Source organism: Hippocampus comes, unplaced genomic scaffold, assembly GCF_001891065.2.
Source record: "Hippocampus comes isolate QL1 unplaced genomic scaffold, H_comes_QL1_v1.1 scaffold60, whole genome shotgun sequence".
NCBI classification, from domain to species: Eukaryota; Metazoa; Chordata; class Actinopteri; order Syngnathiformes; family Syngnathidae; genus Hippocampus; species Hippocampus comes.
In genome coordinates this window covers 248,886-301,760 of record NW_017805483.1, presented here as the reverse complement: position 1 = coordinate 301,760, position 52,875 = coordinate 248,886, and the positions used below count along the sequence as shown (strand labels likewise).

The 52,875-nt window shown below is 45.0% G+C and overlaps 2 protein-coding genes across 4 annotated transcripts in view; both read right to left on the bottom strand.

Moving 5' to 3' along the window:
• Positions 1-7,854: 7,854 nt before the first annotated feature.
• On the bottom strand, positions 7,855-38,707 carry dipk2ab (divergent protein kinase domain 2Ab). Of its 3 annotated transcripts, XM_019876060.1 has the most exons (5): positions 38,133-38,707; positions 36,518-36,995; positions 31,217-32,097; positions 14,894-15,197; positions 7,855-9,921 (listed from the first exon to the last, which is right to left on the bottom strand). In XM_019876060.1, the coding sequence occupies exons 3-5, from the start codon at positions 31,868-31,870 to the stop codon at positions 9,581-9,583; spliced, it is 1,299 nt and encodes a 432-aa protein (XP_019731619.1). In that variant the 5' UTR covers positions 31,871-32,097; positions 36,518-36,995; positions 38,133-38,707; the 3' UTR covers positions 7,855-9,580. The 3 variants fall into 3 exon arrangements, with proteins under 3 accessions (XP_019731619.1, XP_019731618.1, XP_019731620.1); XM_019876059.1 differs by lacking the exon at positions 36,518-36,995; XM_019876061.1 differs by lacking the exon at positions 36,518-36,995 and having other exon boundaries at positions 38,425-38,707.
• Positions 38,708-50,074: 11,367 nt separating this feature from the next.
• The window catches only part of ptprn2 (protein tyrosine phosphatase receptor type N2), a 143,130-nt gene continuing 140,329 nt past the window's right edge, over positions 50,075-52,875 (bottom strand). The window contains exons 23-24 of the mRNA XM_019876062.1: positions 52,396-52,469; positions 50,075-50,418 (exon numbers count right to left, since the gene is read on the bottom strand). Of these exons, the coding sequence (XP_019731621.1) occupies positions 50,347-50,418; positions 52,396-52,469 (146 nt within the window). The 3' untranslated portion in view covers positions 50,075-50,346. The remainder of the gene's footprint in view (positions 50,419-52,395; positions 52,470-52,875) is intronic.

Sequence of the window (52,875 nt, the reverse complement as noted above, 5' to 3'; positions counted from 1 at the left end):
ATTTACAAGCGGCGCAAATGTCATCATCTCCAACATGCTGACTCCTCATTACATTTCGCTCGAGTCAGAATGCGCCACATGGAAAGACATTCATGATGCAAAAAGTATATGAAATCCTTCAGTAGGGTGGATCATTGATTCTTCCGAATTTGTAAGATTTAAAATCACAGCCCAGGTTTTCTTCTGGGGAGAAGAGGATGGCGAGCGTTGATGATGATGATGATGATGATGGTGGTGGTGGTGGTGAGGGAGGAGGACACGATGATGAGCTTCCATTGGTCGGCCCAAGCGAGTTCTCTCCGCGGCAGATGATCATGCGCCTTGTAAACGGCCGCACGTCCCGGGATAATGACACGGCAAGGCGTACTGGGCTTCTGCCGGATGGTGCTCCGTCTGATGGCGCCGATGACCCGTTCCTCATAAGATACGGGAGCCGCGGCATGGCTCCATTAACTGAGGCGGCACGGAGGGAGGAAAAAAAAAGCCAAAACAAGAGGGAAAGTTTGAAATTAACAGTGATCTTGGTCAGCTCACAGCGGGCAGTGACTAATAGCTAACCCAGTGAGCCGCGGTGGGAACGGAATACCAAATACTTTGTGGCTGTACGAAAGTCGATTTTTCAGATCGGTGTGCCTGGACCCGAAAATGTGGAATACAGTGAAACGGTGAGAATGCTCTTCAGAATTTGGACACTATTCTGATGAACAGCCCAAGTTTGGCGCAACGGATGGTCTAAATCCGTGCAACAGCTTGACTTTGCCCTTGTTGCTAAATCGTGGGCGGAGAAAAGTGAAAGGGTGGGGTTATGTAAATTTGCATCTTGTCAAAACACGGCAAAATTCAGAAATGGCTCGCTCGAAGACACAAATTCTGAAATACGCGGATAAAAGAATCACTGTTGTTTCATTTCCATACATAAATGGGTTGGCAGGCACTCCGGAAAAAAAGTGCCGGCAAGCAATTAAAAAGTCAATTCTACATAACAGGTCATATTTAATATTCAGCTCTATTTTGTGGGTTAAAACTAACAGGTAGAGCAACCAGGAGGGAGGGAAAAAAAACAAAAAAACGGAGAGCCAAGCTATTCATACTCACACAGAAATTGTCCGTTTTCCGAGGTGCGTTCTCGAATTAGCACCACAGGTGTCTTCGAACGTCACCTGGCCTATTTTAAGGGGCGACACGTCGTCGCTGTGCCGTTTGGTGACGCGGCGCGAACGTACCACAGCGATCACGGACCAGAGGAAGCAAAATGAGAGTTGTCTCGGGAGATTAGAAAGACGATTCTAAACAAGCGGTAAAGGCTTGTCAGACTGTCTCCAGGAAGGCACCAAAATTTTGTCTGCGTGTTGAACCGTCATGAAAATGTAAAAAGATATTCCAAAGGGACATGTACAGTGAAACTCCTCTACAACGAAACCTACATGGGTGAAAATACCCCCTCGTGTGAAAAAAAATCATGCATTAAAATCAAATTTGCTACAGCGAAAAAACCCGTTGTGAAAAATTTCTTGCTGCAAATATGATTTCGTTGTAGAGGAGTTTCACTGTATTCTCAAACCAGTAGGTACTTCAGTACTTACATCTCAAACCTTGGTTTTAGTGCTTGCCAAAGCCTGCTCAAGCGGCGCTTTTCAAACTTTCAGCGCCTTAGTGGTTTTGCGTCGAGACTGGGATGCTCGACGGCTTATCTAAATGAGGGATAGTGGACGTGTGACATAATCACGTTGGAAAGGACGCAAGCCGCGTGCCAGGAACATTGCTCCTTGTAACTCCTGTGTGTTGCATTAGTGATGATTTAGCAGGAAGGCTCCTCGGGGCCCCCGGATTTGCTTCTCCTGAGACGTGGCCAAGTCCGGAAAAACCTGCCCCCCCCTCCAAAAAAATAAAAAATAAACAGGCCAGGGTGCACACAAATAAACAAAGACAAAACGCTTCACAGGCTGTTGTTCATAACCTTCCGCTCACAAAAACCCACCTCCTTTTCAGTTCCGCAAAAAATAAATATAGGTCATTCCAGGACTAAAAATGGCTCTCTGGGCCCGAGGCTTGCCAGAGCATGAAATAGACTTTACAGCACGTCCACCAAGAAACTTTTGCTTTTTTTTTTTTTTTTTTTGTTTGTTAGCATAACATAAATATTTCCTCCTCATTTGGGGATAAACAAAATGTGTTCACCCTCAGAACTGTTGACGTCCCCCCCCCCCACTATTTGAGAAACACTGCCCTAGTGCAACAATTCAAAATATATGCCGAACACTGAGGACAATATGGGGGGTGGGTGCAGGGGTGTTCTGCGATTTACAATCGACGCAAATGTCATCATCTCCAACATGCTGACTCCTCATTACATTTCGCTCGAGTCAGAATGCGCCACATGGAAAGACATTCATGATGCAAAAAGTATATGAAATCCTTCAGGAGATTAAGCCTCCCCCCCACCCCCACCCCCGGATGATGGTGGTGGTGGTGGTGAGGGAGGAGGACACGATGATGAGCTTCCATTGGTCGGCCCAAGCGAGTTCTCTCCGCGGCAGATGATCATGCGCCTTGTAAACGGCCGCACGTCCCGGGATAATGACACGGCAAGGCGTACTGGGCTTCTGCCGGATGGTGCTCCGTCTGATGGCGCCGATGACCCGTTCCTCATAAGATACGGGAGCCGCGGCATGGCTCCATTAACTGAGGCGGCACGGAGGGAGGAAAAAAAAAGCCAAAACAAGAGGGAAAGTTTGAAATTAACAGTGATCTTGGTCAGCTCACAGCGGGCAGTGACTAATAGCTAACCCAGTGAGCCGCGGTGGGAACGGAATACCAAATACTTTGTGGCTGTACGAAAGTCGATTTTTCAGATCGGTGTGCCTGGACCCGAAAATGTGGAATACAGTGAAACGGTGAGAATGCTCTTCAGAATTTGGACACTATTCTGATGAACAGCCCAAGTTTGGCGCAACGGATGGTCTAAATCCGTGCAACAGCTTGACTTTGCCCTTGTTGCTAAATCGTGGGCGGAGAAAAGTGAAAGGGTGGGGTTATGTAAATTTGCATCTTGTCAAAACACGGCAAAATTCAGAAATGGCTCGCTCGAAGACACAAATTCTGAAATACGCGGATAAAAGAATCACTGTTGTTTCATTTCCATACATAAATGGGTTGGCAGGCACTCCGGAAAAAAAGTGCCGGCAAGCAATTAAAAAGTCAATTCTACATAACAGGTCATATTTAATATTCAGCTCTATTTTGTGGGTTAAAACTAACAGGTAGAGCAACCAGGAGGGAGGGAAAAAAAACAAAAAAACGGAGAGCCAAGCTATTCATACTCACACAGAAATTGTCCGTTTTCCGAGGTGCGTTCTCGAATTAGCACCACAGGTGTCTTCGAACGTCACCTGGCCTATTTTAAGGGGCGACACGTCGTCGCTGTGCCGTTTGGTGACGCGGCGCGAACGTACCACAGCGATCACGGACCAGAGGAAGCAAAATGAGAGTTGTCTCGGGAGATTAGAAAGACGATTCTAAACAAGCGGTAAAGGCTTGTCAGACTGTCTCCAGGAAGGCACCAAAATTTTGTCTGCGTGTTGAACCGTCATGAAAATGTAAAAAGATATTCCAAAGGGACATGTACAGTGAAACTCCTCTACAACGAAACCTACATGGGTGAAAATACCCCCTCGTGTGAAAAAAAATCATGCATTAAAATCAAATTTGCTACAGCGAAAAAACCCGTTGTGAAAAATTTCTTGCTGCAAATATGATTTCGTTGTAGAGGAGTTTCACTGTATTCTCAAACCAGTAGGTACTTCAGTACTTACATCTCAAACCTTGGTTTTAGTGCTTGCCAAAGCCTGCTCAAGCGGCGCTTTTCAAACTTTCAGCGCCTTAGTGGTTTTGCGTCGAGACTGGGATGCTCGACGGCTTATCTAAATGAGGGATAGTGGACGTGTGACATAATCACGTTGGAAAGGACGCAAGCCGCGTGCCAGGAACATTGCTCCTTGTAACTCCTGTGTGTTGCATTAGTGATGATTTAGCAGGAAGGCTCCTCGGGGCCCCCGGATTTGCTTCTCCTGAGACGTGGCCAAGTCCGGAAAAACCTGCCCCCCCCTCCAAAAAAATAAAAAATAAACAGGCCAGGGTGCACACAAATAAACAAAGACAAAACGCTTCACAGGCTGGTTGTTAATAGCTGTTGTTCATAACCTTCCGCTCACAAAAACCCACCTCCTTTTCAGTTCCGCAAAAAATAAATATAGGTCATTCCAGGACTAAAAATGGCTCTCTGGGCCCGAGGCTTGCCAGAGCATGAAATAGACTTTACAGCACGTCCACCAAGAAACTTTTGCTTTTTTTTTTTTTTTTTTTGGTTGTTGTTGCCCATTTTTCATCCCGCCGCGTCGCTGTAATCTGAACATATGGCGTCCGCATCCGCCCCCGCGAACCGCACTCGCACCAGCCCGCCTCCGTTTTACCTTTTCGAATAAGATATCAGCAGTTTGCCAGGTTCTGGAATATGACAGGCGAGACGCGCGCGTCCAGATAACACGTTTTGCGGAACACTCCGACAATGATACCCACCTCTGCCTTTCACACTTGTCCCGCGCTGATAAGCACCAAGTCGGGGGCGTGGATTTCAAAAATACGGCCTTGAAGAGCAGCATCGATTCGGAGTAATTATTACGTGCTTGTACAAACTCTGCAAGATGACCTTTGACGACGGCAGGCAATTAAACATTTATGTACTATACGGGGCGGCCCGGTGGGCGACTGGTTAGCGAAGGGTTCGTGAACTTATGGCTCTAACCGTTAGCGCGTCGGCCTCACGGGGCAGAGGTGCAGGGTTCGATTCCAGCTGCGGCCATCCTCTGTGTGCCGTTCGCATGTTCTCCCCGCGCCTGCGCGGGTTTTCTCCGGGTGCTCCGGTTTCCTCCCACATTCCAAAAACATGAGCGGCATATTAAGAGAACACTCTAAATTGTCCCTAAGTGTGAGTGTGAGCGCGGATGGTTGTTCGTCTGTGTGCCGTGTGATTGGCTTGCAACCGGTTCAGGATGTCCCCCGCCTACTGCCCCAAGACAGCTGGGATAGGCTGTAGCATGCCCCGCGACCCTTGTGAGGATAAGCTGATCAGAAAATGGCAAAAAAATAGATTAAAAAAATGGATGTACTATACGGTGGTGGGATGTAACAAAGTACTCTGTAACCTACGCTCCTTTACTTGAGTATTTTCTGGACTTTTTACTTTTACTCCCTATTTTTGAAAACCTCTGGCAGCATTCAGAGGATTTGAATTATTTTTTTCACCTTGAGTATTTTCTGGACTTTTTACTTTTACTCCCTATATTTGAAAACCTCTGGCAGCATTCAGAGGATTTAAATTATTTTTTTAACCTTTTTTTTTCTTTTTTTTTAAACCAAACATGGCATCATTTAAGTTGGTGTCGGAGTTTATATTATTCTACATAAGAAGCATTTGAGTACTTTTGTCACAAAAATGAATCAGACACATTCCCACCAATCCCATGAATGCAACTCAGCACTTTTTTTTTTTTTGGATCAAATCCCCAGTGTGGTGATGTTAAAACACATATTTGACGCAAAGTCAAACACAACCAAACCATGTTTGAGATGTACAAACAAGGAGATTGTTATCGCCTCGAGTTTGGGAATTCGAGCTTGCGTTGCGAAATACGCGTTGCCATCTGTTGAAACCTTTTTACACAACATCTAAAACGGCTTCAAGTGAACACACAAGATGACGCTCTCGAAAAAGAGAAACAAGAGGCAGGAGTGACTCACGAGCACAATTCCGGGTAAAGAAACGGCAGCGTCGCACTGATTTGTCTCAAAAGCAAGAAGGGTGTACCTAAAGCTTGGGGTTAAAAAAAAAAAAAAAAAATTCATCCAAGAGTCATTCAAAACTGAATCGTACAAAAACGTGGCATACTCGAACCGATGTTGTGGAACGCTTACAAAAATAAAGAATTACGGGAAGAGGATTTGACAGTTTTACATGACTGTGTCCTTTAGAATTTGTTTTAACTTTACAAGAGGGAAAAAAAAAATGGCAAAAAAATTGCCTATTTTTGGGGGGGTGGGGCTAAGGGTAACGATTATATCACCGCACTAATATTTTGTCCCGCCCTTTGTGCTAATATCGACCAAACCTGCAGCTAAAACTGTGTCAACAGGGACATTTTCGCAGCTCTATTTGCTTTCCACACACTCAGCAAACTCTCAAATAATTTTTTTTTTTTTTTCATCTTTCCAAGCATTCTCGCCTCCCCAAGTCTTAATGTGTAAAAACTATCATGACCGCGTCTGAAAATGGCCTCATGTTTATTTTAACCTCAAGGGCAGCGGCGGGGGGGTGCGCGTCTGTGGTGTTTTCTTACATCCAGCCAGCCGAGCCTGGAGCCATTCATCAGGCCAGTCCAGGATTTTAAAGACTTCAGGGGCTGCAGTGGGGGGGGTTTGGTGGGAACGGCGCTCACCACACAGGGTGTGACGTCATGCAAAGTACCGCAAAACCAAAGGGTGTGTCCAATAGAGGAAATTACAGGACGGGAAGGGGGAAAAAAAAAAGTGTCCTTTTCTTTCCGTGAGAAATAAGTTGAAACATCAAAGACCACACAATGACTGATAGCTTTGATTTGAAAAAGTCTACACACCCTTGTTCAAAGGCCAGCCTTTGAGAGGCTCAGGGAAAAAAAAATAAATGAGAATGCGGTTGCACGCCTGTCCGCGCCCTCGTATGAGCGAGGCCGTTTGCTGTGGTCAGAATCGAATGATAATTATAGTCATGTAAAATGGGAGTGAGCGCACATTTGCTATCGCTTAACAGTGCCACTGATCAACCTCAAATGAAGTTCAGATGTTCTAGTCGGCTTTTCCAGACTTTTTTTTTTTTTTTGCCTTCCGTCAAGACACCGAAAGCTTATGTGATTTTGCGATTTCAAACTGCTAATAATTCCCGCCAACTTGGAGGGAAAGTCAAATAGATTTGAAAAAAAATATGTGATGGTCCCAACAAAACCGAGGTTTGATGGCCAAGTTGTGTTTTTTTAAATTTGATCCGATGTTAGCGCTTAGTATTCAGGCCTGGAAAGCCAAAAATAGGAAAAGCCTTGGAAAACATCTTAACTTTAATTGGGGTGCAATTTAATAAGCGGCAGGTTTGCATTTACTCAAATTTAACAGAAGTCTTTGCATTCATTGTTTTACGGCCGGCCGAGTTTTAGATTTCTTATGTTCAAACATTTTTTTTGAGTGAGAGTCACATTTAGTCTGAACACAATATACAACTGAGCTGAATGACGAACAGGCACATCTCCAGTTATTAAAGGGTGTGCACACTTGTGCAACTACTATGGAACCAAAAAATATATATATTTTAAATCTTTTTTTTTCCATTGAGTACAAGTCTTACGTCGCATTAATGGTGGAAAATGTGAAACGGCTCATCAAAGAGTCTTTTTTGAATGTCACCAAAAAAAAAATACTTTTTTTAACAGGGGTGTGTAGACTTTCTATATCCGCTGTACACTTTTCGGGTTTGCGCTGTGAAAAATAAAATTAAATAAAATAGGCATTCACAGGGTTCCCGATTCGCTATTAAAACACTCCACGCAGTCTGGCTCAAAAAACGGTCTTGTGTGTAAACAACAGGCGGATCTCGGCCAAAAGGAGCCCAAGATGTGAAAGATCAAAAACAGGAGGAGGAGGAAGGAATTCCAGCCAACATCGGATGCTGTGGAGCCAATTTTAGCATGAAGCACGGGGGCCAGAATGCTCCGACTGGAACGTGGTGTCAAAATAACTCTCAGGACAGACTGAAGAAGAGCGCAAACACAGGTGTATCGTTGTCTATATAGATATAGATATCTTCTTTTATTTCAATAATTAAACCCACTAAAAGTTGTTCAGTACAACTTTTCAATGAAAGGCACAGGAACAATCAGACAAGGCTGATAGAATATTACTCCAAAGGAAATGGGACAGTACAAAAGTCGACAGTTAAGTCACGCACGTACAAACTCCTCAAATGGGGCGGGGGGGGAAAAAGTCACTTGGACGTGATGACGGGAAACGGATCGGAACACAACAAAGAGGCCATTTTCCAAAAAGCCATTAGCCAAACTATTCGTACGTTTTTTTTTTTTAATCCCCTTTTGTATTGCTTTTCCCCACACACGTTCACGGGTGACCGCGCTACGCGACACTGCGCAGCGCACATCCGATTGGCGAAATCGCGAGGAATGAGAAACGAGGCAGATCGGGCGACAACGTGGACCAAAATATCAAAAGTCTTAACGAGAAATTTTTTGCTGACAGTGAACGGTAAAGTGTCCCAACGGTGTCAGTGAAGATGGCAAAACAAAACAAAACAAAAAAAAAACTTAAAGATGCCGACAGGGATACTGCACAGGACTCCAGACTTGGGACGACCTCCGAAGGTGTTGCTGTTTTGGTTAGCAGCTGGCTTTTTACATGGGACGAATCGAGTCGACGGACTGAAGTATGAACTCATTCACTCCCAAAGACGTTTTGAAACGTCTTTTCAGACTTGGTCCAGAATTGGCTGGTACTGACTGAGTTAATGGCGACTATTTGCGCAAATGGTCAAACAAAAACGTTCCTTGGATGATAACAAGCGTGTGAAGACGCCGTCGCTTGGCGCTGTTTCCTCGTTTACCTTCGGCCTCTTTGGTACGTCGGCTTAAATCGTCACAGAAGTGCGCGCTTGTCTTTTCCTACGTGGGTAACCTGTTCTTCTCGCTGGTTCCTATGAACAAAAGGTGGTTCGTGGGAGGGGAAAAAAAAAAAAAAGAAGATTGCCACCACAACAATAAAAGACCCTGAAAATGACGCGACTGATTGGAGCAGATTCCCGAATCATCCGAACTGTCACGGGGAGGGGGGGCTGCCCTCCTCAATTCCACCCGACAGCCGTGAGAGTCACGCTACCTCCGTATTCTCCCCCCGCGGCATGCTACTGAGGCAAAAAATAAAACGGAATCAAGATCAGCGGTGCGGCAAAAAAAGTAAATGCGCACATCCATTTAAATCTCGCCATGAAAAAAAAAAAAAAAGAAAGGATAGATCCCGCGGGCAAACTTTCATAGGTGTTCGATTCAATGTTGTCATGAAACGCGATGATGAAATGAGGCAGCAAGACGAGGGATGCGCGTGTTCGCGTGGTGGTGGTTGGGGGAGGAGGGGAGAGGGGGTGGCGGGGGGTGGCGGGGTCAGCGCCGCTCGGTCGCACGCGTTGCGTTAGCCTGCGAGCAAAAATGTCGCTCAGAGCCCGCCCCCTTTCCTTTCATATGGCGCAACCATCCGAGGAGGTTGCTCCTCATTCCTATCCTGACACTCCCGGCAGATGCCCGTTCGCGGCCGACTCCTCAAAAGTCAAGTCAGTCCATAAAACCGAAGGGGTCTTCTTCCTAAGGCAGGAATTCGGGACCTGCCCCCTGTGCAAAAAGGGGAGCTAATGACATCAAGGATCTCATGAGTTCGGAGCCGTTCAGAGCGCTCAGGATCCAGTCCTTCCAAGCATCGGGCTGACGCCAAACTCCGTCGATTACCTGGCGGGCGAGGAGGCAGCCGACAGCCGCGTGAGGTACTCGCGCAGTTCTTTCGCCGCCTGGAAGCGGCCGTAGCGCTTCTTGGGCTTGGTGCACTCGTCCAGCAGGGCCTCCAGCTGGCCATCTTTGGCGATGTGGGCGGGCGGATGGTGGAGGAGGCCCCCGGTGGTGCCCCGCCACGTGGCGTAGCGGGACAGCAGGTTCTGACACACGGCGTAGTAGTTGTGGTCCACGGTCACCCGGGAGCAGAGGGAGTCCTTGGAGAATGACAGGCAGGCCTCCCGGTCGCACTCCTCAAAGCGGCTCTCGTACCACACGTCGTAGTTTTCGGGCTTGTCTGCAGGGAGGAGAGGGGCGGGGGGGGGGGGGGGGGGGGGGGGGGGCAAAGACATGTTGCTATGACAACACAATTCCTTGCAGTGGGCAGGAGGTTATTTTCCGGCCGGCAAATTTTGATGCCTGCTATTTTGTTAGACTGTATAAACTCACCATTCAAAAATAAATACAATTCAAAAATATTTTTAAAATGTAAGAAAATAAATAAAAACATGAAAAATATTTTTAAAATTTTTAAAATGTAAGAAAATAAATAAAAACATGAAAAATATTTTTAAAATGTAAGAAAATAAAATAAACAAAAATATTTTTAAAAAGTAAGAAAATAAATAAAAATAAATATCAAAAATATTTTTAAAATGTAAGAAAATAAAATAAAAATCAAAAAAATTAAAAATGTAAGAAAATAAATAAAAATAAACATCAAAAATATTTTTAAAATGTAAGAAAATAAAATAAAAATCAAAAAAATTAAAAATGTAAGAAAATAAATAAAAATAAACATCAAAAATATTTTTAAAATGTAAGAAAATAAAATAAAAATCAAAAATATTTTTAAAATGTAAAAAAAAAATTAAAAGAAAATCTATAATCCTGCTCGTCATATGTAACACTAACAACTACAGACAAAACACAATCGCAATTCCGGTTTAAACCAAAAAATTCCTGTTTCGCTACCCAGGTATCCAGTTTAAATGTTGGGTCCGACGGTTGTTCTGTGAGGTCAAACCAAGTTGAGTCCGGATCTGATCCAGGATGCATATTTGTGCAGCTAACGAATGGAAGACGAATCCAATTAGCACACCCCAGAAGCCGCGATGTCGATAGGCTTCACCTGAATGTGATGCGAGATTTGGTTGCAGTTCAGCTCCAACGTGGACAATCCCATTTCACATTTTCACAAATATCTCAAATCTTACGTGCATACAGCAGGACCAAGTTTGGAAAGTGCCGCGGGGCTGGAGGAGTCTGAAGGTGAAACGTAAGCTTCTCAGAAACTTCATCCCAGTCAAATTTCTTCAGCACAGATTGTCCTTACATGGGATGACTTTTTCTTTTTTAACTATGCGGACTGCCGTGTACAAACGGGAATATATTCATCTGATCAAGTACAAAGCATCTTTCAAAATTGAGGATGCAAATTTTTAAAAAATGGAGCTGTGGGGGGTGGGGTGCAAGCTCTCCAGACTCCAAAGAGACAAACCAGGAACTAGATTTCATCCCACACGGGCAAACAACTCATCAAACCTTTTCATTTGGCACAAACGCAACACACGCTCAAGATTGATCAAGCAAATCAACATTCTGATTTTTTTTTGGAGGGGGGGGGGGGCTCCGAGAAAATAAGCAGGAAGGGTCGCGGGGGTGGGAGTCGGGAGTACCCACCAGAGGATGCAAAAACTTACTCGGGGCTTCGGTGTTAATGCACTTCTGCTCCGGCTCATCGCGGCAACTCAATGAAACCATCGAGTGCTGCCCTGCAAGGAAATGAGTCCACGCGTGCACCCTTTCCTCCCGCAAAATAGGAGGAGGGGGGGGGGGTGTGGGGGGCATCAACATCCATCAGCGAGCTTTGATTAAGATGGATCGCCTCGCATGCGAGGGTGACAGACACACAATCCGCACGGTCACTCACACACACACACAAATAAAAATGTGCGCTCAAGCACCCAAGTGAGGTGACATCAATTTAATGTTTCCGCAACAGCTCCTCGCCGCTGATTGACGGACGGCATCAAGGCAACGTACCACTCCTCTTCGCCCTACGTACTCGCATACAATTAAAGCCAAAGGACGTATTGTATAAAAAGACGACAAAAAGGTGCGTCAGGATGAAACTGAGCTCAGAGCACATACATACACACACACATACAAAGAAAAATAAAAATGGGGGCTGGATCTCATAAGAGAACGCAAAAGAAAGCCCATCATTTGCTTTTGTTCGGCTAAGATGGCAGGGCTCAGAGGGTGACGAAAACGTACAGTTCCAAAAAGCGGAGAAAAATAATTTGGTGTCAAAATGGATGGGAGAACATGCGAGGTTTGCATGGTCGGTCGCGTCGTCGCTCTTATTTTATTTTATTGATTGTCTTGTCACTGGGGAGGTGAGCTTCATAAGAGGAAACATTTGTACCTTCGATGATCCGGGGGGGGGGGACACCTTCCAGTTAGTTTGGGCTACATTAACCCTTTGAGGGACAGCGGTTACTCCTCCAGTGGACCATTTATCATGTTATCAGGTTACAGAGTGCATGAAACGGTCAAGATAGATTCTACTTTTGGAGGGCTAGAAATGGATTCCTCTTCCAGGTTCCAAACTCAGCCAGTTCCATTATTTCCACCATCTGCAAGCACCTCGAGTCCGTTACTCAAGATCACGTCAAGACATGCCGCAAATGGACTCCGTGATTTTTATTACCGTATTTTCCGCATTGTAAGGCAGAACTAAAAGCTTTCAATTTTCCCAAAAGCCGACAGTGAGCCCGTATATAAAGAAAGCTGTATTGTATTGTATCCCCCTTAGCGTAGCTCCATCTAGTGGATGTGTAGCGCAACCGCAGCCATTATTGTCTATGCACCTTATAACGTAGTGCGCCCTACATATGAAAACCGTTTTAAAATAGGCCATTCATTGAAGGTGCGCCTTATAATCCGACGCGCCTTAATAGTGCAGAAAATACGGTACATTTATTTTGAAGCATGTTGCTATTAGTATCAAGAACCTAATCATAAAATTCAGACGTATGGGGGTGGTGAGTTGGAAACAAGGACCCCGACAGAGGCTACGCAAGGAACCCGCGCACTGTATGGGGACATGCTAACTCCACACAATTGGAACCCACAACCGCTGGACTGTGAGGCGGACGCGCTAAGCACTCTAGCAACAAGATCGTCAGAATACCTTCACGTCAAAATTTAACAAAGAAAAAATAACTGGTCAATGCCTAGATACAAATAGGCCGATACTCTCATTTAAAAAAAAACAAAACATTTTTGGACTCGCTAGTGTGGCTGCACATGAAGTTGCTCATTAGCCTTTGGACTCAAGTCTCCAAAGCCTCATGAGGTGAAACGCAGGTTTGATTTGCAAATCAATTGGCCTCACTTTAAACAGATGAACTCAATCACACTTTTGACGTCGGACATCTTGCGTGTTGCTTTGAGCGAATGTCCTACCACCTCCCGCTCGACATGCGCCAGCGAACTCTTGAAACTGATCACCGCCGGCGTCGCTTGCGAAGGCTTCCTCCATGCTGAGCCCCGACACTTGCCGCACGCAAACCGACACAATGGACGGCCCCCATAAACACTCTGGACGCGCTGGCCCCGCCGGGGGTAAGCAGCTTTTGAGTTGTCAGGCTCTCAGTATCTGCCAGACAGAGAGCGTCAAGAGGCAGGATTGCATTTTAAGGCGAGTAGAAGACAGCGTGACAACACGGGGAACTTTCAGCTACTGGCTATGAAACAAATACACGAACAACGGGGGCGAATGTGGTGGTTCAAAGTGATCATCAGGACCAATTCGTCTTTTTATCTGTAAAGGTATATAGAATAAAAGTGCCCCCTCGCTCTCTCTGAGAGATGCACGAAACCAAGACAACACTTCATATCTGTCACGGGGGAGCCTTAGCATCTCGCGACGCAAAACAGTCCATCACTGTAATGGGATTTTTTTGGTGGGGGGAGAAAGGGACGAATCAAAAACAAGTGGCTTGGTGGTCCTCCCTTTCTGTGAAGAAGCAGCCCCGGCGAGGGCTCGGGATCTGTCACGCACGACGTGTGATGTATCGCTGCGTCCTTGTTATGAGGTTGACTTCACGAAAGTGGGGGTTGGGGGGGACCGCTCGTTATCGCGACCGTCTTTGCTTTGATGGGGGTGTTGAGGGCAAAAGAAGCGCATGCTGGATGAGGATATTCATAAAAGAGGAAGTTTGGACGAGGCAACAGTACTCTCTGGAGACGTTCCGGAACAGCTTCGGCCTCCAATTCGAAACTTAATAGGTCGCGCACACACACAGTAGAGCGCCGTGTTTTACATACCGTGCAAGCTGAGGTCTGTGCGTGATTGATTTGCGCTTTTTTTTTCACGCCCAGTTGATTGCAGTGGTACCTTTACTTACGAAATTAGTTGGTTCTGGAAGAAATTTCTTTACGAGAAAATAGAGACGCGTTTTCCATGTAAATGCCGTAATCCGTTCCAAGCCCCCTCAAAAATTCAGACTAATGTTTTCGAAAGCATAAAAATGCATCCAGATATGGTACAAATACATGTTACAATTAGATAATTGCACAATAAATGAGGTGTGCACAATGTAAACAACAAAAAATAAAAATGATGGTCATTTAACTTTTAACTGCGTCCTCATCGTTTTTAGCCCACTTTAGTCCATGTTCTGTCTCGAAAGTGGTTTTTGCCTGGCGTTTTGTAAAGAACTAATCCAAGGACGTTTGCTTTTGTCGGCTTTTCACAATCCTTCGAAAATGTCCAAGGCAAACATCAGCATAGTGTGCGATCGCCCGACTGGTGAACACTTTTTCTGGGTGATCGGAACACCTCGTGGCCCGAGGGGCGAATGACGAGGACGCTGCATAGACACTCATCTAGCTATCTACACACACAGACACAAACGGCAGAGGTCCCCCTTAGCCAATGGGATGCCAGGAAGATGCTCGGTAATAGCCAATGACAGAGCAGCTATAAGTATGTTGCGTTCAGGAAACTCGGAGCCGCGTGCATTTTTGCCTTTCGTATCTTGAAATTTATTTCAGAACGAGAGGCAATATTTTCCTGTTGAGGCATTTCGGAAATTGAAAATTTCATATGAGAAATTTTCCAAAGTAGAGGTCCCACTTTATGAGTTTTAGTTGAGTGACAGTTTCAACACGTTAGCATAAGTTGCTAACGCTTCCACATAGCGGGCATTGCCCCAAGGCAACTGAAGCAACACGTCATGAAAGTTGATGATACTCACTCTGCTTGATCAGTCGCTTGTCGGCCACGAGAACGTTCTCGGCGTCGACAACGATGACCTTTCCGTCGCGGGGGCCGACCGCAAAGTTGTCGAAGCTGACGTCGAGCAGGTAGAGGGCGAACTCGAAGTCGTTGTTGGTCAGCTGCTCGGCAATGTCCATCAGCTGCCGCGCCAGGTCCACGCGCTTCTCCCAGGGGGCGTTGTAGTAGCTCCACAGCTCCTCGCCCACGTAGTTGACGGCCACCACCCGCCCGCACGCCCCGAGGTACTTGGCGAAAGGCCAGCCTTCGTCTGACGGAAAGCTCTGGAAAAACGACAAACATCAGAGACGACAGCTTGAGTTGAAACGCAGACCACAAAAGTTTCTCACCGACGGCAAGCACAAGTTTCATTTGCAAAATAAAACGGGTTTCCCTTGAACAAAGACACAGAGGGAATAATCCCCAGACATCAAACACCGAGTTGCCGTGCAGCCTTGGGTGACATTTGATAACGGCGGCCTAAGCAGAAGATTTGAAAATCTGCCAAAAGGAGTGCGTGAAACAGAGCCAGCGCAGGGCTACAGCGGATTAAATCTAATAGAGAACGAGCCGGCTCGCGTTGGAAGCCCTAAAGCGACGAGCCGATATCTGCTTCTGCCTGCGATTGCAGAAAAACGGATAGGTTGAGTTGCGGCAGCACAAGGTTTGCGTCGTCATTGTGCGTGCTGCATCTTGTTTGCCTCACTGCGTTCATGCGGCTTGGGCAGGCCAAGATGACGACCCCGTCTCATGTAGGGTGAGCCTGATGAATAATTGCACGGAAATACTCCCGCAAGGGTGAAGCCTCCCCCACAACTTCACTGCCATCGTTTCTGACTGACTGGAAAATGAACCAGCACGTATGCAGTGTGTGCAAAAGCACATAATCCAGTTCCAGCGACAAATTCGTCCCGATGAAAAAGTATCACAAAAATCAGAGGACTTCAAACTGCCCTGAAATGATGCCACTTTGCCCCTAAAATTTGGGACAGGGCAACGACTTCACCCGTATTTTCCGGATTATAGATCACTCCGGCGTATAAATCGCATCAGCCGTAAAATGTGTAATAAAGAAGCAAAAAAATATATCAGGCACTTTTTTGGGGGAAATGTATTTGATTAAATCCAACACCAAGAACAGATATGTCATCTTGAAAGGCAATTAAAAATAAAAATAAAATGAATCAGTATACGATATGCTAACGTTACATGACGCATAAACGGCGAATTGAGAAAGTGCCTGGTATGTTCATGTAACATATTATTCAGATAACTATAGCAGAAAGAACATGCTAACAAGTTTAGCAAACCATCAGTGTCACTCCAAAATCACTTAATCTGACGAAATCTTCATCCTCGCCGTCAATTTTGAGCCACCAATTCCGGAGGTAGAAGATGCGACGCTTCCTCTTCTACGTCGCTTACGTCAGACCCATCATCGATTTATCAACACAGGCCTAGAGCGCCCTCTTGCGTTTTAATGTGGAAATAACGTGAAATAATAATGTGTTAATAATTTCATGCATAAATCCCTCCGGAGTATAAATCGCACCCAAACTATGAAAAAAAAAATTGTACTCCGGAAAATACGGTACTCGTGCATATGTGACCAATAAATCTTCAGGGTTTTTTTTTTTCTTAATTCATCAATATTTTTTGTTGTTGTTTTTTCAACAATCAACAATTTGTTGTTCCACGCTTGCACCTACTTACTTTTCAGTAATATACTAAAAAAGCAGATGAATATTTGAATGAATATTTTAGTCCATTTATAATTTGTGCGCATCCCTGGGTACGGCAATGTAATTTCAGGGGTGTGCACGAAATGCAAACTACAAAATACAAGGGTGTAAATGTAATGTGTAAATGCAATGTAGGGATCCCCGAGCCCTGTTCTATGGTTCTCATAACAAAGAACGTGTTTATGCTAATTGATTTCCAAGGCAATGTTCCGAATCGCAGTTTTGTTGCAAATATTCTCCATTAGCCACTAACACATGCTGCGCCCAAAACACTGCCTTGTCATTAGAGCCCGATTATAATTTCAAAGCAGTTGAGGGTTTAAGCGAGGCTCTAGTTTTCATGGGAAAAAAAAAAAAAAAAAAAAAAAAACAAGACGCCACCAACATGTTGGTGTATCGCTTTCAGGAACAAACTTAAATTGCAATAAAGCGCCGCATTCTCCGGGTGTATCATGTCCCGGAAAGGAAGCTTAATAACCGGCGGCAACTTCCTATGTAACGAAGACCGCAAAAGGACGCTTGCTTGTTCCTGCCACACAGAGTGACAGTGGAGGAAGGGAGGGAGGGAAACTCGTGTTTCCGAGTGCCGAAACCCGATAGCGTTGGTGAAATGTCAGGGAACGCGCCGTGTCACTGCCGGCAAGGTGTGAACTACTCCTGACCGCCGTGTCACGCTGTCACCGGAGGTAACGCGACGCTCCGCCGGCTTTATCGCTGCCCGCAACGAGGCTTTTACATATGCATGGCAAGCTCGCATTAAACATTGACGACAGACAAATTATTTATGACGTATATGGTTATTCTCACCGATGGCTGCACACCCGACAGCCTGGAGAAGTTAATGCATGACCAAAAAAAATTAATAAAATAAAAACTAGGCTCCAGTTGGTTGGATTGAGGCTGATACAACACTTCACTCCAACTCTGAAGCCATCCATGAAGTTGAACATGCGCAACAGCCACATTTTGTTCCGTTTCGAAGCCATTCCAGAGGAACTCTGGTGTTGGGCCCCCGGGATCAAATTCCAGGGAACTAATTGGAAATTAACCCTTTCCTGCACCCTGGAACTGTAACCTGATGACAACGATAAGCCGTCCACTGTAGTGACCGCTGTCCCGGAAAGGGTTCAGGATACGTGCTTTCAATTTTTATTATGTTTCAAGTTATCCCCTTTTTCAAATGACCTCAACTCCAAAAGAATGGAATGCCATCGGAAACATGTTTTTGGAATGTGGGAGGAAGCCGGAGTACCCGGAGAAAAACCCACGCAGGCCCGGGGAGAACATGCAAACTCCACACAGGAAGGCCGGCGCTGGAATCAAACCCACTACCTCTACACTGTGAGGTCGACGCGCTAACTAACAACTGGACCACCGGGCCGTACGCGCAAAGTCCCCAAAGTTTTGTGCTTCAAATTCGAATCGAACGAGCGACCTTGTTGCAGCGAGGTAGCGGCGCTAACCGCTCTTCCAGCATTGACCGGACTGAAATCCGCTAAGTAAACTCATGTTATACTTCTGACACACACACACACACACACACACACACACACACACAATATTTGTTGGCTTCAGTGGTGTAAACGGAGCCCATCCGCCGGTATTTTGTTCCGATTAGCACGACCAAAATAGATCCAAAATCACAAGGGGGGAGGACAGGGACAAGTTGCAAGCTGTGCAGCCTCGGCTGAATCGTTTCCCAGAGGAAAGCCAATCAATTGTGGGCACAGGCTAAAATTGTGTCCAGGAAGCACAATGGGCCTCAAGCAGCCTGTCAACTCGGCTTGGCCCTGTCGTCCTCTCTGTCTTTGGCAAGGACTCATTCCAAATTCTACCCTTACTTTTGGGGTAATAGCCGCCCCCCCCCTCAACAACTTTCTGCATTCGGGAAATTGACAGCCAAGTGTAACGGGACGAAGCTTAAACGTGCACTGTTTTTGTTCCAGCTTGGTAAAAGAAAAAAAACGGACTATTTTTCGTGATCCCAGAGGAATTTCAAATCGGGAGAGCAAAAGAGGGTGAAATATCTAACATGGCTTTCGAAACGGACAAAGTGGGTATGGAATGACGATTAAATCGAAGCTGGATGATTTGGCTTGTACAGCCCTATAAGACCCGCCTCGTTTGACCCAAATCCAAACCTTGGATCGATGCAACTCTAAGCAGCTCTTGGCCATGTCAAAACTTAGCCTGTCCAAAGTGATGGCTAAACCGGCTTTGGTGGTGGTGGGGTGGGGGGGGGGGCATCCTCCCAACCCCTGGAGCCAGGTTGGAGAGATGAGACGAGAACGGAGGAAGCGCGTAAACCAGCACAGACCTGCTTGCTAAATGCTATCTCCCCTCTTTTGTTGTCAGGTTGCAGCCTGAACGGGTGCAAGAGTAGAGCGCCGGAAGCTTGGGGGGGAGGGGGTATGGTGGTCGGGGTAGGAAAAGGATGATTACCCCGAGGCTGCTTTCAGACTTACTGTCAGTGTCTGTTATGAGAAGGCCTTGATGTCTTTCGCCGCTCGCATCGCCTATTCTGAACCTCGACGGCGCTCATTCAACACGCCGGCGGCTCCCGGGTGTTGCTGCGTCAATTACCGGGGTCTTCACGACTCCTATGTGGGTGGTGTTTTCAATGAGCCTGTTAGATTGAATTCTGAAAAAGCTAATCGGGCTGAAGACGAGGCCGACTGACTACCAAGGGGGGTAAAAGACTCGACTTGCTATTGTGCGTGTCCCCACCAATCATTTCACCCCGGTGCTCTTTCAATGGTTATTCTGCAAGAAGCCGTTCCCCGTCTGCAATGAAGCGTGGCGGGGAGTGGGGGGGGCCAAAAATGAGTTGAAGACACTACTGCAGAATCGGGAAGTTTTCGGTGGGAGCGCACAGGTGGTCAATGACAGCATTTGCCTCTGCTGGTGACGCAACGCAACTTGCTAAAAGTGCAAATACTGGCGACGACGGATCCCGTCGACTCATAACGGCTTTTGTAATGCCAAATTCTGCTCCTGCCAGCGGATGACAACCTGCTACAGCTGGGCATCCGCGGAATGATTCTGAAGCTGTGGTTTTTCAAATGGCGGGTCGCACCGCATGGGCGATGCAAAGACATCTTGGGAAGGTCAGGCAAAAAACAAGGGGTATCAAAAAAAAAACCAAAAAAAACAAAAACGTTTTTTTTCTTTTTGTGTGTAAGCGTGACTAAAAATCAAAAGGGAGAGAGGGAAACATGCGCCGTACATGTAAGAAAACCTTCCCGAACAGGCTCAATGCTGGGAAAATCGAGTCAAAGGGTGAGATCTGTTGTCATAAATCTGTTGCAGCTGTTGTCATCAACTCATTTGATTGGCATATGATGGCAGTTGCTAATCGTTTGTCAGACGTTTGACAAGGACGTGTGTGTGGGGGGGGGGGAATAAATACAGTGAAACTCCTCGACAACGAAATCATGTTTGCAGCAAGAAATTTTCACAACAGGGGACTTTTCACTGTAGCAAATTTGATCAAAATGAGCTCAGATATATACACACACACACACACACACACACACACACACACACACACACACACACACACACACACTAAATTGCAAAATTTACGATCAGCATTCACTAACATCAATTTCTTGGATAATGTCTTATTTTGCTTCCTCTGTCTTTCATTTTGATCACCTTTTCCCTCTCTTCCAGCATCAGAGCTCTTCTTGTCTTAGCTGCTTGACATCCAAAGGTCCGTTTTGTAGCAATTTTAGCAATGCAACGTTCTTGCTGCGTCTGAAACTAACAATAACGAATACTTCCTGGACTACTGCGCATGTGTAAACCGGTGTGGTGGTTGCTGTTGCCGTTTCCGAACAAAGCAGTAGAGGTCGCTGTTGGATTAGACTTGTAGTGAATCTCGTCGCGAGGCAAGAGCAGAGAAAAAGATTTCGTATAACGCAACAGGGTTTTTTTTGTTGTTGTATGGGGGCAGGAAAGTGGGAATGGTGTTAATGCATGAAGATTTTTTTCAGACTAGGGGGTATTTTCGCCCATGTAGGTTTCGTTGTAGAGGAGTTTCACTGTAAATAATTACAAAATAAGAAACCTCTATACAAAATAGTCAAATTGCCTGGAATGATTTCCAACCGCAAGCTCAAGTATTGTTAGAACCATAACGAACATGGCTGCCAAACACAAACACACACGCGCGCACACACAAGCATGTTCTTATTGCAGGTGACCTCCCAGTGACTTCCAAGCCCAGCTCTTACTAATCTAATGTAGAAGGTAGAGCCGGTGCACAACAGCAGCATTGAGTGGGGACGTGTGTGCTTTCCGCCGGCCTCCCTTTAATGCAACAGACACACTGGCGTCCTCCCGGGGGGGAGCCGGAGGGGGGGAGGCTGAAATGAAAACGGGGCCACGGACAAATGGTCAGCCTCGGGAGGAGAAAGAGGATGAAACGAAGAGAGCGAGCGGCACGGCGAGCGCACACACCTGCGGCCTGACATCCGCCGACAAAGACGTGCCCCCCTTCCACTGGACAACTTGGGGGAGGGCACGGCCGCGCGCGCGGGACTTCCAAAGAGGCTCTTTGTTGTGTCGACGTGAAACTGTATCCCACCGCATGTGAATGGGGGGGGTTGCAACGTGACCGGGGCTGATAACAACCTCTTTTCAGGGGCCGAGTAAACATCGGCAGCTCCCAAGATATTGCCCTGGCTACCCGGCAAGAACATTGGTCAATCAAACACGCACACATCCACGCAAATGAGCAAATACTGTGGCTCGGAGCTGTATTTAGACATGAAAGAGTCATTAAAAAAAAATAAAATAGCTACGAAGAGGAAATTACCGTATTTCCCGGATTATAAATCAGTTTGTTTTTTGAATAATTTGCGCTTTTTACTCTGGAGCGACTTGCGTGAAATTGTTAGTACATAATATAATTTCACGTGTTATTTTCACATTGAGCCGCAAGAGGGCGCTCTAGGCTTGTGTTGATACTTTCCACATTGGCGGCAAGTGATAAAAACAACTGACGGCCAGTCTGACGTAAGCGACGTAGAAGAGGAAGCGCCGCATCTTCTACCTACGGAGTTGGCAGAATTGTTTAAAAGTGACACAGAGGATGAAGATTTCATCGGATTTAGTGATTTGGAGTGACACTGATGGTTTGGTTAGCATGTTCGTTATGCTATAGTTATCCGAATAAACTGAATATGTTACGTGAACATACCAAGCACGTTCTCCGTTCGTTGTTTATGCATCATGTAACGTTAGCATAGCGTTAGCATATTTCCTTTCGACTTTATATTGCCTTTCAAGATGTCTGTTCTTGGTGTTGGATTTTATCACGTGAATTTCCCGCCCAAAATGCGATTTATAATCATGTTTTTTTTCTTCTTTATTACGCATTTTATGGCTGGTGCGACTTGTACTCATGAGCGGAAAATACGGTAGTAGTTATCCACAGGAGTAGTTTAGAGTGCGGTTTCAATTTTCCACATTTTCTGTCCTGGACTAAACCCGACTGTTTAATGAAAATCAAGTCAAGACAGGATTGTACAGCAGATCAAATGGTGACTCTGAGGAAGTGTGCAGGGTAGACATGTTCACATCATGTGAAATTTCCGGCTATTACTCGGTCGGCTCATCTTTTAGGTGGCGTCTGTGAAGCTGGGACTGCCATGCCGGAGTCAAGAGGAGGAAGGAGGGGGCAGATGTTTTTGGAGTCACCTTGTGCATATGGAGGATGTGCAGTGAGCCCCTTCTGGCATTTCGGGGGCAATTTGAAGTGTCAAATCCAGTCTGGTAGCCCACAGCGAGCGCTGAGCTTCATTCTAGCACACACGCGGCAAGACATCCACCCCCACTAAACTTGCTCGTTGCCATCTTTGTTCCAACCACGACCGGACTTGCCTTTAAGGGGCAGCAAAGTCGTTTGTTTCCATAAGCTGTAACTTTCCTCGTCAGCAAAAACTAAGTTTGAGGAAAGTATTTGCACATTTAAAGTGTCCCGGCATATAGAGACAAAAGGATGCAAAGTGTGGTTTGATTACGAAGAGCTTCAGTCTGCCTCATTACTATGGACGCTGTTCAAAGACAGCAAAGTCACCCACTGTCAGCCATCCTGGGAAGGGGGGGGGGGGGGTGTCGAAAAAAAATTTGTTCCGTAAAGATGAGTCCAACTCGGAAAAGAATTCAAAGCGCATTTGGTCTACTTTACATTTGACCGGATTGCACATTGGAAAAATATTTTCCATAATCATTGGAGTTGGTTTATTTGATGAATGCAGTCGCTCCCCTCGCTCCTCGAGCCATACACACACACACACGCACACACACAAAAACACACACACACGCACACACACACACACACGCACACACGCACACACGCACACACACACACACACACACACACACACACACACACACACACAGCGGCTCCTTATGTATTCATTGCGCTTCAAAGCGCCTGTCAAAGCATATCAATTAGCTAAGCTTTAACATGGAGCTTGAAATCCCCTTTTAGATATTAGTTTGTGGCGCTTGCACTAAAAGACGGCTTTTATGCGCCCACGTTAGTGAGCCGCTGCTTGAACACTTGATTTTTGCCCTTTCGAATAAAATGCCACACATGGCCGAGTGGAAAATCCATAATGCCAATGTTAATAATGCGGGGAGGGAAAATGGTTGTCGTGCATCCCCCCCATATACGCCATTCTGGGTGGGGGAAAAAAAGTGAACCAAAAAAAAAAAAAAAGGGAGCCAATCTGACCACTGATAGAAAAGGCTGGGCTACATTTCTATTCTATTTCTAGTTTTGTGTTCAAAGTGTCCTGGAGAATCCAAATGGAGAATGGGAGGAGGGGAGGGGGCAGACCTCGTGCTTTCTAACCTGACCTGAACCTGAGCCACTGAGCACAGACCTCATAAATCCACTTTACTGGGAAACCCAAGAATGTTTTGAAGTCTAAGGCGGTCCGGTGTTGAATCCGTCTGGGTGGTAGCGCCGCCCACGGGGACTGGGGAGGGACCCGACTGGGACTCCAAGCTCGGCTCCGAAGGGGCTGTGCTTTTGAGGTATTGCAGAGCGGCAGGCAATTATCTTGGGGGGGGGGGATACAATGGAGCGGCATCCATTGCTGTGATGGACCCTAGCACCACCTAGCAAGTCAGTATTGCAGAGAATTGAATGAACCAAAACAGTCACGGGAGGTTCCACTGTCCCAAAGCAGCTACACTTCCGGTGACCAAGAGTGAATACCGATACTGCTGAATTCGCGGAACATATTTTCTCTGACAGGAACCGAGTGCCCTGTTCTTTATATCAGCGGTCCCCAACCGCTGGGCCGCAAAGAAAGAATAAATAACATACATTACTTCCGTTTTTTTCATTTCGGAATCTGAAAGATGTTTTATTTTGAAAAATGACCAGATTCTCTGTTACATCCGTCTACAGTATGTCGCTCTTGACGCAGGTCAAGGCGCGCTTCTTTGTCACGTGATAGGTTACCGCTAAAATGAAGCCCAGGAGCTAGCAAAATGAGTGAAAAAATAAGGTCTTTGGAATAGTTCTTTGGTAAAGGGGAAAGGCCCAGCCAGGAGAGAGAGAAGGAGCTTACGACTTTCAAGAAAAAGAAGGCTATGTTTAATAGACACTGTCAGGAGTCTGACTTAAGATACGGCTTTATCTCAACGGGAGATTCCCACGCACCAAGTCCACTCTGCATAATATGCGGTGATCGCGAGTCTTATTTTTCAAGAACTTTCTATTTGTGCTATATCTTATTTTGAAGGCACGTTCAAACGTTACCATAGCAACCAGAGAGTGTTGCGGCCAGATAGGACGTTCCTCGTGTCGTTATTAGTGTTTATTATGTTTCGAAAATACACAGGTTTCATGCAGATCATAGCATATTATTTTGTTGAATTTATCCGGTCCCTGAAAATATTGTCTGACATAAAACCGGTCCGTGGGGCAAAAAAAAATGTTGGGGACTGCTGCTTTATATGATCCGACAGTTTTATTACTGGGGGCTAGTTGATGGGGTAAAAAGCATTGTCTCGCTGTAATGTAAAATCACCGGGCACGCGGAAGAGAAAATATATGTTTTTTTGATTTATCCGTAATGGTTGTGGTCTTGTTAAGGGATCCGGGGAGAGCTTTGAATCGGGTTGGACTCGCCAGCGGTGAAGTACAGCGTCCTCCAGGGCAGGCCAATGGACAGAGCAGCGGGTTGGGTAGCATGCAGGACAGAAGGAAGCTTGATTTTGGAAAGGGGGGGGAAGCCGGTGGGTGGTAGAGGGTGCTTCGGAGGGGGCTCGACCACAGGCGTTTACACCTAACTAAACACAGCTGTCGCGCATGTGTGCGCTAAGGATTACGGTGACACAAAGCAGACAGGTTCATTCAAACGGGAGACAACACCACAAGGCCCTTGGCTTGTACCAAACAGGCGCCCATCAAACCTTTGCCTGCCCTGCGCCTTTCCAGCGGGAACGCCGTCCAAAAGAGGGGAGTTGGGCCCGGATAACTCGCTGTCCTAACAGGATTCAGTTTGTACACAAAGGCCGAGAAGAATAACCAAAAGGGGGATTGGGAACACTTGAAGCCGGGTTAAGCGGCGTAAACAACTCCTCTCTTCTGCACTAAAAGGAGTGTCACGATCCCATGGAGCCGGGAACCCAAATGAGATATTAATCACCGGACTATTTTCTGATGGGCCTCAGCCGCTGAAATCGCCTCAAGGGAAGGGGAGGCAGACGCGTCATGGGATTGCGTGCGTCTGCCGTTGCTAGGAAAGAAATATTGGAGGGAAAGCAAAATGAGGCTTTGATTGCATTTGCACGAGGCGCCTCCCATAAGAGTAGAATGTGCGTACAAAAAAAAAGGACCGCGGAGGGTTTCGTCAATGCAGGCAGGGCTATTTCTTAGCAATACCAAGCAATTGGAATTGGCTCCTTGCTTTCCGATAAATAAACCTGGGGGGCAGGGGGGTGATGCTTGAGGTGTCCCCTTTGCCCCACGGAGAGCCAGGAAGACCCTCAATGCTTAGTTTGGCTCCAGTTCCCAAAGAAGGCAAGGGCTGTGTTTGATTCTGCAGAGCATCATTAAAATCAGTGGGTTTTCTCCGGGTACTCCGGTCTCCTCCCACATTCCAAAATAAACATGCATGGCAGCTTAATGGAGCATTCTAAATTGTCCCCTTGGTGTCAGTATGAGTGCGGATGGTTGTTCGTGTCTGTGTGCCCTGCGATTGGCTGGCAATCAGTTCAGGGTGTCCCCTGCCTACTGCCCGAAGACGGCTGGGATCGGCTCCAGCATGCCCCCGCGACCCTTGTGAGGAGAAAGCGGATCGGAAAATGGTTGGATGGATCAGTAAAATCAACAAGGGAAAGAGACACCCCATTTTCTTTTGGGGGGGTGGTGGGGTGAAAAAGAAAAAACAAACAGTGGCACCAGATTGTTTGTTGAGAGAGTATTGAAGGTTGACTTTCACATTTACGCTGAGATCCTGCTGTCAAAATTCTCCGCAGGCCTCAAAGATAAGGTGATCCATCAAATGTGTTGTTTTTTTTTCTGCAATGCGGTGCTGAGGTCACATGTTGTGCAGGGGAAAAAAAAAACAAAAACAGATGGCCACGCCACAGGATGGGTTCTGATGAGCATGTCTGTGTTAGCCGAGGACCGAGTGTTAAGTGAGGAGGCGGTTCTTGGGAAGGCGGCGACGCAAAAGGCAAAAGGAAAGCAGCACAGATTTTGAATCTGGAGGAGATGAGAGTACCGCTGGCTGAGTCGAGCCCGCAGCCTGTCAGGTCCTATTCTCAGCTTCACTGAGCAAAAACGGAGCAGAGGACCAAAAAAAGGGTGCGAGCGCGGTCACATGTTTCTGGCCCCCTCGCAAGGCTTTCATGATTTGGAACGGAAAACCGGGCAAAAATCAAACTCATTTCCGATTGGGCTCCAGTACATCTGGCCCATCAAACGCGAGCGTCACCTGATGAATCAGTGAGTCATTTCGCCCCCAGGCCCCTCAAAAAAAGGAGAGGCGCCAAGAATGGTCAATTAACTGCAAATACAAAAGAAGCTTTATGACGAAGAGTGGAAGGAGAAAAGGGTGAGCAGCGTTTCGAAGGACACATCCCAAGGCATGTTCCGTCAAAAAAAAAAAAAAAAAAAAGCACAACAAGCGTTTGCGACGCTTTCGTCTTTGTACTGCGTTACCCAATCAGAAGCGACGCCGGTACTCATCGGCTCTTTTCAGTTCATTTAAAAAATTTCCACATTTCATTTCACGTGCATTTAGGACAGTGGTTCAATGTGGTGACAAATTGTTTTTGTTTTTTTTTCCAAAACACGAAGAGCTCCAGGGAGCAATTGAGCAATTTTATCACCGAATCACGTTAGAATTCGACTTGCCATCAAAACGAAGGCAATGTTTGTGAACTGGACGGGTCAGTAGCTAAGGAACCGCTACCTGAACGCTTTGTAAACTAATTAGAAGGAGCATTAGTGCGTAGTAAATTTGTGCATTGCACTAAGCTCCCCCGCCCCCCCACGTCTGAACTCGAGAGGCATTCATCAGTGCGCAAATAATTTTTCACGTCCGCTAATGCGGCGGAATGCTCACTGAGCCATCTCTCGCTTGTAGTGAAGGAGGGCGACGCTGCAGGCTCAGCATGTCGGTGGAGAGAGTCCAGTGTGGGGGGTAGAGAAATCCATTCAAATATGCCCGAATCGATTCCCCAGAATTAGCCCCCGGGCTGCCTCTTTATGACTTGATTTTTCACCTCAACTGAATTATGACGCCACTACTCGAATAAGAGGATCATGAGGCAACACGTGACTTCTCTTGTTAAGGAAGAAGGCAAACCCTTGATCAGAGCGTAATGCACTTTCCTTTGGCGTCAGCCAATCCTCCATTGAGTGTCTCCAGTTGGTCCAGAATGCTGCTGCTCGCCTTTTGACTGGTACTCATAAGAGGGAGCACATAAGTCCGACTCTGGCATCCCTTCACTGACTCCCGATACATTTTAGCGTCCTTTTTAAGATCCTATTGTCCTAGGTCCAGGTGTGCGGACCAGACATTATTCGAGGTACCAAGAACTAAGCGGAGGCTCAGAGGGGATCGAGTCTTTTCCGTTCGAATGACGTCCCAACGCAAGCCCCCTTGCTGCCCATCTTTAAAACTCGTCTCAAAACTCATTTGTATCCTTTGGCTTTTCATTAAGCATGAAATTTTGATTTTTTTTTTTTTTGACTGTTTTCCTTTCTACGGTTTTGTTGTTTTTGTTATTAATTTATTGTCGTATCGATCTCTGCTGCATGTACAGCGCTTTGTATACAAGGGTGGTTGTTTTAAAGCGCTCTCCAAATACAGTTGAGGAGCATATCTTCGTCATCTGATTGATTTCCTTGAGCAAAAGCAAATTTATTTATTTTTTTTAAATTATACAGCTAACTCCACGTCGACGCGGGATAATCATTAACGTGGAGATGAAATCTTTTCACTTGATAGCAGTGATATTTATTCAGGGAAAGCGCCGCTTTCAGCGGAGAGGAAACGAGAGAAACAAAACCTCTTCCTCCGCTTTTGTATTTCGCCACAGTCATTTTTTTTTTTTTTTTTGGTCATCTAAAAATATTTATTCCCCGTGGCCAAATGTTCTTGCACGTGACAGAGGAATGGAAGCTGTGTTTGTGTATGCCTCATGTACTGCCCAACACACAAAAATGAGCCATTGTTGGCCGGAGCCAAAACAGCACAGCAGATTGTTTCCCACGGACAAAGGAGGTCTGGTGTCTCATCGTGAAACAGGGGACGATTTACTGCCAGTGGCTTAAAAGAGCACAAACACAAGCCAGTTCGGAGAGAGATCGAGGGGGTGGTGTGGTGGGGAGCTCGGCTCGCTGAGCAGACAGTAGAAATGTTCTGCACATGATTCGACTGAATAAAGCCAGGGGGGGGGGGGAAGAGAGGCACTGCCAAACAATGAAAGCGAGAAACCGGCTGTGCTTAAAGACGGCGAACCTGAACAGTATAAATGTTTGCGCGAAGGCCTCCAAAAACTCACTGAAGATAGCAACGAGGCAACTTGAAACAGCGGAACTAAACGTTTGCCGTTCTACCCCTCGCCATACCGTTTGGCGAAGGGTAGAACGTTAAGAGTCCAAAGTGATTAACTAATCCGGAGTTTGTGGAGCAGATATTAATAAACTGTCAAAAACAGAAATACGGACACAGAGGGGAAGAACAACAGAGGAGACAGAAAGGGGAGGGCGAGCGACCACGCAACGCTAATCAGACGTTAGCCGGACATAAAAGGTGATCTCGCTTTTTTTTTTTTTTTTTTTTGTCTGGTGGAATGCCCGGAGGTGTCCAACCTCATGGTGTATAAAAAGCGGGGGCCACGGGTTGTAGGTCAGCCCTGAAAGTTATTCAATGTCCGCATGTGACCGTTGTTGTGTCGAGACACGGTCAATGGCAGATTGAAATTGATTGGATGCTTGTAAATCGCAGAGCAGGGTGGATGGGAGGGACAGACTGCCACAGACGGCAGACACGCCGCGAACTACTTGAGATGTCAGCGCCAGCTGTGCACTTCGACCACCCGACAGGACTTGGTAGTCAAGGCCTTCAGTTGGTCTGCGACCACTTCAGGTGGTTTTCTTTCAGCATATGGCCACCGTCAGAGTTATAGCAGAATAGTTAACGTCTGAATGAAGGGGGGGGCGGGGGGGCGGGATAGCTGGCATTCTTATGACAGCATCCAGCTAAAATAAACAAAACAAGACTTGCCAGTGCCCGTGCTATCCTGTTCGTACTCCATTCCAAGCAAAGTCGCCCGCATCTGACGACAGCCCACCGGACACAGACGTGAATTAAAATTAAAAACAACTTGGACCGTTTGCAGATGCAATCTTGAATAATTCAAATATGCCCTACATATAGTGTTGAATATGTAGTATAGCCGCCAGCCAATGCCTCTCATCTTTTGGGAGGCCGCGGCTCTCAAAACCATCTTCTCGAGACTGCGAGAGTTGCCAAATGTTCTTGGAGGCTGCAATAGTTCTTCCTAATTGTACATATATATGGGAGAGGAGCACAGGAAGTCCGACTCAGCATTTCCCCCTCCAAAAAAAAAAAAAAGGGCTTCACATGCTTTGTACCGGTGATCTTCGCCAAAGGTAACTCGGAAAGAAGCAACCTGGTGCTATGACTCCGGCCAATCAAAACAACAGTAAATGGAAACTCCAGACAGTGGAAACTCACAGGAATTTGAAAATATCATGTCACTCAGGAGAGCGCAGATCTCCCAGGCAGCCAAGGACAACAACGACAAAAAAAAAAGGCAAATTTGATCAGCACCATGTTGTTCAGCTTCAACTCACCACCTCCATACGTCTGAATTTTATGATTAGGTTGTCGATACTAATAGCAACATGCTTAAAAAAAATGTACCGAATTTTCCGCATTACAGTGAAACTCCTCTACAATGAAACCTACATGGGGGAAAATACCCCCGAGTGTGAAAAAATCTTGAAATGCATGAAAGCCATTCCCACTTTTCGGCTCCCCCAACAACAAAAAGTCCCCCTGTTGCGTAATACGAAATCATCTTCTCCACCCTTGCCTCGCAACGAGGTGCACTACAACGAAAACAAACCTTCCGCAAAAGTCTAATGCGACCTCAGCCTGCCACAGCGACTCCTACTGCTTCGCTCCGAAACGGCAACAGCAACCACCACACTGGTTTAACACATGCACCTCTTATAAAAATAGTATATAGTACAGGAAGTATTTGTTATTGTTAGTTTCAGACGCAGCACGAACGTGACATTGCTGAAATGGCTACAAAACGGACCTTTGCATGCCAAGCAGTGAAGAAAAGAAGAGCTCTGACGCTTGAAGACAGGGTAAAAGTGATCAAAATGAAAGATGGAGGAAGCAAAAGTAAAATACATTGTGCAAGAAACAGATGTAAGTGAAAGTGAATGCTGATCGTTAATTTTGCAATTTCTTTCCTGTTTTTTTCTTTCTGCACTGACTATATGAAGTGTCAAATAAGTGTATGCTCATACTTATGCACTATTGGAATAAAAATAAAGAGTGCACATACGTTTGTGTGTGTTTACATCTGAGATCAAATTTGCTAGAGTGAAAAGTCCCCTGTTGTGAAAAATGTCTTGCTGCACACATGATTTCATTGTAGAGGAGTTACACTGCATCAGGCGCACCTTCAATGAATGGCCTATTTTAAAACAGTTTTCATTCATAGGGCGCACCGCATTATAAGGCGCAAAAATAGAAGCTACAATCGTGGCTGAGGTTGCATTATACATCCACTAGACGGACAAAGCGCTTTACAGAACATTTAAAATACCAAGTCCGAGAAATCTGAATATTGATCCACATATAAGGCACATCGGATTATAAGGCACACTTGGCGGTTATTGAGAAAATTGAATGCATTTAGGTGCGCCTTATAAGTGTGGAAAATACGGTGATAGGGCTTCCCTCAGCCCGTGCCCAACCACTATATCGATAATCATGAAGATTTAACCTTCGCGATGAAGGAAACAATACCTGCAGAACAAGCGGTTCCGGGTTGAATGCCAAGGTCATGAGCAGCTGCATTCTCTCCGTGTCCTTCAGGTTCTTGAGCAGAAAGCTGCCAGAGTCTTTGGTCTCGGCGTACCGCCGAACCACACGGTCCAGCAGCCGCTGCGACGGGCAGTGTACCAGGTCTGACCAGCCCTCGACCACCTCTGGAGTCAGAAGACGTACGTCGCCGTTGATCCGGGCAAATTCCGTTTTGTACATCGCCTGGATGAGATCGCAGCGCGGCCTGCCCGTAGCCCTCTTGCAGATCTTTTGATCGATCTCGGCCAGCTCCTGGTTGGATCCCAGCCGCTTCAGGACGATGCGCCGCGTGCCTTCCCTGGGCTCCCCGTACTGGGCGAAGTAAACGTTCTTGACGTTAAAGATGTCGAGGAAGCGCAGGCGGCCCCACGTCTCAAACGAAACCTGGCCGTTCATGAATTTGCGGCACCAGCTGGTGCCGAAGCAGGCGGGACACTTGTTGAGGTTGATGAAGCGTCGGTCGGTGAGCTCGTTCTTTTGGAACGAGGCGAACAGATTGTGCGTGTTCATCAGCAGGATGACAAACAGCCCCACCACAAACAGGAGCTTCAGACAGCGGTACACGCGGCCAAGTTTGAGGGGGAGGAAGCGCATCATGGTGGGGCGAGGACCAAGTCGGGGGGAAGGGACGTCTTGAGGAATTTGGCCGAGGGAGGAAGTATCCACACGGGTGTCAGCGAGTTGATTTTAATGCCTCTCCGTCAGGGCGCATCGGGTTGGCATCTCGAGCCGCAAGCTGGGGCGAGGTTGCCAGTCCCTGGCGGTGGCTGATGAGTCATGTTCAACCGGGCTTCCTGTTTATGGGCTACCTTCAGTCAGCAAGCCTGGAAGCAAATGACAAAATAATAATTAAAAAGTAGGAAACTCATCAGAATAGTGCACAATTGAAAACACATTCACAGAAATGTAATTATCCATTTTATTCATGGCTTCCTAGTAAACGACTACTTAATATGCGCTAGCTCACAGGAGGTCCCGTTTCTGAGAATACGCGATTGCCAGAGAAATTGTTTCGGGTCATCCCGGAGCTTTCCGTACCTTCGTTCTTCGATGAGATGGCGCACGGCCAACGTAATAAAGCTGCCAGTGCCCGTTTGAACATGTTCTCTCGAGGAAAATCATTTTATGTACACTCACAGTATAAAAAAAAGATAAATAAAAGCACCGATATTGTTGAGAGATCGTCGGCTATCAAAATGAAGAGTTAAAATGCCTTCTGCTCTCGTGCAAATCAAAAATGTGCCGCGCCAGCCTCCTCGCGCTGCGTTTGTATCACTTCCCTGTTCCCGCCTTTTTTCCTGGCGTTGAAAACATTCGCCGCGTCTGGCGCCAAAGGACCCGTCAAGAATCAAGCGCGAAAAAGAGACTCAAATCTGGGATCGGGGACATGAGTTTATCCGAGACCAAATCATATTAGACTCCCAATCAGCTTTTGAACGGCTTTGAGCTTCAAGATGCTTCGAGACAGACAATGAGGCCAGCCGTGCAAATTAGCATTCTTCAATTAGGAGCTCATTAGGACATGCCTATTAGAACGGCTGATGAGGGAGAGGGCGCGGCTAACGAGCAAGCGGATTAGCGAAGCCTGCGCTGACTGATTCCTTGCGTTTCGGCCTTCGGGCCCAGCGGCCAAGACGCGGTCTCGCCCGAGGCGGCCGACGTAAGCGACTGGAGCAGCTGTGGGGACTCCGATAAGAAACTGCACGCCACCACCGTCTGAGCCTACCTAGGCCAATATCACTAAAAATAAACCGAACCCGTTTAACTCATTCAGTACCAGCCAATTCTAGACCAAGTCTGAAAAGACGTTTAAAAACGTCTTTGGGAGTGAATGAGTTAAAGGGGAAGTAGACAACTGCAACTTTACTTTTTTTTTCCTTTTAGGAGGAAACAAGATTTATGCATGCTGTCTGTCTGCTCTTGCCGTTAAAAACCAGGTGGGCATATAATGCGCCGTGAACAAGATGGAAAGCCTCAATGGTGATCTGTCACATCTGGATGGCATTTGTTGATTTATTAAATCATACAAAGAAAAAAAAAGGGAGGCTTTTAGGGCTTTCCAGGTGAATAATGTTAAGAGCACATTTAGTGTCCAATGTCAAGCGGCACAATACTGTGAGTGATGTCAGATACGGGAAAGTCGAAGGCAATCCTTTTGTGCCTTTTCAAGTCTGCGAACTGCAATACAGTGAGCGAGCGAAAATAAATGCATTTTAAAATGCACCTCGGGCTTACGCTGACTTCCACAAAGTGTCCACGGCGTGATGGATGAACAATAAAAACAAAAACATTTTTGAAAAAAAGAATAACCTCTCAGGAGCGGCGCACGTGCTAAAAACCCAACACGGTAATTTGATTGCCCCCCCCCCCCCAAAATCTATTTCTCCAAGATAATCGTATTCCATCGGGAAAGGGAAATGAACTGGCGGGGAGAAAATAAGAACATCAAGTCAGCCAACAGCAAAACGTCGATAAGAGGGCCAAGAAAGGATACATTTTACATTTCACTACAAGGAGTGAGGGAGTGAATAGCTTAAGGGGTGGGGGGGGGGGGAGATTTGAATATCGCGTTGCTTTAACATATCGAATCAAAAACCACTTAGCTCCTGACACAGACGGTTAAGGGCATCGTCGTGGCAGCCCAGATCTTGTGAGGAGATTTGAGATTTGACTACGATCAGCAAGGAGCTCGAGCGAATGACGAAGGGGAGTGGGTACAAGTCACTCAGCTCCGCGGCGAACTTGAACAAACCCCTCCACGCCACGCCGACGACACTGTGGGGCAAATGAGAAGGCGCAGGCAAGCGGCGAACGCGTAGCGTTTTGCCGTCTTCTCCAACGAAGGATCATGTCAATGTTAAATGCGCCGGCCAAAAAGATAATATAATGCGCACGCAACGGTTTTGGTGTCCGTTTAACGAGAAGCAACCGGAGGTCTCGGCGATGGCCAAGTAAACCAACAACCCGGAATAAAAGAGAAAAGCACCAGTGTGACGCCGTGAAACACCCACCAAAACCTTCACGCAATCCCGTGAATGGCGAGTCGGAATCTGGATATTACTCCCCGTTAATGACCCTGCTATGGCTTCTGCTTGTGAATTTTACACCCGCAAAGCCATTAACTCGCTGTCTTTTGACACTGCGGACCACCGAGCGCTTTGATTCTTTGGCGTTCCTGTTAGCAAGGTCGCCTCCTCGGGTTCCCGACAAGGGTAAAAGGCCACTTCGAGCTTTTAAATGGGAGCCAGGCACTCTTGCTCTTGTGTTCGGCACCAGATGTCGCCCAGACAGAATACAAAGGGGAGGCAGGTCACGGAAAGTTAAGCTTTGCGGACCCTCATTGTGGCTACGGTGTCAAAGGTGCCCCCCCCTTCTCTCTCTCTTGCATCCCACCCCGGCGACGCCACGGTCTCTATCGGCACTCCGCTCAAAACGGGAGGAGGAAGAATACATCATACCAAACGGAAAAGTACCAAATTCCATAAAGTGAGGACAGAACCCCCCCCAGCACTGCCGCCCTCTTTCTCCGGTGAGCACGAAAGAGAGGCAAAGTAAGGCGGGCAAATCAAAAGGGCGCCCCACTCCTCATGCATAGCAAATGAGCCTCGCATGCAAACTGAAAAGTTTCAAGTTGGGGCGGATGACAAGAGCCTCAAAACGCTTCATTACCGGGAGAGAACAGGGAGCTAAACCCTCATGTTGACACGGAAAACCGGAATGACAAAGTTGCAACCAGGCAACGGATGAAGCTGTAATTTTCCAATCATTCCACGTCAAGGTTTGACAAGATAAGGCAGATAAGATGGGGAATTTCCTCTCGGGATAATCTCCGTTCTTGTTGGACGAGTAAAACTGGATTGAGATTAAGATATTACAGGGCTGGGATCCTAAGGGATAAACCAATTCTCTTTTTTAACGGCACCTGAGTTGAACATTCAAGCCCAAATCACAATAGCAAGAATTGAAATAGTCATTCGATTTTTTTCGGCGATGCTGGCATGAGCAAAGCTACCACATGATCACCCCGAACATCCATTTGAGAGGCAAACGACTGACATTGATCTGCAAAGTGTGTCGTTTGTCCTGGGGTTTTGCTGCGATACGTTTTTGTAGGTTTTTAAGCAAAAGAGAAAGAAAATCACAGCATTCTGAGAGAGCAATACGAATTAAGTCGTGAAAGCAGTTGCGGCCAAACAGGGTGCCTGACCTAACGGCAACCTGCAGAGGTGCCTCCGCTTCAGTTTGAAATCGTTTGCGGTCTCCCAAAAAATTGACAACCTGTTGTCATTCAAAGGAAAGCTGGGAATCATACACATGGACCTTTGCCAGGCAACAAGAGTGTGCTCGGTGAGCACGATTCTAACATCGAAAATTCATCGCGGAATGCCCATCTCGATTTCGAGAACCGATCTGGAACTCACTGACAGAAACAACGAACAACGGCAGAGCCCCGGTTTACCACTGTGGTCCATTTCTTCAGTAGCAAAGCATCCCTCATTTCTACCAGTTGGACTACGCCCGGATCAATCAAATCGTTGAGCTACGCTAAAGCAGCAAAGCTATTTTTACACGATATATTTGGATGAAAAACAAGTTACGGCTGCCCAACTTTTGCGAAATGACACGACTTGTTTTACATCATCTTTTAGGAGTTCTTTTCAAAGGAACGGGGCAGAGATGACCACAGTTTCGAGCGAGACGTTGACGTCAGCAATAGTGGCCGCCCCGAATGACGTTGACTGGGACAAGTGGATTCTCATCTGGCTCTAATTCAATGATATTTTCCGCAAAAGGTTAACAATAGGTGGTGCAAAGGTTAGGAGGCTTTACTTTCCAAAAGAGGCCATCGAGTTTCTTGATCTACTGGCCTGGCCTGCATATTGTAACGGGTCTACAGTTCATGACATTCCATGTTTGAATGTTAAGAGCGGCGAGCACGACCGCATTCGTGTGCGTGACTGATAAACGACGACACAAGCCGACTTGTGTCGAAATTCAAGATCGTTTGCAGCCTTAAGAATAGAACTTTTATCATAAACCTGTACAGTTTTTAGGTCATTTTTTGCGCCTTGAATTGACAACAGCATCGTGCAAACCAGTTTTAGCTCCGTCATCGTACCTTAAACGACCCAACTGCACAGCAGAACTGAAGTCTGAAAGCCCACACATTAAAAAGAAAAAGCGTTAAACACTGTTTGCTGGCGGCGTCAGCCAAAACATCAGACGAGGCTTCCACTTTCTCACCCTGGCTGTCATTGCGATGGCGAGACTCCAGTTGCCAAAGTTATCGACTGGGGGAGTCAATAATGTTTGATCGCATGTAGAGGAAAAAAAATATATTCCAAAAAAAAAAAAAAACTCACAAGAGAAAGAGCACAGGCAGCCCGGCAATGAGAGGGATCCTAATCACTGGAGCACTTCAAACTCCTCGAGGCACATTAAGTCTTTTCAAAAATCAGCACCAATTAACAGAAGCCTCCCTTTTCTCCTCTCCCGGTGACATTATTAATCCAGGGATCTATTTGTTTTTGAGGATTTCAAGGTGATAAAGTGCTAGACTGTTTGAGGTTCGCAGGCTTATTTAGATTGATTTTTTTTAAAAAGACTTAGCCGATGTTTAAAGGCTTAAGGAAATCAAACGGCCGTTAAAACAAAAAAAGCAGTATCTTCAATATTGAACCGTTTCGTCCCAGGCCAGCTTTCCAGCAAGCCGCCAATGTTCCTGAAAAGAAAAAAAAAAAAAAAAGAATTCAACATGTAGCCACTGTGTCATTTTGACAATGACGCAGCCGACCCAAGGTGATTATGAAATCTCCCCGGCTCTGCTTACAAATTATTCATACAGGACAGCGGTTCATTGATTCATTAACAACACTTTTACACACTCACACTCACACTCACTCACTCAGGGCTTGATGTCACAAAGCAAAGTGCGTTGTTATTCCTGGGAGAGCTTTGAGGCTACAATTACAAGGCACCCCCCCACCACCACCACCACCGTGAGTCCTGACCAACAGTCGCCACAAATATTCTCATTTGAGGGGAACTATGTCGAGTCTTTGTGAGAAATTAAGTCCCATTACGTGGGTAAAAACAGGGATCGCTGAGGGCGCCGTGGAAGTTAAATTTCTATGTGCACAGGTCTTGTTTCATTTTGAATGCCGGTACATTTCGAAAACAAATAAGTCATGCAAAAACAAAGCAAATAGATGCAAAGTTCACTGACAAGTAGGTGTCAAAAATTGTAACAGGTTATTTTCAAAAAGGGCTTTCCACGCTCTCGATCGGAACGTAAATTGGAACGGACTAAGAGTGAAACACTAAAACCTCATTTATTTATGTGCTGTTTTGGATTTATTTAAATACTGTTTGGGAAAGATGTGATCACGTCTGTTTATGGTCTTGAGCTAAAAGAGACACCAATGTCACGGTTATATTGATTTGCTCTGCATTTCAAACATCCCGTGTCCAAATGCAACATTGTCAGATGATTATACCAAATTTATGCCAATTTATTCCAAATGCAATTGCCGTACTATGTTCTTAATTGACTCACACAAAGTGTTCTCTTGCTGTAAAACGTAACACGCAGCCGTTTTTAGTGGTTAAGTTACCGTCTTGTACTACTGAGAGGATGGGGGCATCTGATAAGAAAAGAAATGTTCTTATCGGCTGCTCTCATCAAAGAAAACGCAACAAAAGTGTCACGCGAAGCCTCGTGTAAAGGAAAAACACGGACGCGGTCAAGTAAAAAAAATAAAATGAAAAAATCCACATTCACTTTAAAGGCGAAAACATTCATGCTGATTTCGAACCGACTTAAAAAGATGAAAGTCAAATTAAAGCCAAGCCAACAAACCTGCGTTGCGTGACATTAAACTTCTTTCCTGGATAAGTGGAAGGAGAAAAAAAAGAGTAACAGCGGACGCTCGACTCTCAGTCGGTCAATTCTTCAAAGTTGAGGCGTTGGGTGATTCGGACCACTTCAAGGCAACAAAAAGAGCAACAAAAGGCAATTTCTACTGGGTTCGGTTCCCATCGATCCGAACACGCGAGCTACTGCTCCGTTCCCCGTTGCGGCTCCCCCCCGTGCATGTACCCAGCTAGCCTGCTAGCCACTCAGATAAACAGTTAGGATGTCGAATCTTAACTCTTCGTATACCAGCTCCTCCGGCGTTCTCCTCACAAAAGAGCCGAGGACTGGCGTGGCGCGAGGACGTCCATATGTGTCCGCATAGCATGAGTGCCTTTATAGGGACGAGAAAGGTGCTTGTTCTTCGCTCTTCTTTCCCGAATAGCGGCTCGGCTCACTACTCCGCTCATCTAACCACAATAGGTTATCTCGCCACTCGTTTTCTACAGCAGCCTTTTTACGACAGCCGCCGTCCGTTTACGACCTTGTTTCCATAGCGACTCATCCATTGTTTGTCTCCACGAGAACGCCGCTTCCCTCCCCGGAGTGCAAAGTTTGTCTAAATTTGAATGCCGTATTTCGCCCACTTCCTTTGACTAAAGACGCAAGTTTATTATCTTATGCTATTTGTAATAAGATTTTTAATTATATGGCCCCTATGAATCGAAAAATCGTTGGTCCAACACGTGGACACACAAAAAAAAAATTGAACCCAAACGCACCATATTTGCACATTTACAATAAAGCGAGACGCTCGTTTGTGCAACCGACACAACACTTAAGTTAATTGGACTCCTTCATCATAGAGGCGACGTTATTACTATCGTAATCAGGGAAGTAATGCACATGCCAAACACAATTAACAGTAGCCGGATGACTAATTGATTAATTAGCCGCTAATGACTGGCTCACTCCCACCGAATAGGACAATGAAAGCGGCGAGTCGATATTTCCGGTTTAACGGTGGTGGATTCAATCTTTGAACGCCGGCGTGAATTAGTTTGCAGTCACCGCCATCTCGTGGTAAAAAGTGAAAAGCCACTTGAAGGCCTGTTTGTTTGGTTTTTTTTACGGGAGCGTTCCCCCACCGTATTCCCCCCCCCCCTCCACGTAATAAAAAAACAATGGATGAAAGATTTACGAGAATTAATGAACGCAGCACGAAATTATGCGGAAGTAAATTACAATTTAAGAGTCCCCTCAACCAGTTCGAAATATGTCCCAAAAGAAGTGTTGCTCAGTGTAAACACTTTAACAGTTATCTCAGCCATTTTACTGGGTGGAAGTCCACAATGTCCAAATGTAAATTAAAAACGAAACGTGGGAGGAAAAAAAAAACGATGTGATATGATAAGTGGCACATGCTTCTAATTTGCAATAATAAGTTTGTTGCATGAAGAAACCAATATTTGTGGTTTTACATAATCGAGGGGAGGCTTCTTTTTTAATTTACTAACTCATAAGGAAAATTGCAATTTTAATTGAACATCCCTGCAAACTTCTGCTCCCAAAACTGATGCATCAACTATAATGGAACAAATGACATTGTTCGTTTGTTCACGGCTGAATTCAATTATTTTTTTGAGTGTGTGTGTGTGTGTGTGTGTGTGTGTGTGTGTGTGTGTGTGTGTGTGTGTGTGTGTGTGTGTGTGGAAATCAGTGGTTTGCCTCGAGATATTTTTCTAAATTTACATACTAAATCCCCGCAATGAGATTTGGGTCAAATTAGTCATTGTTTGATTGCATTGCATTGCTGGAGAGATGAAAGTGCCTCAAGTAATCTTACAATATAAATGTGTTGCCACCTCATTTTCTTTTTTTTTTTTTTGTAGATGACATGGCTGCCTCTAACAAAATAATCCATCCATCAATCCATTTTCAACGATTGTCCCAAAGAGGGCCACCGGAGTTGCTAGAGCCTATCCCAGCTGACGACCCCCCTGAACTGGTCCCCAGTCAGTTCCAGGATAGGAAAAATATATTTCATTGTTTTAAGCGAGACACATGCAAATGTTTCAAAGGAAAATTCGACACAAATACAGTAGTCGGGTCTCTAGAGTTCCTGCCCGCCCATAGTAAGCACTTCCTTATTTGTATAACTGCCCCCACTTTGCTTTGACATTGAGGTCGGCTGGGGGAAGATCCATAGCCACTTTAAAGCAACCAAGTCGTCAAAAAGGCGATCATGAAAGGGTCATGCAGAATTCTCTGACCCCCAACCGCCACTGGCCAAAAAGTATATGGAGCAGATATACAGTCACGCACTTTGGTCAAATGCTAAAATCATCTAATTTCAGCAACACAGAAAAGATTCTTGATCCAGGAAGTGGTTCAAATCACCTGGGCCAAATGCATCTCCCCATTCCCCCTGCTGCCTCATTAGCAAACGTGCAAACCACAAAGGCACATTACGCTGGCTGAAACCATTCTGTGTTTACTCACGTCATTAAGTCAGATTCATAAGGGGACTTTCCAGGGCCAGATAAAGATTTCATTGCATTAACGTGTCCGTTATGCGCCACTGGGGAGTTTGTGGTCTGATAAAACATAGTGTTCTGCTTGGCCGAACGGGCAATTATTGTCTACGCTTGCACCACCATACCCAACTGTGTCGCAGGTGACCCTTAAAATAAAGCCACGAGCGTCATGCATAATTTATCAGTAACAGTGTCTGCATCGGTTTTTATGCAGACATTGTCATACCTCTGCTCCGCAGATGAGGAGATAATCAAATCTATTCTGCAGTGTGGGTAATTGCACCCGCAATAACACAAGAGAAGCTTGAGCATTTTACAGCGCGGAGCACCAGCAAAACACTCACCAGTAAAAAGAACGGGAAGGAAAAGTCAATCACCGGACTTTCACCGTGAGGGGACACTTGGTAGAAACCCCCAGACAAAAACAAAACTTGGAAGAAAGAAAAACGCAATCGTTTGGTGAAGCCGACAATGGCTTGTAGGCTTGATTCAGTTATTTTAAGGGTTATATGCCATCAAATGTTAAATGTTCGTCACTTGAAGTTCTTTTAACCCTTTCATGCACCCTGTAACCTAATAACAGGAAAAGCTCTCCACTGTAGAAACCGCTGTCCCCGAAAGGGTTCATTCATGATGTCTGTTCCAATACTTTTGCTCACTTGAAAAGTGGGTGGCTAAAAATAGCGGTCCCCAACCTTTTTTGCACCCCAGACCGGTTAAATGTCAGACAATATTTTCAGGGACTGGCCTTTAAGGCTGGATAAATACAACAAAATAATATGATATGGCCCGCATGAAAACTGTGGCATTTTAGAAACATAATAATAAACACAAATCACGACACGAGAAACGTACGATCTGGCCGCAACGCTCTCTGGTCGCTATCGTAACGTTTAAACGTGCCTTCAAAATAAGATACACTGCAAATAAAAAGTGCATGAAAAATACGACTCACCATCGCCACATATTATGCAGAGTGGGCTTGGTGCGTGGGAATCTCCCGTTGAGATGAATTTGTATTTAAAGTAGGACTCCTGATACTCTCTATTAAACGGAGCCTTCTTTTTCTTCAAAGGCGGAGACTCATCTTCTGTCTCCTGGCTGGGTCTTTCCCCCTTCCCAGAGACGTTTTTTTTGTTTGTTTTTTACTCATTTTGCTAGCTCCTGGGTTTCAATTTAGCGGTAACCTGTCACGTGACAGAGAAGCGCACCATGGCCTGCATCAAGAGTGACATACTGAAGACGGATGTAATAGAGAATCCGGCAAAATTTCAAAATAAAACATCTGTCAGAGTGCGAAATAAATAAAACGGAAGTAATGTAAGTTATTTATTCTTTCTGCGCGGCCCGGTACCAAATGACCCAGGGACCGGTACTGGTCCGCGGCCAGGGGGTTGGGGCCGACTGTCTTAAAACAAGAAGTGACCTATTTTGATCGGGAATATTCCTTGTCACTGCTTGAACTGTCAGCACATCACCACAAGCAAACATGCTCCATGTGTCAAAAAACAAAACAACTCCTTGGGCTGTTATTGACAGTGCAGGTTGCAGGCATTAGCGGCCGGCTTTCCGTGCGTTGTTTATCGGCCGAATAACTGCGCGCGTGGTTCTTATTCAAATGAATTCAGTGGTGGCGGCCGCCTGCGCGTTTAATCATCTCTGGAGGCCCCGGTCAGGGATGTGGGATAGAATGCGAATGCATCATAATATTACAGGCTAGCTAAGGGACGTCGTGTTCCGTAATCCATCCCGCAGTCACCCTGAAGATTGACATATGAGTTGATTGGCATGTTTTGAGGCGAGGAGCAGGGGGGGGTGGGATTTGGTGTCAAACAATATGTTCCTCTGGATGTTTATAAGGAAAGAGGACAGGGTACAGCTGTTGTAAACACTGACCTGGAGTGAATGACTTGTGTGTGATATGTGTCAGTCATTTTCGGGAAAGCGGAGTCCCCGAGGAAGGCCTCTGATTTTCCGTAGACCTAAGCAGGCTGTCCTGTCTTGCCTGCAAAATGGATGGCCGGTAAAGAATGAAGGGAAATGTTTGTCAATTAAAAAGGGCCTCAAAGTGCATTAGAAATGGGCGTCATCAGCAAACATGTCGAGCTGGCTAGCTGGCTAGCTACCGTGACAGTAAACTGTCGCTCTTCGCCGATGATAGGGAGACCTTTCACGAAGAGCTAAAGACCACTAATTGAGGCTTGCCGAAAAGTGTTTTAGAATTAGATGATCCCAACACACTTCAATATCATTTCAAACTCATCTTACATCAATGTTAATAGAAATGGTTGACAGATGTTTTGATTTCGGGAAACATGTAGCGGAAGCGTGCCTTTACACCATCTCAGGTTGAGCTAGCAGAGAAAATTCCACAACCCTGGTTTGAAACCCTAACCCTACATGGAAACCCTAAGTGTGGTTGGAAACCTTACTTGAAACCCTAATGCTAGTTTGAAACCCTACTTTGAAACCATATTCTGAAACCCTAACTCTATTTTTAAACCCTAATCCTAGTTTTAAACCCCAATTACAAACCCTAAGCCTAGTTGGAAACACTTAGCGTAGCTGGAAAGTCTACATGAAACCCTAACCAGAGTTTGAAACCATACTTTGAAACCCTAATCCTCGATTGAAATCCTAAATTTAGTCCTACATTGAAACACTAACCTCCTTTGAAACCTTAAATACTTTAAAACCTGTGGTCACAAAATCTGACATTGGATTTATTACCATTGTTAGTTATTGTGACCTTACTTTGAAATCCTAACCCTAGTTTGAAACCCTAATTTTTAAATCCCCAATTTTAAACCCTAACCTTACTTGGCAACCCGAAGTGTGACTGGAAATCCGACTTGAAAACCCTAATGGATCGAATTTGATCACCAATTTATTGTCGATTGATCATTGCAGCCCTAGCTTCTTTCTATTTTCTGTTCGAGAACCACGTTGGTGATGACACTCATTCTTATACCTATGGCAACCATCATCCCTTTTTGGATACGTCTGTTTGGATAAAATGGCTGTGAGACTGATTTATTGGCATCTAACTCTGTCATGATATGAATAAATTGACCACTGTCCAATACCTTAAGTACTGAGACTGTTAATGACGCCATTTAGATAGATGATAGAGGCAAAATATTAGAAACAGCTCTTAGTATGATGCGGGGCAATTCTATACCATTGCCAACTACAACCCATGTCATGATATGAATAAATTGACCACTGTCCAATACCTTAAGTACTGAGACTGTTAATGACGGCATTTAGATAGATGATCGAGGCAAAATATTAGAAACAGCCTGAGAGCCAACTACAACCACAAAAACGAACATGTTTTTGAACTAACACGTTTTAGGACAGTGTCAATCAAAGCCGAACAGATTTGTGTTTGTTTCGCACTTGCTGAAGTGTGAAAAAAGCAAAATGGCTTCGCAGGTCTGTCTTGTGAACGCTAGATGGCGGTGCTATGCCGTGTGAAGATGCTCTTTGCTGCTCGACACAAGAGAACCGTTTTTTTTGTTTTTTTTTGCTTGTTACATAATAGTTCTATTTTATTCTCATCCGACTAGAATTATTGCACTCATCATCACTGTTTTTTTTTTAATTCGTGTATTGTCTCCTCCGACATGTATTTATTATCCCATCTGGTATATTTAGATTTATGTGTTTTTCCACTGTGGGAAAGCGTATTGTTGACGGCCTATTTTCAACCCAACATGTCTTTAAAGACTCTCTAGTAACCCCGCCGGGATCAGTTCTCCTTGCTCCTCGAGGGAAAACATGGCAGATTTGGACAAGTCGGATCACTTTGTATTCTTTGACGTGCTTGTGTCGCTTGTTTTGCGAGTCAGTGGAAATGCGGTAAGAATGACTGACGCATTCCCGACTCCCGTTTTAGAGCGTTCGCCTGTCACTCGCTTTCTTGTTCCATCACGAAGAGATGTACTTAGTGGTCAGTCAGTACTGTACACTGCGTTCCATAAGCCTCACTTCATATCCCTTCGAGACACTGCTTTGAGTTGTTCAGCTTCAAAATCTTAATATTCACACGAAAAGCACTTTCCACACATACCGAATTATCGGGTCAGAGTTTAGTATTTTTCCTCCCACTCTTCTGATCAAAATCAGAAAAAGTCGCATTCTGGGATGTCCTCGGCGATTATCCTGTGGTGTGGGGTGTGTTCAGAGAGATTTCCACACATCCATATCCATGTAGTTCAGAACTGTTGGTCTGAGACATTTACTTTGTGACGTGGAAAGAAACGACCATCAGATAGCAGATAAGCTAACAGTTAATTGACAGAAACCGTCTGGTCTACGACAGTGTTCACTCATTTACGCCGGTACGCAAAGTACACCATTTACGTTAACAGTACAGTACAGTAGTAAGCAAACATGGCAGTTTTTATATTCGGGCATGTTTAGTGCCTTTTGCATTTTGAAAAATGTTGTTAAACTGTTAACAACGTTTTTCAAAAGGTTCAAATTTTCAAAATAAAGCTTACATACTGTATCACACTTTCGATACACTTCTCAATCGTTCTCTAAATTTTCAAAGACAAATGTGGGGGTTACACTGTACATTTCACACATCTTATTTTTTCCCTATATTTTGTCATCACAGGTACCCCCCCCCCCCAAAAAAAAATGCATTCGTCTTTACTCCATTTAGTAACCCACGATGATGTCCTCGTTGCTAACCTTCAGTTCCGAACGGGCCCAGGTAGTCAGCGTTTTAAACAGAGTCCTGCGGCACGGAATATGTTTTGGTTCCATGCACTTCAAACAAACTTCTCACAGTTTGTGGCCGAGTGCATGAAAATGATTTCAGACACATCACAGGGATCTGCCTCAGGTGAGCACATACAAATAAGAAATGGGAGGGAGGGGGAAAAAAAGCAGGAAGAACGGAATCTAAAACGTAAGATCTACGTTTAAGAAGTTTTTTTTTCCCTCTAAGTTTAGGATTTTTATTTGATGCCAGAAATGTATAGAGTACAATCAGTTAACACATTAAAATCTTGATTGAAAAAAATACATTTTAATCACCACAGATTAATATGACTCGATAAAGCTTTGATATGACCTCCTGATTTTGTGCATGCTAGTATGTTGCCATGGTAACAGATGAACACTTCTCAATTGTAGCACAGAGGGAGCCATGGCAACACAGCCCGCCACCTTTGTGTGTATGTGTGTTCATCTTTGTGCAAATCCTGTGAGTGGTGCATGGACACGTTATCAATTTTATCTGCAGTATTTTTTTTTAAATGTCTTTATCCATCGGGATCAAACATATTCTTCAACTGTCATGATTGATCTCAAATTAGTTATGGCTCGGGATTAGGGTGCTTCTGAGGATTGTGTTTAAGGAATGGTAGTTCATTTTATGATTTTGGTTTTGGTAAAAGTTCTGTTTATGGTTTCAGAATATGTTAATGCTCTGGATGGGGATTATGGTGAAGGATTATGGCTACTTTCAAAATAAAAGTCAGGGATTATCATGAAGGCAGTATGTTAAGGTTCTGGTTAGGTTTTGAGTATGGTTGTGGTTAGCATTATAGCTATTGTTTTACATTTAGTGTTAGGGTTAGCTTTAGGTGCTAATGGTATTATTTTAGGGTTTATGTTGTGTCGGTTAGGCCTGTTATTTATTTATTTTTTCCAAGTGTGCAGGCCTTTTTTTCAGGGTTGATTTACCTCGGCGCATCCTTTTGACTTCAGCCACGATGATACTCGTGGCCTGGATGGCAGTTGTCATTCCCTTTGTGCCGTTTTGTCTCTTCAGTCTCAGCATCGCTTGTTTTGTTGTCGGATGCCGCTCTGGCCATTTGACTGCTTAACAACCAAGTGTTGAGTCTGCTTCCAATTTTGAATTAATGAGTTTGATGTTTATGATTGGCAAGGGACGAGGACAGAGGACAAAGCGAGGCAGGTGATAGCATCAAATCAGACAAGACCTCCTCTGTCAAAGATGAACAACACTGATAGGAGCCGCTTTGATGCTGCTTGTAAAAGCCAAATGTAATGGAACATGGTTGAATTTTTGCTTTCAGAGGTAGTAACAGGATTGGTGTGTGTGTGTGTGTGTGTGTGTGTGTGTGAGAATTTTTGTTACACTTCAGAAATATAACTTAAAATGTAGAATGTAGAATAAATGCCAAGCTGTCTAATTTTCATGATCTCAGTTTTTGTGAAAACAAATTTCCCCTAAATTTTTTGACTGGTCCAACTTAGCAGGAAAAAAATGGCAGGATCGAGTGGCAGAGTAGCAATACATCAAGTCATGGTCACAAACGAAAATCTGCGATAGAGTAAATCCGTGACAACCGAACCGCAAAGTAGGGAGGGAACATTCTACATGCGCTTTTAAGGTTCCTTTTTCATGTCTTTATTTTCTTATTGCTATCGCACGCGGTAGCGCGTTGACCTCACAGTGCAGAGGTCGTGAGTTCGATCCCGGCTCCGGCCTTCCTGTGTGGAGTTTGCATGTTCTCCCCGTGGCTGCGTGGGTTTTCTTCGGGTACTCCGGTTTCCTCCCACATTCCAAAAAACATGCATGGCGGGCTGATTGAACACTCAAAATTTTCCCTAGGTGTGAGTGTGAGCGCGGATGGTTGTTCGTCTCTGTGTGCCTTTCGATTGGCTGGCAACCGGTTCAGGGTGTCCCCCGCCTACTGCCCAAAGATGGCTGGGATAGGCTCCAGCACCCCCCGCGACCCTTGTGAGGATAAAGCGGATCGGAAAATGGATGGATGGATATCGAACGTAGTGCCATGTTTGCTCCTTGAGTGATGTACAGCCCCTCGCGCCGTATACTTGTCACTTGACCGGTCCGTCGGCCTATTGTTCTGCCTGGCCCCGCCCACAAAGACGGAAGGACCCTTATTAGGGAAGCCACTCCGGGCCCCTGACACCGGAATGTTAACAAGCTCTTGGGAGCTGCTTATGACCTTATGCCACACGCCCCTTCTCCGAAAGCCGTGCCAACTAGTCCGCTCTTGAGCCGGTTGACTGGAAGTTAACAAAACGGCTGTCGTTGCTGTATTATTTTTCCCCCGAGGTGGCATTTAAACGCTTTTAACTGAAAATTGATTTTATTTGTCTGAAGCGTATGATTTGAAAAAGGTTGTTTTGTTTTTACTTCCATTCATTCATTTCTTTGGTATTGTCCTCAGTCGGTTCGCGGGTAAACTGGAGCCTGTCCCAGCGGACTTTGGACGGGAGGCAGCGAACAACCTGAACTAGTCGCCAGCCAATCACAGTTTTTTTGAACACCAATATATGAGTGCAGAGTGGACACTCCGGTAAAGTCAAAGATAGGTACTCTCACAAAAAAACAAAAAAAACAAAAACAAAAAAAAAAAACAACCTGTTGTCTTTTCTCACAATGTGCGCGATTAGTAAAAAGACAAAAGAGCATGGATTGCAATTATCTTTATTATCAGTGAAAGTTACTGTGGAGACAGAAAAATGTCACGGAGTCACTCTGGAAGAGGAAGTCATGTTGCGCAACATATCACAATGTACCCATGATACATGAATACAGTGATCCCTCGCTATATCGCGGTTCATTTATTGCGGCTTTGGTACATTTTTTTTCCAAAGTACTGTATTCAGAAAAAAAAATAAAAATCCAAATGACTCAGAGGTTTTGTACATGACTGTAATGTACTGAATAGGCAACGGGCACTCATTCAAGGCGCATGATTGGTTCCCGGTGCGACGTTGACCAATGATAGCACGATTTCGATTTGGCAGCAGCAATTCGCTCTTCGCCTTCTCCTCCTCAATACCGATTATTTGTCTTATCATAAACACATCGGCTACGTGGGGAAAGCTGGCCAGGAGCTAGCAGCTAGCTAGTTAGCCTCCAGCTAGCTGCTAGCTGGAGGCTAACGGCGGCCAGTGTCAAGTGAGAGCCATCTTCTACGGCACCAAAATAAAAGCCTCTTCTCAGAAGGAATGCTGACCATTGTTAATTACTGTATAAGGTTTTATAATTCAAGATTTAAATAAATACGTTTACTGCTGTCGTCTTTGTCTCAAATATGTCAAGTATAAATACTGTTTACATATTTTAATCATGCTGATACCCACATACACTCCGGTCTCTATGAACCGCGATTAAGTGAGGGATCACCGCACAGCAACCACGATGCTAGCACACATTCTCGGTAAATAGATGGAACACTTCCTAGCGAGATAGTAAGAGGGCAAGACACTACTTTTAGTTATTTTTAGTATTCGCGGCCATGTGGTGTCTGTCAATGAGTGATGCCGTATCATTGCGAGTGAACTTTTTAGCATGTCGATATTCATGTGCACAGTTGGCAAATAGGAGGGCGATATTGGAGGTTTTTGGGGGGGGGTTGGGGAAGCACTGAAAAGAAAAAAATGATTTGGAAAAGTTACAAGGAAAATAAAATAAAGCAGTAAAGCAGTCATATGAGTCATTTAAGCAACAGAGACTACTTTCGTAAACACAGATTTTGCTCACTTGGAGTGATGACATATTTTCTCTTTGCTTTAATTGTTCCAAAATGACGGCACCTTCGTCAGTGGGATCGCTCGGGCAATATTTCAGTCAAGTGTACAGAATCACCAAAGTGGATTTCTCTGCAATTCTTCACCAGGACGTGATGTCAAAGCTGGCCAGTGGCACGAAGAACAGAACGTTCAGGTACGTCTGTATTGCGCAATCACGGAGCCGCTGTTCTATGAAAAACATGTCTTCGGGACTTTTTTTTTGTGTGTTTAAAACCAATCACGGCGAAGAAACCTTTGTAAAATGATTGAGATGAATCACTGCTGTTCCATTTTTTACCGTCATAAACTTACTATTTCTCAAAAAATAATTCACATTTTATTCATACAATAGTCTGACATGATTTGGATCATGTTACATTTGTATTGGAACACTAGAACTTTGTTCTCGATGTTTAATTAATTATTCTAAAATATGGAATTTTTTTCTGCAAGAAAAAAAATAAATTTATTTATTCTTGTAAAAATACATAAAAAATGAATATTACTTTCGTCTCATTCAATGTGTAAACACATATATTTTCAGAAAAATAAAAGTAAACTCAAAATAGTCTGAAAAATAAGAATGTTATTGAAAATTTGTAAGAAAATAATCACAATTTTTGTAAACGCACGTTCTTTTGCTGTAACATATAACTCAATTTTCACGGGAAAAATATGTTGTCGTAAAAATACATTTCTCATTACATTGTTATTTTCACATAATTTATTCTGAAATATTTATCCGAAAGAGAAGGAAAAATAAGCAAGAAAAAAGTGAGGGGGGAGCAAAATTGGATTGATTTTATTCCTGCATAATCGTAAACGTTGTTTTTTTTTTTTTCAATAAACACAATTTTATCTTGCCAAAAAAAATGTTTTAATACAATTTTAAGTCTTTGGGGAGGAAAAAAAACCCTTCTGTTTTTGCAGCGAAACAGACATGCTTTGCATTGAACGACTCATCGATTCACTTATAACCCGACTGGGGCGTCCTATCAATTCACGCCCTGGACAAACTGGATGTACCCGAACGCCATCTTTGGCCACTGGAAGACTTGCCCGACACACTTAACGGGAGCGTGTGTGCACATGTATGTGTGTAGATATATATATAATGAGAAAGAGAGAGAGAGAGAGGAGGTGCGTGGCCTTCACTGAGGCATCGCTTTGAGGATGGCGTTCACCTCCTCGGCCACGGCTGTCAGCGCGAACTCAAACTGCTCCTGCGGGACAACAAGAGGCGGCAACATTTGTGATGTAAGCACACACACACACACACACACACACACACACACACACACACACACACACACACACACACACACATATAGAGGAGAGAGAGAGAGGTACGAGTAGAATTCATAAAGTCCAGACTCTGAAAAGTACAGTAGCAAAGTATTTCTAGCCACGCAGGTGAGCAAAGGAACAGCGTGATTGATGTTTTCCTCCACAGAGCTGCCGCTGCTGTTTTTACACTCTTCTCCCCAGGCTCAGGGCCAACAAGAGAGAGAGAGAGAGAGGAGGAGCGTAGGAGTTGATGTGTCAACACACAGCAAGGCCTGAAGAAAAATTTGATCAATACGCGAGAGCTGCCGGTGGCCCATCAGATTTTTTTTTTTTTTTTTTAAGTTGTGTGATGTCAGAAATATGTATCCGTCTGTCCCTGCCTGGATTTTGGGGCTTTTAAAAGTCTGTTTGGGAGGAGGGTCGCAGTTTTGAGTCTCACTCTCGCCCGAGTATATGTGGTTCCAATTTGGGAGCAAACGGCCAAAATCTGTCGCAGTCACACCAAAATGACCGACTTGCATTTCAGACAAAGCTTGTTGCGACTTTTTTTTGTGACTACTCGCCACAGAGCGAGCAAATTTCATGTTGCTGAGTGAGAAGTGGCTTCAGAGGCGACATTTTCTTTCAAGGAGCCCTGTAAAATGGCCGACTGCTAATGAGTGGAAAATGGCTGCTTCAGACCAAAATGGCAGACTACAGGTGTCTTGTCAGACATCTTCTTGACTTTTTTTGGTTGCTCTCCTCATGGATGGACTCATCTTCCAAGGTTTATGGTGAGACATGAAACTGTCTGAAATGACGGCTGGTTTTTTTTTTTGGTTTGTTTTTTTGGGGGGGCAAAAGGTCCCAAATTTATTGTCATTAAATGATAACATATTTTATCACCGTTTTGAAATTGCAACTTTATTCTTGTAAAATGTGGACCATTGTCACAACGTTCCCTTGTCACAAATCAAATTATATGAAAAAATAAATGAAATAAAATAAAAATTCATCTTTTGAATTCAAATTTTGAATTCAAAATTACAAATGTACTCTCACTCTCATAACATTAGAAATGTATTCTCCTAAAATAAAGGTTCTACCATTATTCTTGAAAAACTATTATTAATATAGTACATAATTTTTTGTGAAATTCAGACTTTTTTTTGGTCATAGAATCAGTTTTTTTGGTCATTTTATTCTTATTCGTAAAAGAACTTTTGTCCAGTAAAATTTCAATTTGACAGTCGACCCCCGCACTGTTGCGCACGCCCAGATCATTAGAGTTTTATTATTTAATGACAAAAAATATATATATTCTTGGATTTCTCTTTTTGCCCTTAGCTCCATTTTTCTCCTTTTTTAAGGAATGTGCCTTTCATGTCTTTTTTAACATATTTTGTAGTATATATTCTTGGATTTCTCTTTTTGCCCTTAGCTCAAATTTTCTCCTTTTATAAGGAATGTGCCTTTCATGTCTTTTTTTAACATATTTTGTCAACATTTTGGGTTTAATTTTTAAAAATATATTCCCCCCATGCATTTCAGTGGGTGTCAAGTTATACGCTGACTTTCACCCAAAAGTGGGCCAGCCCATCCCCCACTGAATCGTTGTCATTCAATAACAACTTTATTCTTCTATTGCATGCTGCAACTTTTTGCCATAAAATTACACCAGTTCCAACACCGACTTTTATCAATGATCACGTGTTGGCACCTTTTCTTTTTGTCAGAGTTCAGATTTGGTCTATTGTACAGCTCCAAATAAATTTGTCGCCGGCATGCAATCAAACTTTCTGGATGGTGAAGTTGGCAAACAATAGTGAAGTGCTTTCTTTTCAACTCACCGCCCCAATAAACAGACGCAACCCCCTTCAAGATGAAAGGCGGGTGTGGGGTGGGGGGCGTGGGGGGTGAGGGGAGCTCCTTACCTTTGTGTGGACCATGCCGGCTCTCTGGTCTCTCAAGTGCTCCAGGGTAGCCGCAATATCAATCTCTTTAGCACCTGCAATGCGCGCAGACAACATTGGAGATGGTTCAAAGCAAGCGGGTGAATAAAGCTCACATCTGTCAATCTAGTCTTTTCTCCGCGCCGTTCCCTTTCCAAAGGCCGAGTGAAAATGATTACATTCGTCCAAGGAGGTGGGGGGGGGGGGCTTGGACCGCGGCCCGCCGACTCGCTAGTCTTGATCAAATATGCAGGAGGAGGTTCTGTGAAAGGTGCGACAGTGCACTCCAAATACAACTCCGCAACACGGCTCGGCTGATGACGAGATTTCTTTTGAGGGGGTGGAGGAAAAACTACTCCAAACAAGACTTTCATGTGTAACAAGGGAGGGCCCAATTCCAGCGTAGATGAGAAGCCAGCGAAAAACTTTTGAGGGCCAGATTATGTCCATTTTCTACACGGA

Coding starts and splice junctions, on each gene's coding strand:
- dipk2ab (XM_019876060.1), bottom strand. CDS start 31,870: ATGATGCGCTTCCTCCCCCTCAAACTTGGCCGCGTGTACCGCTGTCTG. Junction 15,198..31,216: donor CGGAACCGCTTGTTCTGCAG/GTATTGTTTCCT, acceptor TCGTTTTTCCAG/AGCTTTCCGTCAGACGAAGG. Junction 9,922..14,893: donor CAAGCGACTGATCAAGCAGA/GTGAGTATCATC, acceptor TCCTCCCTGCAG/ACAAGCCCGAAAACTACGAC.